The 72089-nt window shown below is 40.1% G+C and overlaps 2 protein-coding genes and 2 long non-coding RNA genes across 4 annotated transcripts; 3 read left to right on the top strand and 1 right to left on the bottom strand.

Moving 5' to 3' along the window:
* On the top strand, positions 13428-24516 carry LOC8055020. The gene is made up of 5 exons (XM_002449492.2): positions 13428-13698; positions 14371-14581; positions 18990-23708; positions 23815-23879; positions 24030-24516. The coding sequence occupies exons 1-4, from the start codon at positions 13510-13512 to the stop codon at positions 23841-23843; spliced, it is 5148 nt and encodes a 1715-aa protein (XP_002449537.2). The 5' UTR covers positions 13428-13509; the 3' UTR covers positions 23844-23879; positions 24030-24516.
* Positions 32795-42514, top strand: LOC8083107. The gene is made up of 5 exons (XM_002449493.2): positions 32795-33064; positions 33729-33939; positions 37067-41782; positions 41883-41947; positions 42097-42514. The coding sequence occupies exons 1-4, from the start codon at positions 32876-32878 to the stop codon at positions 41909-41911; spliced, it is 5145 nt and encodes a 1714-aa protein (XP_002449538.2). The 5' UTR covers positions 32795-32875; the 3' UTR covers positions 41912-41947; positions 42097-42514.
* Positions 49296-51167, top strand: LOC110435358. The gene is made up of 3 exons (XR_002453011.1): positions 49296-49770; positions 50563-50708; positions 50817-51167. It is a non-coding gene; the product is annotated as an uncharacterized LOC110435358 (long non-coding RNA).
* Positions 63559-64575, bottom strand: LOC110435244. Its single transcript, XR_002452854.1, has 3 exons — positions 64496-64575; positions 64217-64269; positions 63559-63735 (listed from the first exon to the last, which is right to left on the bottom strand). It is a non-coding gene; the product is annotated as an uncharacterized LOC110435244 (long non-coding RNA).

The following is a 72089-nucleotide window of genomic DNA, read 5'->3' on the forward strand; positions in this document are numbered from 1 at the left end:
TTCTTAACATGGGTAAATGAAACACAGTAGTATGAGGATAATGCATACACCATTCAGCATTGGCTAAGCAACGACCTAATCTTTGAAACGTAGGAGTAGAAGTGAATCTTTTATTGGTCCAAGTGTAAGCCGGGCCACTATACCCAAGATCAAGAAAACCACATTGTTTAACAGCATCAGATAAAGTATTAATACGACGCATATCCGGCCTACCAGGACCATGTTTTTCATTAGGATGCATAATTTCATTCATATCTCCCATACAGAACATAGACATATCGTTATGAGCTTGCACAAAAGAGTAGACTTGCATCTAGATGGTTTCTAGGAGGTGGTGATGAGGATCACCATAAATACATACTAGACCAAACTGACGATTGTCTAACTTATTATTACAAACAACAAAGATAAAGTGGTGAGACTGATGAACTACATTAACACTAACGTCCTGCATCCAAATCAACCAAAGGCCACCAGATTGGCCTATCGCACGGACTACAAAAGCATCAGCAGCGTTGAATTTATTAGTAAGGGAACTACAGGAAATAGTGGAGTTTCTTGTTTCAGAAATAAAGCAAACATGAGATTTATTAGTGATAATTAGGCGGGCGAGATGGCTCATCTTACAGCTACTCAGGGACTCGCCCGAGCCCCGACAGTTCCACGAGAGGAACGTCATGGCGCCCCCGATGCCCATGGGACGCTGTAGACTGTTGAGTGTGTTGCTAACGAAGAGGCCTCCGAGAAGCACCATATCCATCCCAATCGCCAGAGGGTGACGGCATCGGAGAGGGTTGGGATGGGTTTTCGTGACTGAGGTGCGGAGGTAGACGAAGGCCGGTAGAACCTGGGAGCGTCGCGTGGCAGTGTAGGCGATGGCCGACAGAAGCTAGCAGGCGAGGAGAGCTTGCAGCAGGGCAGTTGGTAGCGAGAAGTGGAGATGGCGTGTGAGAGGATCAGAGGCAGTGGAGAATCAGGGGGGCGTCGGGTGGCTTGAGCTCATTTGGGGAGAGAGTGGGGACCTTGGTTAGGTGGAAGAGGATTAGAGGTCAAGCGAGGTGCAGAGAGCGGCGGCGGCGGGAGAGGATTTGGGCCAGATCCGGTGAGCGGCGGCTGTGAGGGAGGGACCTTAGTTAGGTGGGGGGATTAGAGATCAAGCGAGGTGCAGAGAGCGGCGGCGGTGGGAGAGGATTTGGGCCAGAACCGGTGAGCGGCGGCGGTGAGAGAAGGGAACGGCAGAGTCGCCAATCTTCTCCACTAAGGAAGACCCATTGTTTTTTGGTCTACTACTGTAACCTCTGGCCCTGCGTGTTCATGTACTACGTTGAAAATCATCGAGTGTAATATGGATCTGAGTAAACAATGAGCTGCTGAAGCTGGTTAACATGCCTGCTACATAGATGCACTATAATAAGATCTATTTGTACCGTCAGCTGCAATTGTCGGATTTTGGCAAGAACCAATGTTATTATTTTGTATCTAGTTCATCGTTCACTGAAGAACCCGCAAAATAATTAACAAAATTTTCCACTTTCTTTGTCACAAAAAATGATATAAATATGCATAAATATTTATTCATAATTATATATAACATTATTTTTTTGGATGAAAATTTAGATATTTTGTCACTTCCAAAACTTTAAGAAAAACTTTTTTCAGTTGCCAGCATTAGTTCTTTCTATAGTAGCGTTACCGAGTAGACACATGAATATACTAAGGCCTTGTTTAGTTCCTAAAAAATTTTACATTTTTTTTTAAGATTTCTCATCACATCGAATCTTATGGTATATGCATGGAGCATTAAATATAGATAAAAAATAACTAATTATACAACTTGTCTGTAATTTGCGAGACGAATCTTTGGAACCTAGTTAGTCCATGATTGAACAATATTTGTCAAATACAAATAAAAGTGCTACAGTATCCATTTTGAAAAAAAATAGAACTAAACAAGGCCTAAGAAAGTTTATACCTCAAGTGAAAAAACTGGTTGGGACACTAATTGGTATTACCTGACAAGATGGATAATCTTTTAAGTTGGTGCACCTTATTTGGCAGTAAATAATTTTATCAATGTTTTGTACTGTAGAAATCAACTGATCGGATGCATTTGTATATACTTGTATGATGAAAATGGTACAAATATTTTCTGATCGTATTTGAGACTGAATTTGTTTAGAGAGGTAAAGATATGTCTGTATCCGAATCCAAATATTCAACATTCGATATTGTATCCGTATCCGAATACTTAAATCGTATATTTATAATATCGACATCTAATCGTATTTTATCTGATATAATTAACATTATCTATATTAAATCCAAATCCAATCAAAAATATAAAAATAAATATGATATCGATAATATCCGTTCATATCCAATCTGTTTTTATGACTACTCCTATCTCCGTTAATAAAACTATGGCCTTGTTTAGATGCGAAAAGATTTTGGATTTCGCTACTGTAGCACTTTCGTTTGTTTGTGGTAAATATTATCCAATCATGGACTAACCGGAATCAAAAAATTCATCTCGCGATTTACAGATAAACTGTGTAATTAGTTTTTATTTTCGTCTATATTTAATGTTTTATGCATATGCCGAAAGATTCAATGTGAGAAGGAATCTTGAAAACTTTTTAGTTTTGGGTGAACTAAACCAGGCCTACGACACAAAAGCCTCTCGTCGTACCTTCGGTCGAAAAGAGTTCATGACTTTCCACGTAAATCATTACTTTCTCATTTGCGTCACTTCAACCAAAGTCGAGATGCTCTCCACTTGTTGCGATCCAGCAGAAAAAGCTCGTAGTACCTTTTCTTACCGTGTGGAGCTAAGGCGTTGCTGATTTTTTACTGTAGCATTTTGTTTGTATTTGGTAATTATGTCCAACAATAGATTTACTGGACTTAAAAGATTCATCTACCAAATTACAAATAAAATGTACAATTAGTTTTTTATCTATATTAAGATTCGATGTGACGAAGAATTTTAAAAAAAATTTAGATTTCGGGTGTAACTAAACCAGGGCCGTGTTTAGTTCTTGACGCGAAAAATTTCGTGACATTGTAGTATTTTTGTTTGTTTGTGGTAATTATTATCCAACTATGGACTAACTAGGCTCAAAAGATTCATCTCGTAAATTTTGACTAAACTGTGCAATTAGTTTTTATTTTCGTCCATATTTAATACTCTATACATGCGTCTAAAGATTCGATCTGTGACGGGGAATCTTGAATTTTTTTTGTTTTGGGGTGGAAGTAAACCCTGCCTTGTTTAGTTCTAAAAAAATTTAGGAAATTGACACTGTAGCACTTTCATTTGTATTTGACAAATATTGTCCAATCACGAATTAACTAGGCTCAAAATATTCGTCTCGTCAATTCCAACTAAACTGTACAATTAGTTTTTATTTTCGTCTATATTTAATACTTCATGCATGTGTCTACAGATTCGACGTGACAGCTGAAAAATTTTGCAAAACTTTTTGGAAACTAAAGAAAGCCAAGCAAATATACTGTTCATATCTGGTTATAAAGGGTGCTGGACTGCCGGTGCACTTTGTTAAAGTTTCCATTAAAGGCCTTTTCTCCCCCCCCCCCCCCCCCCGTGTAACTTTGCTGTGCTGCAGAATCCACAGTTTGCCCTGCCTCCCATCCAACAAATGACATGTTCTACCATTCTTCTATTATATTTACCTACAATTTTTTTTCTCCTGAGAATTGTAACTATACTACTAGGAATTAATAGTCTGAGAAGGATGCATTTGCTGTCACTAAGGCCTTGTTTAGTTGCCAAAAGCTACTTAAAAATTTTCTAGATTCTCCATCAGATCAAATCTTATGGCACATGTATGGAACATTAAATATAAATGAAAACAAAAACTAATTGCATAGTTTAACTATAAATTACGAGATGAATCTTTTAAGCTTAGTTACTCCACAATTGAACAATATTTTGTAAATAAAAACAAAAATATTATAGAACCCGAGAACAAAAAATTTTTGAAAACTGAGCAAGGCCTAAAATAAAAGACACTCATGGTACCTTTGGTCTAGTGCCCAAACAGTGTTCACTGCTCTTGTTATGTCACTTGGACTCACAGTCACACACGAGCCTCACACAGCTTCGCTACAGCCTCCAGTCCATAGCAGATAACGATTACTCCCAGGCCAATTCCTTTTCGATAAGGGATTTGTTTAGTTCGAAAAAATTTTCAAGATTCCGGTCATATCAAATCTTTGGTCACATGCATGGAGCATTAAATATAGATAAAAATAAAAACTAATTATACAGTTTACCTATAATTTATAAGATAAATCTTTTGAGGCTAGTTACTCCGTGATTAGACAATGTTTGTCAAATAAAAACGAAAGTGCTATAGTAGCCAAAAACCAAAATTTTTACGAACTGAACAAGGCCTTATCTTTAGGCCTTGTTTAGATCCGAAAAGGTTTTGGATTTTGACACCATAGTATTTTTGTTTTTATTTGACAAAAATTGTCCAATCATTGAGTAACTAGGCTTAAAAAATTTATCTCGTAATTTATAGACAAACTGTGCAATTAGTTTTTATTTTCATCTATATTTAATGCTCCATGCATGTGCCGCAAGATTCGATGTGACGGGAAATCTTGAAAAGTTTTTGATTTTTTGGGTAAACTAAACAATGCCTTAGTTAAAATCACACCCTTCTAAACACGCCAAAGAAAAATCTTGATCTTCAAAGGTAACTTGGACTTGGATATGAAAGACACTCCATTAATTAGATACTGATACATAGAGCATTTTGATAAGTAATTGTGTTTATGTAGGTCCTAAAGAAAAATATCCCTTTCATTAGAAAGTTGAACATCATCTAATTTGGCCACTAGGTTATTTCAAGCAGTCAATTTATCCCCAACAAGAGCTCTTGGAAAAGATATAAGGGAAATTTTGTTGGAAGACATAATTAAAATACGTAATATATTGATAGACACCCAATGGGTAGCATTTGTCTAGTACCACTACAAATTTAGGGTTCTTTGCCGCAACACATCGCAGCCAATATTTTATTAATTTTTCAGATTTGTGGAGAGGGAGAGAGAGAGAGAGCAAGAGGGTAGGATAAATGACTTTCTTGCCTCTTCAACGTCCAGCTAGGCATCAATTTTTGCTATAACACACCGCGGCACCTTGTCCTCTCCGGCATAGCGCGAGATCCCTGATCTCAACTAGGGGCAGCTTGCGGACGACATCCAGGTAGGCTCGCTCACCCCACGCATCACCGTCCTGTCGATGTGCGATGCGCTTGCCAGCATCCTTCTCCTAACCCCGAGCTTGTTGAGCTGGTCTGCTCTGAGTGCTCCAAGGGCGACTGGCGAGAATCATCACCTGGATGTCATCATCACCAGCGCGATGGTGCAGTACAACTTGACCCTCAAGTACTACATTAGTGGGCTCCCGAGGGCATGCACCATGTACATGTCATCGAAGTGCTACTTTAGGCTTCGTTTGGAAAGATGAGTGTTGACGGGTATTGGGGCTCAACCCCTGCCAGCCGTGGCATCAGACCCACGCTGGGGAGAGACACATGTGGGTGACAATAAGTTCATTTGGCAAGTCTGTGATTTGGAATGTTTCCCGGGCAAACCCTGCTAAACCATGGGGGATAGAAAAATCCTTGGTCTAGGCCGGGAACTCTCCTTCACAACATTGTCCCACGACGCTTGTGTCAAAGGTCAGAGGTGGACCCTAGTGGCGCTCCCGCCCTACAATCTGCTGACCCTGGGACGGGGATTGGGTGGCCCCCGTGGGTCAACCTCATAGACGCCTGGGTGAGCTCTCCCTTGGGTTGTGGTCCACGGTTGCCAAACGAGCCCTTAGGCTGAACCTCCACCCCATGTGCGCCCCCTTGGAGGTGTCCTAAGCCATGATGATGCCCAACATGTGCTACTTTCGAGTTCCTACCCATGGATGTTGTGCTGTCCGGCAGCGACGCGAGCAAGTTGACGGAGGTTGGGCATGATAGTACCACGTCGGCGACGTGCTCTAGGTCACGGGGTTCCACAACTCTGCACTGTAGTTCCGACTTGTGACATGTCGAGATGGGTTGTTTGGGCTGAGATGGCCCAATATTATCTGAGGCGGGTTTTATAGGATGCTCGCCTCAGTTAATGTATTAATCAAGACGTTTGAGTTATAACAACCGTCTCGGTTAATCGGTATTAACCGAGGTGGGCATTTTAAGGTATCCACCTCAATAATTTTGTGAGTTGATTTTTGTAACCACGTCGGTTAAGAAAAAATGACCACCTCGATTAATGCTTTAACCGAGACGGTTGAAAATCCTGCCCGATGTTGACGGTTCTTAAGTATCAATTTTAATTATCAAATAAACAAGGGAAAGGAGTAATATACAAACAACACCTAGAATTAGGTTTTGATCTGACAGAATTTCACGAGTTTTGTTGTTTATCCGTTTCTGCAGGGGGTTATCAGGAAATAAGGGAAGAAAGGCCCACATGTTGGGATTACATAGAGATATTAACGCACCGCGCAATTTTCTACCATCTAGAAGACTCCAGAAGCCACGGGAACGAACGGGAAGGCGATCGGGCCCGGGGGCAGGCGCCCGCCCTGGTGTTGTGCCCAATCACGTCCAACTTCGCGGATCACGCTCCACCGACCTAAAGGATCAAGGATAACCATTCAATCAATGTCGGTTTGATCTAACGGCCCACGTTCACCTCAGGGGACTATATAAGCAGACCCCCTGACCTCTGGAGGAGAACAAGTTCATCATAGAGTTGAGAGGTGCCCTCGAAGGATAACCTTTCCTCTAAATAGACTTAGGGCTTAGCATCTAATGTGAGTAGACTAGATCTACTAGATTGAGAGAGATAGAGTGAAGGTGTAGATCGGAGGAAGCCCGGCCTGTCGGTGTCTACTCCGAGGTTGTACCTGCGGGATCAAGTTCTCCTAACCCGAAGCTTGCTCCTAGGACTCTTCAGTATTTCGACTTCTAAATACTAATAAGTTCTTGTTTTATTGTTCTTTGGTTTATGAGTTTACTTTAATCTCTTCGCGTAAAGTTTAGAGTAATCATCTCTAGTGTAAACGTGGTGTTTGGGCTAGGATACTCATAGATATCCCCTGACTAGCTGGACCGTGGTAGTAGAGAGGAACGTGACATTTCCGAGTTACCTTTGCAGCCCATATCCGTTAGTAGGATCGGTAGGGTTTATAGGTGCGAGTTGAACATCCTCTGTGGTGTCTAGATTCCGTGAGCCTCCCTAACAGAACAGTAGATTATCCTTACCAAGGTTAGAAACAGATTACGGTTGTAGTCTTCTTTATACATCGCTCACATCGAGAAACATTCTTTGTAGCCAAAAGGTTAGTAGTAATAGACCAGGTTAGTCAGATGCACTCTTTCTCCTAGTGGTAAAAATATAAATACGATACTCTGGATAACATCCCGGGTGAAGTGCTTACCGATATCCGTGCGCTTGCAGATCAATTCCTTATTGCGTTCCCAAATATCAACACCCGCCTCAGAGGACTAATTCAAAAGGTCTCGCAAATATTTTTTGTAGTAGTGATATCTTTTCCAGAATGCAAATCCCTAGGTTTAATTTAAACCTGTGATAAATATTTTGAACTTAGATATTTATTTCTAAGAATAGTGGTTTAAAAATCATTTGCTTAGAAGATACTTACTCGCTCCGTCCCTGAAAGCTTCAAATCCTAGAATCCGTACCAGTCAAACTTGTTTAACTTTGACCAACTTTATAGAAAAGAGTATCAATAAATATAACATAAAATGAGTCATGTCTAGACCACCTTGATCTTTGTGACGACACAAGATGTCCTATTAATTACATGATGTTTTCTCTTGTCATTGTTACCTTGCGAACATAATAAAGACAACCTATCCACAAGATGTCCTATTAACTATATCAATAAAAATCCAGATTATCCAGAAATCCTTCCGATATGTGACATCAAAAAGATCGGCAAGATGTTGAGGACCTATAACATAGATGTTTAGCTTTTCGGGTACTTAGCTTATGCTTGAATCTTTCAACAATTACAATCCAATCTGCATTATGAAGTCTGCATAAGTGCATAAGGCTTTGTTTAGATCCAAAAGGTTTTTGGATTTTGACACTATAGTACTTTTGTTTTTATTTGACAAATATTGTCTAATTATGGAGTAACTAGGTTTAAAAGATTCGTCTCGCGATTTACAGACAATCTGTATAATTAGTTTTTATTTTTATCTATATTTAATGCTTCATGCATATGCCGCAAGATTCGATGTGACAAGGAATCTTGAAAATTTTTTGGTTTTTGAGGTGAACTAAATAAGGCCTAAGTATGGTTAAATTCCTGAAAGGGTATGACCCTACTTCACAACAAAAAAGTTTAGTATATTTATTCTCATGTTTTTTTTTGCTTCTTTGAAATAGAAAATCTTGTAATTATGAAAATTAATCTTTAGACCTGGTAATTGCTTAAAGACACATAGCAACAATTTTATATTTTTGGCTTTTCTCCATATCATGGTCCAAGAAAATTAAGCTTGCCTATTTTATTTCTGGAAGAAGAGTGATCACTCCAAGCTCGAGGCTAAAAAGAGGAAGGCCGGCTTTAAAATTGATCACACTCAGTGGTTTTTTCAGCGAAGGCCTTGTTTAGTTTGCAAAAAAAATTGTAAAAATCTTCAAATTCCTCGTCATATCGAATTTTGTGGTAAAACATTAAATATATATAAATAAAATAGCTAATTATACAGTTTGTCTATAATTTTTGCGAGACGAATCTTTTGAATCTAATTAGCTCATAATTAGTTAATATTTGTCAAATACAAACAAAATGCTATAGCGTCTATTTTGACAAAATTTTTGAAAGCCTTGTTTAGTTGGCAAAATTTTGGATTTTTGGCACTGTAGCACTTTCGTTTGTTTGTGGTAAATATTGTCCAATCATAGACTAATTAGAGTCAAAAGATTCGTCTTGCGATTTACAGACAAACTGTATAATCAGTTTTTGTTTTCGTCTAAATTTAATACTCCATACATGTGTCGCAAGATTCGATGTGACGGAGAATCTTGAAATTTTTTGAGAACTAAACAAAGAACGCAGTTTTTCAATGTGTACATGCTGAGCATGTGTTATCTGGACCGTTCACATAGCGTACCGAGATATGTGCCATTCAAAACAGTAGAGTTTCACATTAGGTAGTGTATGTAGCACAAATCTCAAAGCAGTTTTGAACGGGTGCAGAGTGCCCAACCAGATAAACAGCTGCATTGCCTTGGGCCTTGTTTAGTTCCGAAAAGTGAAAAGTTTTCGGTACTGTAGCACTTTTGTTTGTTTGTGACAAATATTATCCAATCATGGACTAACTAGGATCAAAAGATTCGTCTCGTTATTTACAGCTAAACTGTGTAATTAGTTTTTGTTTTCGTTTATATTTAATGTTTAATGCATTTGCCACAAGATTCGATGTGATGGGGAATCTTGAAAACTTTTTGGTTTTCGGGTGAACTAAACCAGGCCTAAAATTTTGTGGGAACTAAGGCCTTGTTTAGATCCATAATTTTTTGGATTTTGATACGGTAGCACTTTCGTTTTTATTTGACAAACAATATCTAATCATGGAGCAACTAGGTTTAAAAGATTCGTCTCGTGATTTACAGATAAACTGTGCAATTAGTTATCTTTTTTATTTATATTTAATATTCTATGCATGTGTCGTAAGATTTGATGTGATGAAAAATCTTGTAAAGTTTTGAGTTTTTATGTATCAAGGCCTAAACAAGGCCCAGCTTTCGACGCGGTGGGATGACGAACAAGTGACAGCGACCTTGACGTTTCACTGCTCTCGTCGTGTCACTTGCGGTCACAGTCGAGATGAGACGCTCTGCCTCAGAAAGGACTCCACTCACTCCAGGCCGACCGTACGATGTGTAGCCTTCGCCGCGAAGATATGCATGCATGTGGGAGTCCGTCCGGTGCATTGCCTGCTGACTGACCAATGTTAGCAGTACCAAAAGTTTATGCAGCCTCACTAAAAAATCTTAGAGCACGTATAGATATAGAAGAAAATAAAAACTAATTGTATAGTTTTCTGTAAATGATGAATCTTTTGAGTCTAGTTAGTTTATAATTAAATAATATTTATCAAATAAAAACGAAAGTACTACAGTGACGAAATTCGAAATTTTTTCAGAACTAAGGCCTTTGTTTAGTTTGTAAAATTTTTAGGTTTTGGCTACTGTAGCACTTTCGTTTTTATTTGACAAACATTGTCTAATCATGGAGTAACTAGGCTCAAAAGATTCATCTCATAAATTACAGATAAACTGTACAATTAGTTTTTATTTTCATCTATATTTAATGCTCCATGCATACGATCAAAGATTCGATATGATGGAAAATTTTGACAATTTTTGCGAACTAAGGACTCAGTCGAGATGAGACGCTCTGTCTCAAAAGGACTCCACTCACTCCAGGCCGACCGTACGATGTGTAGCCTTCGCCGCGAAGATATGCATGCATGATGTGGGAGTCCGTCCGGTGCATTGCCTGCTCGACGGACCAATGTTAGCACTAGCAAAAGTTTATGCTGCCCCACAAAAAAAAGTTTTGTGCTCCGGTTGCCTGGCCTTGTTTACTTAAAAAAATTTTAGAAGATAAGAATAGTAACACTTTCGGTTATATTTAATAAATATTGTCCAATTATAGACTAACTAGACTCAAAAGATTCGTCTCGTCAATTCCAACCAAACTGTGCAATTAATTTTTATTTTCACCTATATTTAATACTCCATGCATACGTCTATAAATTCGATGTGACGGAGAATCTGAAAAATTTTACAAAATTTTTGGACAACTAAACAAGGCTGTGCAGCAAAGTTGAGAGACACTTTGTACTAATATTTCATGATACTCGTCTGATAGGGTTATGGTTCACGCCAATCTAATTGATCGTGCAAAGACTAGATTTTTCCATAAGCACTACTGGAATTCTCTTCTTTGCCGACTGCCAAAAGCAGTCGGCAAAAGCCCTAAAACAGGTGGCAAAGGACCGTATAGTGTTGGCCTAAAAACCGTTAAATGGGCTGAATTACACTTTGCTTTTCTAAATAATCTCTAAATTGAAAAAGACATAATTTTGAAACTATAAATAAAATCAAATAAAAAATCAACTACAAAATTTTAGAAATTATTGATATATACATCTTTTATGTCAATCATTTCTCCATCCGAATTTAAATTTTAAAATACGAAAACTTCAAACAATATTATTTGAAAAATTCAAAATTCAAATTTGAGAAATTCAAAAGTAGTTTCCATGACAAAATGATTTCAAATGAAAACATTGTGAACTACAAAGTTCTATAACTTTTAAAGATCTAAAACTTTCATTTTGGTCATCTTTTCATTTGACATTATTTTATCAATTCAAAATTTGAATTTAAAAAAAATCAACTTGAAACAACATTTTTAGAGAGTAAATGATTTCAGTTGATAAAGTCATGAAGATCTACAACTTTTATTTTAGTCATTTATTCATCTGACAAAGTAATAGTAATATTGTTCATAAATTTTACATATCACATGTGGAGATGTCTGGATTTTGGACATTCGACGTTGCAACTTCATGAGCGGTCGGCAAAGTGTATATTTGCCGACTGCCCTACATTTGGCAGGTGGCAAAGGATTTTAGCAGTCGACAAAACCCAGTTTTCCTGTAGTGAAGCCAGCACATATATAATTCTCACAAGAAAAACTTTAAAATTCTTTAACAATAATTCAATATAATATCTAATTATCATAAGTTTATAAGTGCGAGCAATATAATATAAAAATAAATAAATAATCAAATTGTAATTTGGTAGACCTTGGTATGTCAAATCGCACCTTATAAAAAGAGAACGGAGGAAGTAACAACTTCCAAGTTGCCTTGTTTAATTCTGATTTTTTTTTGGTTTTAGGTACTGTAGTATTTTCGTTTTTATTTGACAAATATTGTCCAATCATAGACTATCTAGGCTCAAAAGATTCATCTCGTAAATTATAGGCAAACTGTGCAATTAATTTTTGTTTTCGTCTATATTTAATGCTCCATACATGTGCCACAAGATTTGATGTGATGAAGAATCTTGAAAAGTTTTTGGTTTTTGGGGTGAATTAAGGGCACTCACAATGCTAGAACTACATGTAGTTTCTATATCTATTAATCTCTATAGACACTATGTATAGAAACTATGGTCTAAATAGATAGTTTTTATACAATGATTTTTTATCCAATCACATTCATTCTCTCTCCATTCTCAACCAATCATATCACTTCATGTCTTCGATCTCGGTAGACATGATTTCTGACTTAGGGCGGTCTTAGTGGGGAGTTTTATGTCTCAGTTTCCAACACATCTTATTTTAGAAACAATGGAGGAGAATTTTATGGGGATGGAACTCTCTCTACTTTTATGAGACTCTTATCATCTCTCACTTCATTAATACGGTGCCACATCAATATATTTAATGTCCATCAAATTATGATGAAATCACATTAAGACTGGCCTTAAACCTTATTTCTATGATTTTTACTCTCTCTTTTTTCAATAACTACCTTACCACATCAGCAAAATAGGTAGATGACACCATAATTAATATCAGAAACTATGATAGTTTCTGCATTAGGAGTGCCAAACAAGGCCTAACTCATTGTTTATTACCTCTCTCATTTATTAGGCCCATCTGAATCTCCGAAATAGAATCCGAATAGAGAAAAAAATTACATAATCCTACTGTCTCATCCAAATGGACTAAATTTTAGAAGGATTTTAAATTTTTAACTCACAAATTTTTAGAGTCTTGAAATACAATAAAATTATTGGAACCTAAAAATTTTTAATCCATCCCATCGAATCTTTGGACACATGCATGGAACACTAAATATAAATAAAAAAATAAACTAATTACACAGTTTAGTTAAAAATCGCGAGACGAATCTTTTAAGCCTAGTTACTCCATGATTAGCCTTAAGTGCTACAGTAACCCACATGTGCTAATGGCAGATTAATTATGCTTAATAGATTTGTCTTGCAGTTTCCTGACGAGCTATGAAATTTGTTTTTTTATTAGTTTCTAAAAATCTCTCCCGACATTCTTCTGACATATTCGATGTGACATCTAAAAAATTTTTATGTACAATCTAAACAGGGCCTTAGTAGATATACTCTGGATTAGACTAGAGCTAAATTTTCTCTTATAGCCTGGGGGGAGTGGGGATACAGGCAAAGGTAAAGTCCAGTTGGTAATTTAACGCGAGCCTAAGGAGTTGTTTGCAAGAAGAAACAGCAGAATTCGAAGAACCGCCGTCGTAATCACCGTCGTTATAAAGGCAGGCCTGGAAGCCCGGAAGAAAGGACCCCTCCTCTCCCTCTCTCACTCTCTTTTCGCAACCCACGCCGCGTCCCTTGGGAGTCCAGTGGAGTGGAGGAAGTGGAACCGTCAAAATGTCGTCGTCCTCGGCGATGCCGCCGCCGGCGTCGCCGCGGGAGCACGTGGAGAGGATCCGGCGGGAGCGCTACTACATCGGGCGCGGCGAGCAGAACCCGCTGGCGGAGGACATGCACCAGGCCGTCAACTACCTCTCGCAGGAACTCTACTCCAAGGACGTCCACTTCCTCATGGAGCTCGTGCAGGTAATCAATCGGCGGTGTAACTTCTTTTTTGCGCCTCTCTTGCTGCCGCTGTTCTTGTGTGAGTGGGAACTTAGTTCAGGCCGTTGAGGCTAGTATGCTCTACAGTTTCTGCAATTAGCTAATTGACTTGGGCATATACTGTAAACCGCTGTGTGAGTTGCCCTTTCTATATGCCTTTGTGTTCCATCAGATTATTTCTTTTTACTTTAGTGGTTGTGTGCGAACTGCCAAAGAGTAACTAGTCTGTATGTGTGTATGACTTTGAGTACCAATTTAGCATAATCCTTTTGTTAGCGTAATTTGTCAGCCCCCCTTTTCAGTATGATTATGATGAGTTTATATAATGATCTTAGTTAAGCCGTTGCATGCCCTTTGTTATTTTTGTTTCTACATATTTTTTCCACGTGGTCAGTAATTATTTTCTACAGATCTCAGTTTAAAAAGCAAGTCCTAATCCTTTTCTTCAATCAAGAACACAATTAATTGGAAAAACAAAAAACTTGTGAGCGAACAAAAACACTAATCCTTGATAAGCATTTATGTGACCAATCTACCTTATTTGTATCAGTTTGCTGGTGTTTGTGCATAAATCTTAATACTTCTCATATAGTCACACACACACACAAAAAAAAACCTTCTTCTCATAGTTTTGCTCTCTTTGTAAAAAAATAGAATGCTGAAGATAATGAATACCCTTCTGAAGTAGCACCTTCGTTGGAGTTTCTCATTACATCAAAGGATATTACTGGATGTGGTGCATCCTCCACTTTACTCATCTTCAATAATGAGAGGGGATTCTCTTCAACAAATATAGAGTCAATTTGTCGTGTTGGGAAATCAACAAAGAAGGGAAACAGACATCAGGGTTACATTGGAGAGAAAGGTAAATATTTACAGCTTTTTTCATTCATTTTGTTTCCTTCTTCACCTTTCAGAAAAAAATATATTCACCCATGAAGATAAAATTAATTAGGACCTTTTGAGTCAATATCAGGGAAATGACAGTAGTAAAAGATCTTACAATATTTTAGTTTTGAACAACTGAAACTATGTTCAGTACTCAATATGATGCTGATCAACTATATCATGGGAAAGTATTCGGTGGAATCATGGAAACCACCTAAAATGGTATACTTAAGTTTTTTAAAAAATGATACTGGCCCCCTCCTTATTGCATCTAATTTGTAGAAAAGTTGAGTTAAGTTGAAATTTGGGGAAAAAGACTCACCGTCAGGCAGCACACCCTCTATTCATCTGTTGACACTTTTACATAATAGTCCTCTTATAAACTTCTGTTTACACTAGCGCCCCCCCTTAAGATGGGCTAAAAATATCTAACATGCCTATCTTGTTACAACTTCGCTAGGTCCTAGACCTTTTGTGAAACAGTCCGCTAATTGACTACGTGATTTTACATATTTTAGCCTTAGGATCCCACTATCTACTTCTCCTTGATGAAGAATCTTAAAATCTCCACATGCTTAGTGCGGTCGCATTATTTTCAATATTAATTACAGCGACGTTGTCACAATGAAGCATCATGGTCTCACTTCTCAATAGCCGCACCTCTTTCTACAGGCCTTTCAACCACAACATCTCACACAGGCTCAATGCCATTGCCCTATATTCGGCTTCTGCCGCCATGAGATAAGATTGCCTCTGACAAACACACAATAACCAGAGGAAGACCTCCTATCGTCCTTGCTACTTGTTGCCTAGTCTGCATCACAGTATCCCTCTAGATCTAGATGCCCATTCTTCCTTAACCATAATCCTCTCCCAGGGGTTCCCTTTTCCTTAGCTTGTTAGCCGTCTCAACATAATCCTCCGTCTCCGTCAGATAGTGCTCTACCCCTTTTCCTCCTAGAAGCACATTTACTCTCCTGGCCCGATTCAAATAATTGCTTCCCTCCAGCTTCACATCATTCGGCATTAGTTCCTGCTTCAGCTCATGCGGCCTGGAACCAATCATGCTCATCTCTAGGAGTTCCAAAATCATAGACCTCATCTCATTTTTCATCTCACCCTTGGTAACTGGCGCATCTCCTCCACCATTACCACCCCTGTTATGCTGCTCACCTTTTTCCTTCCCTGCATCCAGATCCATCTTCCTCAAGCAGCCAAAACAGCACCCAACAATTAACTGTACTACCACCAGTCTGCACTATAGAGCAGCAACACTTTTGTTTACTTCACACCAACACAGAGCAGCAGGAAGCAAATCACTCTCTTCTCATATTCTTCACCAGCAGGCCCCACAACAGCAGCAGCAGTAAAGGAACCACAGCAACAGCAGCAGTACTCAGCTCTCCATACAGGCTTAATCTGACCTCCCTTCTATCCTTTCTCTCCCTCTGCAACCTTCTTCAGAAGCACTTCCACGACTGCAGCACACAACGCTCTGCAGGAGCCTGTCCGCCGCTGGCATCACACACGCCCTGCTCCTTCCACCTGGTGTGACCCACGCTGCTTGCGAATCACGCCTGTGTGCCACTTGCGCTGCCCGTGGTGAAGCCTAGCATGGTGCTCACGCTGAAGCACACGCACGCACACTGCACACGAAGGGCACCCATGCGTGCACGCCCGCAGTACTAGGGTGCTGCCACTCCGCTCGCACGCTGGACCTCGCACCGCCGCTGCCACCGTCGTCAGGTAACCCTATGTTATGTAGATGGATATCTAGGATAGATAACTAGGCCTTATGCTTTGCCGAGAGCTTGAGAGATTGAGGGAGACTAGAACTGTTTCTTCATAATTCATTGCTTGATTATATCAATAGAGTCTACAGATATTTATGTCCCTTCTACTTCACTTCTTTTGCTAAATAATCTGTCTGGGACTAATATAAATTACAAATAACAAAGATAATTAAACTTATAAAGATAACCGGGCCGAACTATCAGCCCGTCGGCCCTGGCAGCCTGTTGGCTGCCCATGACATCTCTCCCTCCCTTGAGGACCAGCTTGTCCTCGAGCTGCAGTGATAGTGGTCGAGGAAGGTGCCGAGAGCATCCTGGTTCCCATGGGAAAGAACCAACAGCTAGCATCGCATGGGCTGAAAAGAGGAGGACGTAGCAGTCAACGAGTCCGCTAGGCTCCTAAACAGATGAGATGGCTACTGCAATTCGTGGCATAGGTTGAACTGCCGCTGGTGCTGGTCGCTGCATTGCCATGGTTGTTGCCGGAAGACACCAGACCTGGAACGCCACAGAACAGGCGAGCTCGAGTAGTCAAACCATCCGACTGTGATTTGCCAGCGCGCCGGAATGAGGAACATGCGTCTCATCTGCACCATGCGACGGACAAGAAATCCTTGCACTAATGCTTGTAGGCGCACCGCTGCTTGCTCCTTCGATGCTTTTGTTGCATGAAAAGCCTCACTCGGTGACGTGCCAGGAGTCCCCGTGCTGCTACCCGGAGGCGTACAGCCGCCCGATGTTCATGTTCCTCCTTGTCCTTCGCCTGGAGACGTGCCCTGAGGCGATCCAGCTGTGTGGACACATCAGCAAGGATGCGTAGGCTGTTGTCGACACCAAGGGATACCTGATGGAGCAGGTTGGGGCATGGGGGCGATTTGAAGCGCAGGTGTAGGAGCTCGGTGAAGCGATGCCACGCCGGGGTGCCTTCATCGTGCTGGACTTGGAGGAACCAAGGGCGTCATCTTCCAAATTACGGGAAACCAGCCATACTTTTTCTTCCTCCATGATGCGCTCTTGGCGGAAGTAGGAGTCGCACTGGGTGACGATGGCCACAGGATCAGATTTCCCCGCAAATTTAGGGAAGTCCAACGAGGCAAAGCGTGTTGGCGGCGGTGTGTGGTGGGGTGGCGGCGGGGGGGTTGCAGCGGATCTGGATCGATGATTGCGGCGGCGGCGAATGGTGGTGATGGGGCTGCGGCGCGGTGGCTGTGGTGATGGGGCTGTGGCGGCGTCTGGTGGCGTTGTCGTGGCGGCGTGACATGATGGATAAGGTAGGCAACGAGGCGATCTGGATCGATATCTGTTTTTTTTAAACGGCTGATGGAGGATTGGAGGTGTTGGAGATCGAAGGTGCTGGAGGATCCTGTTGATGGAAGAAGATCGCTGGACTCTAGATACTAGATGTTATGTAAATGGATATCTAGGATAGATAACTAGGCCTTATGCTTTGCCAAGAGCTTGAGAGATTGAGGGGGACTAGAATTGTTTCTTCATAATTCATTGCTTGATTATATCAATAGAGTCTCCAGATATTTATGTCCCTTCTACTTCACTTCTTTTGCTAAATAACCTATCTGGGACTAATATAAATTGCAAATATAAAGATAATTAAACTTATAAAGATAACTGGGTCGAACTATCACCCTCGGCCCTGGCAACCTGTTGGCTGCCCATGACACCCTAACCCTAAGGAAGGCTCTCGATACCATATTGAAAGTTGGGGGAATACTCACTGTCAACTCTCCTCTATTCATCTCTTCACACTTTTACATAATAGTCCTCTTACAAACTTCTATTTACACCAATAAGTTCGTACAAAAATTGAGGTCCATGTGCACTAGAACACAAACGTGCTTGCATCTCAACTTTTAGGACATGTCCAATATATGGATTTACTATGACATGCTCAGTATTGAATCTTATGGTAATTTCTAGTATTGCTCTTTAGGCTTTTTTTTTCATAATTCTACCAAGAAGGTAGTTTTCACCAAATAATCATAGATCACGCTAGCTAAAACAGTATTACTTTAAATTTACATGTTTTCTATATAGTTTCTTTTCTTGATGGTAGAGATCTCATTGTGATACAAACTCATATTATTCATTAAAATAAATATTGTAATTGTTTTTAGACAATTTTTTTAATCCTGTGTAACCAAAGTAATGCCTTTAAGATAATATAAATATTTTAATGTGCAAATGCACATGTTATGTTTTGAGATCCTAGCATGAGCATTCATTAAACTACACAATTTGGATGGACTACTTAAGTCAAATTAGATGAGTGAATTTAAACAATTTTTATGCTCATATTATGCACTGATATTTAAATGAACTAGTTTGATCTCCTTAGCTATAGCTTAAATAGGCCAGTTTATCCTTGCATAATAATTTAGGTCGATTTACAGAAAAATGCTCAAATTTGTTTTATCTGCTGTCAAATGTTTGTAGCATATTCTGTCACTATCTGTTTACCTACCAGAACCAATTCATGCAAAGGATTACAGAACCTGCTGGATACCTGCTTAGTGCATGTCGGCTTACTATTTGTGCCTAGTTTCAACTTATAATTTTTTGTTGCCTTTGACTCAGGTATTGGGTTCAAAAGTGTGTTCTTGATATCAAGTCAGCCCTACATATTCAGCAATGGTTATCAGATCAAGTTCAATGAGAAACCTTGTGCAGAATGCAATATTGGGTACATTGTACCTCAGTGGGTGGAATCCACGCCTAGCCTTTCTGACATCGAAGCAATATATGGGTGCTCAAAAGTCCTACCTACAACTACCATCATTTTACCATTGAAGAGTGAGAAGATTGATGCGGTGAAGAGTCAGTTGTCAAGCATGCATCCTGAAATGCTGCTGTTCCTGACGAAGATCAGGAAGCTCTCTGTCCGGGAGGATAAATCTGATCCCAACAATACAACTGTTAGTGAGATCTCCATATCCAGTGAAAAGAACTACCAAGCCAGGAAGAACATGCATGCTGAGTCGTACACACTCCATTTATCTTCTGAAGAGACTGGGAAAGATGAAGCTGAATGTGGTTATTATATGTGGAGGCAGAAATTCCCAGTAAAGCCAGAGAACAGAGTCAATAAGCGTGCTGAAATTGATGAATGGGTGATAACCCTGGCCTTCCCACATGGTGAGCGTCTGTCCCGTGGGAAGCAGCTATCACCTGGCATATATGCTTTCCTCCCAACTGAGATGGTAACAAGCTTCCCCTTCATCATTCAGGCTGACTTCCTCCTAGGATCATCAAGGGAGGCAATACTGTTCGATAATCCATGGAATAAGGGAATTCTCGACTGTGTCCCAAGTGCTTTCATGAATGCTTTTGTAACACTTGTGAAGTCCAAAGCTGATGCGCCAGCAATGTCGCTGCCATCAATGTTCAGTTTCCTACCTGTCAATTCGTCACTAATCCCACTGCTTGAGCCGGTTAGGTCTGGCATCAAATACAAGGTTCTCACCGAGAATATAGTTCCATTAGAATCTTATGCTTCACAGAAGATATTCTGTAAACCCAGTGAAGTTGCACGGCTGAAGCCAGCCTTTTGGGCTATCCTTGGCAAAGCACGGGAATTCGGTGTAGATTTGAAGAGTCTGTCAACTCATGGAACCTACATTCTTAGTTCTCATTTTGACAAAAGTAGATACAACAGTGTGCTTGAGTTTCTTGGTATCAAAAGCGTGAGCACTGAATGGTATGCAAAATGCATTGAAGGGTCTAACCTTGTCAAGGAGGTAGATGAGCAGCTTTACCTGGAAATTTTACACTTTGTCGCGAGTAATTGGGAAAACTGTTTTTCTGGTACAAATATGATGTCTGTTCCCCTACTGAAATATGTTGATAGGAATGGTGTTCTCTCTTTTTGGAGCATATCCAGAGCTAGTCAACAGAAAGATCGGTTGTGCATTGCATCTGATATGAAATACAGATCATGGCTAATCAGCTGGAACAAGGAGTTTCTGTCTTCTAATAAGTTCTTTCTCCATCCGAGCACACAGGCTGCTCTGGATGGTTTCTCACAGAAGATGACAGTGGAAAGCTGGCTTCGGAACCATGCACGAGTGGAGGTTGTCTCTGTCTACAGTTATGGATCGACTGTTGTTGATTCCTTGAGTAATGATCAAAGGTCTGTCCTTGCTTTTGCACACTTTCTGTACCACTCATTTAAGATGGAGCACATAGAGAGCTTCTGGTTATCAAAGCTCTGCTGTGCCATGCCGATAGTTGACAGATATGGCAATGTTGTCAACAAAACAGAAAACATTATAGTTCCAGCTAAGGGGAGCAAATGGGTTGGTTTGCTGGGTACATACCCATGGAGGAATCAAGGCTACATTGAATTGTCAGCAGATTACAAGTCAGTAGGCCACTTTGCTGGGAACTACACATCTGAGGATCAGCTGTTGGAATTTCTCAAGATACACCTGCATGCCTCAGATGTGCCATTGATACGCCCACCAAATGTGAGGTTCCATACTGTCTCATCACCTCTCAATGTGGACAATACATTCTTGCTACTGGAATGGATACGGAATATCAGGTCAAATGGTGTAACTTTACCAGATCAATTCCTGGCTTGTGTAGAAGAAGGGAGTTGGCTAAAGACATCAGTTGGGTACAAGCCACCAAATGAATCATTTCTGTCCAGTGCTAACTGGGGAAGTCTTTTGCAAAGTGGACCTTCATTCATTGATATACCAATGATTGACCAACAATTCTATCAAAACAAGCTGCATATTTACAAACAGGAACTCAAGGTAATTGGGGTGAGATTTGAATTTGAGGAGGCATCATCTTACATTGGAAGCCGCCTCATGTCTATGGCTGCAAGCAACGTGTTAACCAGAGACTGTGTGTACTCCTTGCTGCGGCTAATTCGGTTCCTACGAGAGAAGGTTCTATCTCCAAGTCAATTGATTGACAGTGTCAAAGATGGATGTTGGATGAAGAGTACTGTTGGATATAGGCGTCCTTCTGATTGTATCATCAAAGATTCAGAATGGGCAGTGGCATCTTGTATCAGTGACCAACCATTCCTTGATGTCGAGTTCTATGGCGAGGACATCCTTTCATATAAATCAGAGCTGGAGTTGCTTGGTGTTATTGTTGGGTTCAAAAACAATTACCATCTTGTTATTGATAACTTCAAGTTCAGATCCTCTGCTATTACTTCTGAGTCTACTGTATTAATCCTCAAATGCATTCGTTATGTTGGATCATGTCAAGATTTCATAAGGAAGCTTAGAGATTTGAAATGGGTGAAGACTAATGTGGGATTTTGTGCTCCAAATGTCTCTTTTCTTGTGGATTCTGAATGGGAATGCCTTGTGAAGATCTTCAAAGGAGTTCCAATAATTGATTTAGGATTTTATGGGAGTGTGATCAGTTCATACAAAGAAGAGTTGAAGAAGGCCGGTTTGATCACACGATTTGAGGAGGCATCGATGGCTATAGCCAATGTTTTCAAGCGCATGGTATCGGAGTCATCACTTACGAAGGCTAATGTCCTAGCTCTTCTACTAGCTTACCGGCAGCTGAGAACACACAGCCCACTTCCTGTTGAGCTTTTCAACTGCATGCGCACAGAGAAGTGGATACACACATCGCTAGGGTTTCAATCTCCATCAAATACAATCCTATTTGATAATGCATGGCAATATCTATCTCCCATATCAATATTACCGTTCATTGATGATGGTGACACTTGTAATGGTTTGGGGATGGATATATACGGCTATAAAGATGAGCTTAGGGAGTTGGGTGTTACTGTTGAAGTGAAATTTGGTGCCAGATTTGCCCTTGCTGGCCTCAGCATTCCTGATGATCCTTCCATTTTGTCCAAAGCTACCATTTTGTCGTTTCTGGAGTGTATCAAGAACTACTTTGCCTCTGCAACTGAACCTCCAAAGGGCTTTAAAGACCAGATTTGCAAGAAGTTGTTGAAGACATCCTTGGGCTACCAATATCCTGATGAATGTATTCTCTTCGATGCAAAAAATTGTTTTCTACAGATGGAAGATGGCCCTTTCATCGATGAAGCATTCTATGGTTCAGATATAGCTTCTTTCAAACATCCCCTTGCGATGATTGGAGTGACTGTGGATGTTAATTCTGCACAAGATCTTATTGCCCGGTATCTGAGGAACAAAAAAGATATAGATACTATTTCCCGGATCTACATGTATCTGAAGAAATGTAACTGGAAGCCTGACAAAAACAACAACAACAACAGAAATTGGATTTGGATACCAAAGGAAACAGAGGGTGGAGACTGGGTGAGCTCAAGAAGTTGTGTTCTGTATGATAAGAACAATCTATTTGGCCTGCAGCTGCATGTTCTGGACAAATATTATGACAGAAAGCTGCTTGACTTCTTTTCACTTGCTTTCAGTGTGAGGCATGGACCTTGTTCTGAAGACTATTGCAAACTATGGGCCACATGGGAGAGTTCAGTGCACGAGCTACCCATATCTGATTGCTTGGCTTTCTGGAAATTCATAGCAAAGAACTGGACCAAGAAAACAGAGGAACTTCTTTCTGGTTGTGTCAAGGTTCCAGTATGTATTGATGGCAAGATCATTTTATCAAACAAGGAGAACGTGTTCATTCCTGATGATCTGCTGCTTGCGGATTTGTTCAGAAAGCATCCTAAACAATCACTCTTCATCTGGTATCCTTCTTCTGCCCTACCTTCCATGTCTCGAGCAAGGTTTAACAGCATATATGGCAGTATTGGTGTCAGGACAATCTCAGAAGCAGTGGCCAAGAATGATTCTTTCACTTCAGCGAATAGCCATTTCAAAACAGCTGTTCTGAGTAAGGTGATCAAGGTTGGCTTGCTCCAAATAGTCCTCGCATTCCTTTCCAACCCTAATTTTGACATTCCTGCTAAAGATAGGCATCATCTGGTTTCATGCCTTCTGAATGTGACTATCGAAGAGACCGATGAACCAATCACAATGGCATATAGTGTGAGTTTGTCCTCTGGAGAGATGGTTGAGGTGAAGGCTAGACGAATGCTTCGGTGGGAAAGGGAGAATTCAAAGCTGTACATGCAGAGAAGTGATGGTGCATCCAGCTATGAAGACAAGATTGAACTTGCGACCTACTTTGCACATGAGATATCTCATGGGTTGCTCTTTCAGATGCCAGATCAGATATCTTCACTCACTGAACTCATAAAAATTGGCAGCTTAGTGGACTTCCAGCAGGCCGCTGTTGCGTTCTTGCTGAAGTCCAAAAACCTGCAGCTGTTCCCTGAAGATGAAGATTTCCTGAACTCTTCTGTGCTAGGTACACGTCCTTAAATCTAAACATTAGCATCTTGTCCTTATATGTTTTCTCACAAGTACATCATCACACAATTAACCGATGTTCTGAGGCTAATTTCAATGCACAGGTGGCAGCAAAAAACCAGTGGACAACTAGCAGCCTGCAGATTTTACTCTTCTGTACTTGTTCAAGGTCAGTAAATTTCTATCTAATCGTTAAAAAAAAGTAAATTAATTACTGTCTTCAATACTTTACTGGCCATTTGCATTCACGTACTGTTTCAAGGCTGCGCCAGTTTTTCTTGATGCATCAAAGTCTTATGTATCTTATCTCTGTGCGCAGGTTGCTGATGGCCTGCAATTCCTAGAAAAATCCGGTGTTGCGCTTGCGCTTGTGCAGTTGTGCCTAGAGATCCCGGAATATCATCAACGAACGTGGTGTCTTCTATGATGCATATGTATCGTTAGACTAATATCTCCTGAATATCCAGTGCCTCCTGGTACAAAACTTGTCAGTTGTTTCGGTGCAGATGCTTATCTCAGTGTTAAATGACACCAAGTACTTGAATTACTGTTACTATTATTATCGTCAATGCCTTGTGTGTGCTCCGATTTATGGTCCTGCTACATGAGTTGTGTTTTAGATTTGTGGCAGTGACAGTGATCTGTTAATTGCACGGGTTTTGCTTGTACTGGAGGCCAAATAGAGTTGTTTCCGTCGGTGTATAGGCTTGGCGTATCAGTTGCAGTCTTTTTTTTTTGAATTGGAGTGTTGCAGTCTTGCCAATGAATGTTGTCACGTTTCTGTAACCAAGATAGCATATTTGTTCTTTCACGTCTCATGAAATGCACTACTAGATGTCAAACAAATTTATTTGACACTGGTCTAGAAGCATTGAACATCCTAAATTAGATGCTCTTCTACTATATGTTGCAACACATCGTGATTATTTTCTCGATTTTTGTTTTTTAGATAATGAAAAATAAAAGTTCTGGCATCCGACTTTATTGTCTTGCGATGGTGGAATTAGTTGACTATCCGTTCATATCCTTGCCTACATTCAAATGCATTTAACCTTAAGCAAATGTTATGAGGTAAAATAGACAGCAGGGACGGACCATTGAAGCGCAAATTCGTGTGTGAGCTAATGGGCCAAAGCCGTATGCTTTAGCATTGTGCAGCTTAAAATCTTAGGTGTACAATATCAAAGTGACAAATTGCTAAAACTGGTTCAATGTGCATCGACTGCACTAGAGTAAAATGCACCAATGATCCTTAAATTTGATCGAAATTCAAGCCTAGTTAGACTATTTAGGGTATGTGTTCGGATGGATCAAGGGTCTGTTTGGATGAGTTAGGGCTAGTTGGTACTTGTGCCAAAAATTAACTCAAATTAATTGATGTTAGCTAACTAGAGGCTAAAAAATTAGCTGACATATTAACCATCCTGTTTGGATGAGTTAGAACTAGTTTAGTTAATTTCAGCCAGCTAGCAATTAGCATTGTATAACTCTTTGATAAATTGTTACGGAGTAGTGGGTGTCCATTAACTTTTCTCTTTAAACATTTTCTTTACATAAAATGAATAGATATAACATTTACTTTTTATTGGCATTTATCTTTCTCTCCTGGCTCAAAACCTTTTATCTTAAAGCACCTTTTTTTAGCTCACAGGGATTAATGAGGACACCAGCATTACTCGGATGTGTCCTGCTGCCCCGGAACTCGTTGCTTAGCATCGAAAGCAAATCCAGTACTTGGTCCTGCTGCTTTGGTACGTTCGAAGTGACAGGCTGAAAGCACAAAGCAGTAGTGGAAGACTGACCTATACTATCTTGCTTAGTTGGTCGGCTCTCGATGCTTTCTTTACAAACGACGACTGCAAAAGCTAGGTCGCCGACCTTAAGATTCCGAAGCCATGGTCACTGCTACAGGATTAGGGCATTAGCACCGGTCGGGAACGGCTTGTTGCCCCGGTTCCTGAGCCGGTGCTGCCATTCCGGGACTAAAGGGTGGCCTTTAGTCCCGGTTCGGGAAACCGGGGCTAAAGCCCTCCCTTTAACACCGGTTGGTAGGGTCCTGCCAGGTCTGCCACGTTGCAGGACCATTACCAACCGGTGTTAAAAGAGTTTCTTTTTTTTGGTTCACTTCTTCGGTTCTATTTATTGTTTTTATATAATATATAATATGTTTTATAATAATAGGTTTTCCAATACATGTTTTTGCTGATACAATAATATATTTATATTACACGTATATTAAGCATATATAAATGAAAATTATAGGCTTAGCTTAATAATTAAGCTTTGCCTATAATAAAATGAATAGGCCACATCAAAAATTAAATAGATATGTAAAAAGCTTTATATATATATAGTTTTATATGTACAAAATTCGTAACACATATATACATAGAGTTTTTTCTCCCAATGTCTACAAACGATACAATTGATCATCGTTGTTTGGAATAAGAGTTTCGTTGCCGTTGAAGTGAAACTCGCCGTTTGGATTGATCACTTGGTCGCGGAGAAATCCTGCTATCGTCTCTTGGATAGCTTTGATTCGGTCTTGTTGTAGGACCTTTTCTCTCAACCATTCCGTCTTTAATTTGAAATAAATAAAAAAGGTATTAGTTATCTAAGTTATTCAATATAATTCAGGAGATAATGAAAAGAGACATGTAACGTACTTTGAGCGTCTCTGTGGGTGTTTGATTGACTTGTGCCATCATGAATTTGCACACGTAATATGCACATAGATTGTTCCCCCCTTGTTGTCTTAAACATCATGAATTCTTCAGTATTTCGACTTCTAAATACTAATAAGTTCTTGTTTTATTGTTCTTTGGTTTATGAGTTTACTTTAATCTCTTCGCGTAAAGTTTAGAGTAATCATCTCTAGTGTAAATGTGGTGTTTGGGCTAGGATACTCATAGATATCCCCTGACTAGCTGGACCGTGGTAGTAGAGAGGAACGTGACATTTTCGAGTTACCTTTGCAGCCCATATCCCGTTAGTAGGATCGATAGGGTTTATAGGTGCGAGTTGAACATCCTCTGTAGTATCTAGATTCCGTGAGCCTCCCCAACAGAATAGTAGATTATCCTTACCAAGGTTAGAAAGAGATTACTTGTGTAGTCTTCTTTATACATCGCTCACATCGAGAAACATTCTTTGTAGCCTAAAGGTTAGTAGTAATAGACCAGGTTAGTCAGATACACTCTTTCTCCTAGTGGTAAAAATATAAATACGATACTCTGGATAACATCCCGGGTGAAGTGCTTACCGATATCCGTGCGCTTGCAGATCAATTCCTTATTGTGTTCCCAAATATCAACACCCGCCTCAGAGGACTAATTCAAAAGGTCTCGCAAAATAATTTTTGTAGTAGTGATATCTTTTCCAGAATGCAAATCCCTAGGTTTAATTTAAACCTGTGATAAATATTTTGAACTTAGATATTTATTTCTAAGAATAGTGGTTTAAAAATCACTTGCTTAGAAGATACTTACTCCCTCCGTCCTGAAAGCTTCAATTCCTAGAATCCGTGCCAGTCAAACTTGTTTAACTTTGACCAACTTTATAGAAAAGAGTATCAATAAGTATAACATAAAATGAGTATCTTATGAAAATATATTCAATGATAAATCTAATGGTTTTAATTTGGTACTATAAATCTTAGTATTTTTTCTATAAATTTGGTCAAAGTTTGAAAAAATTGACTTAAGACAACTCTAGAAATTGCAGCTTTCAGGGACAGAGGGAGTATTCTTTATACCAAGGTGTGTCATGTCTAGACCACCTTGATCTTTGTGGCGACACAAGATGTCCTATTAATTACATGATGTTTTCTCTTGTCATTGTTACCTTGCGAACATAATAAAGACAACCTATCCACAAGATGTCCTATTAACTATATCAATAAAAATCCAGATTATCCAGAAATCCTTCCAATATGTGACATCAAAAAGATCGGCAAGATGTTGAGGACCTATAACATAGATGTTTAGCTTTTCGGTTACTTAGCTTATGCTTGAATCTTTCCTCAATTACAATCCAGTCTGCATTATGAAGTCTGCATAAGTGCATAAGGCTTTGTTTAGATCCAAAAGGATAGTACTTTTGTTTTTATTTGACAAATATTGTCTAATTATAGAGTAACTAGGTTTAAAAGATTCGTCTCGCGATTTACAGACAAACTGTATAATTAGTTTTTGTTTTTATCTATATTTAATGCTTCATGCATATGTCGCAAGATTCGATGTAACAATGAATCTTGAAAAGTTTTTGGTTTTTGAGGTGAACTAAATAAGGCCTAAGTATGGTTAAATTCCTGAAAGGGTATGACCCTACTTCACAACAAAAAAGTTTAGTATATTTATTCTCATGTTTTTTTTGCTTCTTTGAAATAGAAAATCTTGTAATTATGAAAATTAATCTTTAGACCTGGTAATTGCTTAAAGACACATAGCAACAATTTTATATTTTTGGCTTTTCTCCATATCATGGTCCAAGAAAATTAAGCTTGCCTATTTTATTTCTGGAAGAAGAGTGATCACTCCAAGCTCGAGGCTAAAAAGAGGAAGGCCGGCTTTAAAATTGATCACACTCAGTGGTTTTTTCAGCGAACAAGCTTAGGCCTTGTTTAGTTTGCAAAAAAAATTGTAAAAATCTTCAGATTTCTCGTCATATCGAATTTCATGGTAAAACATTAAATATAGATAAATAAAATAGCTAATTATACAGCTTGTCTATAATTTTTGTGAGACGAATCTTTTGAATCTAATTAGCTCATAATTAGTTAATATTTGTCAAATACAAACAAAATGCTATAGCGTCTATTTTGACAAAATTTTTGATAGCCTTGTTTAGTTGGCAAAAATTTTGGATTTTGGGCACTGTAGCACTTTCGTTTGTTTGTGGTAAATATTGTCCAATCATAGACTAATTAGAGTCAAAAGATTCATCTTGCGATTTACAGACAAACCGTATAATCAGTTTTTGTTTTCGTCTAAATTTAATACTCCATACATGTGTCGCAAGATTCGATGTGACGGAGAATCTTGAAATTTTTTGAGAACTAAACAAAGAACGCAGTTTTTCAGTGTGTACATGCTGAGCATGTGTTATCTGGACCGTTCACATAGCGTACCGAGATATGTGCCATTCAAAACAGTAGAGTTTCACATTAGGTAGTGTATGTAGCACAAATCTCAAAGCAGTTTTGAATGGGTGCAGAGTGCCCAACCAGATAAACAGCTGCATTGCCTTGGGCCTTGTTTAGTTCCGAAAAGTAAAAAGTTTTCGGTACTGTAGCACTTTTGTTTGTTTGTGACAAATATTATCCAATCATGGACTAACTAGGATCAAAAGATTCGTCTCTTGATTTACCGCTAAACTGTGTAATAGTTTTTGTTTTCGTCTATATTTAATGTTTTATGCATGTGTCATAAGATTCGCTGTGATGAAGAATCTTAAAAACTTTTTGGTTTTAAGGGTGAACTAAACAAGGCTTCCGAAAAATTTTGAGAAATTGACACTGTAGCACGTTCGTTTGTATTTGACAAATATTATCCAATCATGGACTAACTAGGCTTAAAAAATTCGTCAATTTCGACCAAACTGTGCAATTAGTTTTTATTTTTGTCTATATTTAATACTTCATACATACGTCTAAAGATTCGATGTGACGAAAAATGTGAAAAATTTTGTATAAAATTTTATGGGAACTAAGGCCTTGTTTAGATCCATAATTTTTTTGGATTTTGATAGGGTAGCACTTTCGTTTTTATTTGACAAACAATATCTAATCATGGAGCAACTAGGTTTAAATAATATTTATCAAATAAAAACGAAAGTACTACAGTGACGAAATTCGAAATTTTTTCAGCACTAAGGCCTTTGTTTAGTTTGTAAAATTTTTGGGTTTAGGCTATTGTAGCACTTTCGTTTTTATTTGACAAACATTGTCTAATCATGGAGTAACTAACCTCAAAAGATTCATCTCATAAATTACAGATAAACTGTATAATTAGTTTTTATTTTTATCTATATTTAATGCTCTATACATACGATCAAAGATTCGATATGATAGAAAATCTTGACAATTTTTACGAACTAAAGGACTCAGTCGAGATGAGACGCTCTGTCTCAAAAGGACTCCACTCACTCCAGGCCCACCGTACGATGTGTAGCCTTCGCCGCGAAGATATGCATGCATGATGTGGGAGTCCGTCCGGTGCATTGCCTGCTCGACTGACCAATGTTAGCAGTAGCAAAAGTTTATGCTGCCCCACAAAAAAAAGTTTTGTGCTCCGGTTGCCTGGCCTTGTTTACTTAAAAAAAATTTTACAAGATAAGAATAGTAGCACTTTCGTTTATATTTGATAAATATTGTCCAATTATAGACTAACTAGACTTAAAAGATTCGTCTCGTCAATTCCAACCAAACTGTGCAATTAATTTTTATTTTCACCTATATTTAATACTCCATGCATACGTCTATAAATTCGATGTGACGGAGAATCTGAAAAATTTTGCAAAATTTTTGGACAACTAAACAAAGCTGTGCAGCAAAGTTGAGAGACACTTTGTACTAATATTTCATGATACTCGTCTGATAGGGTTATGGTTCACGCCAATCTAATTGATCGTGCAAAGACTAGATTTTTCCATAAGCACTACTGGAATTCTCTTCTTTGCCGACTGCCAAAAGCAGTCGGCAAAAGGTCTAAAACAGGTGGCAAAGGACCGTATAGTGTTGGCCTAAAAACCGTTAAATGGGCTGAATTACACTTTTCTTTTCCAAATAATCTCTAAATTGAAAAAGACATAATTTTGAAACTATAAATAAAATCAAATAAAAAATCAACTACAAAATTTTAGAAATTATTGATATATACATCTTTTGTGTCAATCATTTCTCCATCCGAATTTAAATTTTAAAATACGAAAATTTCAAACAATATTATTTGAAAAATTCAAAATTCAAATTTGAGAAATTCAAAAGTAGTTTTCCATGAAAAAATGATTTCAAATGAAAACATTGTGAACTACAAAGTTCTATAACTTTTAAAGATCTAAAACTTTTATTTTGGTCATCTTTTCATTTGACATTATTTTATCAATTCAAAATTTGAATTTAAAAAAAATCAACTTGAAACAACATTTTTAGAGAGTAAATGATTTCAGTTGATAAATTCATGAAGATCTACAACTTTTATTTTAGTCATTTATTCATCTGACAAAGTAATAGTAATATTGTTCATAAATTTTACATATCACATGTGGAGATGTCTGGATTTTGGACATTCGACGTTGCAACTTCATGAGCGGTCGGCAAAGTGTATATTTGCCGACTGCCCTACATTTGGCAGGTGGCAAAGGATTTTAGCAGTCGACAAAACCCAGTTTTCCTTGTAGTGAAGCCAACACATATATAATTCTCACAAGAAAAACTTTAAAATTCTTTAACAATAATTCAATATAATATCTAATTATCATAAGTTTATAAGTGCGAGCAATATAATATAAAAATAAATAAATAATCAAATTGTAATTTGGTAGACCTTGGTATGTCAAATCGCACCTTATAAAAAGAGAACGGAGGAAGTAACAACTTCCAAGTTGCCTTGTTTAATTCTGATTTTTTTTTGGTTTTAGGTACTGTAGTATTTTCGTTTTTATTTGACAAATATTGTCCAATCATAGACTATCTAGGCTCAAAAGATTCATCTCGTAAATTATAGGCAAACTGTGCAATTAATTTTTGTTTTCGTCTATATTTAATGCTCCATACATGTGCCACAAGATTTGATGTGATGAAGAATCTTGAAAAGTTTTTGGTTTTTGGGGTGAATTAAGGGCACTCACAATGCTAGAACTACATGTAGTTTCTATATCTATTAATCTCTATAGACACTATGTATAGAAACTATGGTCTAAATAGATAGTTTTTATACAATGATTTTTTATCCAATCACATTCATTCTCTCTCCATTCTCAACCAATCATATCACTTCATGTCTTCGATCTCGGTAGATATGATTTCTGACTTAGGGCAGTCTTAGTGGGGAGTTTTATGTCTCAGTTTCCAACACATCTTATTTTAGAAACAATGGAGGAGAATTTTATGGGGATGGAACTCTCTCTACTTTTATGAGACTCTTATCATCTCTCACTTCATTAATACGGTGCCACATCAATATATTTAATGTCCATCAAATTATGATGAAATCACATTAAGACTGGCCTTAAACCTTATTTCTATGATTTTTACTCTCTCTTTTTTCAATAACTACCTTACCACATCAGCAAAATAGGTAGATGACACCATAATTAATATCAGAAACTATGATAGTTTCTGCATTAGGAGTGCCAAACAAGGCCTAACTCATTGTTTATTACCTCTCTCATTTATTAGGCCCATCTGAATCTCCGAAATAGAATCCGAATAGAGAAAAAAATTACATAATCCTACTGTCTCATCCAAATGGACTAAATTTTAGAAGGATTTTAAATTTTTAACTCACAAATTTTTAGAGTCTTGAAATACAATAAAATTATTGGAACCTAAAAATTTTTAATCCATCCCATCGAATCTTTGGACACATGCATGGAACACTAAATATAAATAAAAAAATAAACTAATTACACAGTTTAGTTAAAAATCGCGAGACGAATCTTTTAAGCCTAGTTACTCCATGATTAGCCTTAAGTGCTACAGTAACCCACATGTGCTAATGGCAGATTAATTATGCTTAATAGATTTGTCTTGCAGTTTCCTGACGAGCTATGAAATTTGTTTTTTTATTAGTTTCTAAAAATCTCTCCCGACATTCTTCTGACATATTCGATGTGACATCTAAAAAATTTTTATGTACAATCTAAACAGGGCCTTAGTAGATATACTCTGGATTAGACTAGAGCTAAATTTTCTCTTATAGCCTGGGGGGAGTGGGGATACAGGCAAAGGTAAAGTCCAGTTGGTAATTTAACGCGAGCCTAAGGAGTTGTTTGCAAGAAGAAACAGCAGAATTCGAAGAACCGCCGTCGTAACCACCGTCGTTATAAAGGCAGGCCTGGAAGCCCGGAAGAAAGGACCCCTCCTCTCCCTCTCTCACTCTCTTTTCGCAACCCACGCCGCGTCCCTTGGGAGTCCAGTGGAGTGGAGGAAGTGGAACCGTCAAAATGTCGTCGTCCTCGGCGATGCCGCCGCCGGCGTCGCCGCGGGAGCACGTGGAGAGGATCCGGCGGGAGCGCTACTACATCGGGCGCGGCGAGCAGAACCCGCTGGCGGAGGACATGCACCAGGCCGTCAACTACCTCTCGCAGGAACTCTACTCCAAGGACGTCCACTTCCTCATGGAGCTCGTGCAGGTAATCAATCGGCGGTGTAACTTCTTTTTTGCGCCTCTCTTGCTGCCGCTGTTCTTGTGTGAGTGGGAACTTAGTTCAGGCCGTTGAGGCTAGTATGCTCTACAGTTTCTGCAATTAGCTAATTGACTTGGGCATATACTGTAAACCGCTGTGTGAGTTGCCCTTTCTATATGCCTTTGTGTTCCATCAGATTATTTCTTTTTACTTTAGTGGTTGTGTGCGAACTGCCAAAGAGTAACTAGTCTGTATGTGTGTATGACTTTGAGTACCAATTTAGCATAATCCTTTTGTTAGCGTAATTTGTCAGCCCCCTTTTCAGTATGATTATGATGAGTTTATATAATGATCTTAGTTAAGCTGTTGCCCTTTGTTATTTTTGTTTCTACATAATTTTTCCACGTGGTCAGTAATTATTTTCTACAGATCTCAGTTTAAAAAGCAAGTCCTAATCCTTTTCTTCAATCAAGAACACAATTAATTGGAAAAACAAAAAAACTTGTGAGCGAACAAAAACACTAATCCTTGATAAGCATTTATGTGACCAATCTACCTTATTTGTATCAGTTTGCAGGTGTTTTGTTCATAAATCTTAATACTTCTCATATAGTCACACACAAAAAAAAAACCTTCTTCTCATAAGTTTGCTCTCTTTGTCAAAAAATAGAATGCTGAAGATAATGAATACCCTTCTGAAGTAGCACCTTCGTTGGAGTTTCTCATTACATCAAAGGATATTACTGGATGTGGTGCATCCTCAACTTTGCTCATCTTCAATAATGAGAGGGGATTCTCTTCAACAAATATAGAGTCAATTTGTCGTGTTGGGAAATCAACAAAGAAGGGAAATAGGCATCAGGGTTACATTGGAGAGAAAGGTAAATATTTACAGCTTTTTTCATTCATTTTGTTTCCTTCTTCACCTTTTCAGAAAAAAAATATTCATCCACAAAGATATAATTAATTAGAACCTTTTGAGTCAATTTCAGAAAAATGACAGCAGTAAAAGATCTTACAATATTTTAGTTTTGAACGACTGAAACTGTGTTCAGTACTCTATGATGCTGATCAACTATATCATGGGAAAGTATTCGGTGGAATCATGGAAACCACCTAAAATGGTATGCTTAAGTTTTTAAAAAATGATACTGGCCCCCTCCTTATTGCATCTAATTTGTAGAAAAGTTGAGTTCAATTGAAATTTGGGGAAAGACTCACCGTCAGGCAGCACACCCTCTATTCATCTCTTCACACTTTTACATAATAGTCCTCTTATAAACTTCTGTTTACACTAACGCCCCCTCTCAAGATGGGCTAAAGATATCTAACATGTCTATCTTGTTACAACTTTGCTAGGTCCTAGACCTTTTGTGAAACAGTCCGCTAATTGACTACGTGATTTTACATATTTTAGCCTTAGGATCCCACTATCTAACTTCTCCTTGATGAAGAATCTTTCAATCTCCACATGCTTAGTGCGGTCAAATTGAATTGCATTATTTTCAATATTAATTACAGTGACGTTGTTACAATGAAGCATCATGGTCTCACCGCACCTCTTTCTACAGGCTTTTCAACCACACATCTCACACAAACTCAATGCCATTGCCCTATATTCGGGTTCTGTTGTAAACCTAGCCACAACTGCTTGGTTCTTGCTTCGCCATGAGACAAGATTGCCCCCACAAACACACAATAAGCAGAGGAAGACCTATCGTCGTTGCTACTTGCCCAGTCTACACAGTATCCCTCTAGATCTAGATGCCCATTCTTCCTGAACCATAATCCTCTCCCAGGGGTTCCCTTTTCCTCCGCTTGTTAGCCGGCTCAACACAATCCTCCGCCAGATAGTGCTCTACCCTTTTCCTCCTAGAAGCACCTTTACTCTCCTGGCTCAACTCAAGTAATTTTTGCTTCCCTCCAACTTCACATCATTCAGCATTAGTTCCAGCTTCAGCTCATGCGGCTTGGAACCAATCATGCCCATCTCTAGGAGTTCCAAAATCATAGACCTCATCTCATTTTTCATCTGTCAAGGGCAGTGTGATCTAGGGTAGCTGGCCCTCGACTACGAAGCTCGTAGTCTCCGGCAGAGTCTTCCAGGGCGGAGGTTATACCCCTCTCAGCCGGCTGGGCTTAGGAGACGTGGGGGAAGAAGGAGATAGAAGATTAATTCTTGCTTGATTCATTCTTCCCTGGTTACAAGAATATATAGCCAATGGCCCAACAAACTATGGAAGGAAAATCCTCTAATTATAGACTAACCAAAACAACTTCCAATCTAATCCCAATCTAATCCCTGATTTCTAGCCACTGGAAGTTGCCCCTTCGGGCTGCTGGGACGCGCGCCCTGTGCGCTCAGCTGCGCGGCGTACGTCGCGGGCGCGCCTGCGCCTTGCGTACGTTTTTCCACACATGACACATCTCACCCTTGGTAACTGCCGTATCTCCTCCACCATTACCACCCCTGTTATGCTGCTTACCTTTTTCCTTCCCTGCATCCAGATCCATCTTCCTCAAGCACCCCAAAACAACACCCAACAATTCACTGTACTACCACCAGTCTGCACTATAGAGCAGCAACACTTTCGTTTACTTCACACCAGCACAGAGCAGCAGGAAGCAAATCACTCTCTTCTCCTATTCTTCACCAGCAGGCACCACGACAGCAGCAGCAGTACAGGAAACCACAGCAACAGCAGCAGTACTCAGCTCTCCTCAACAACAGCAGCAGTACGGGCTTAATCTGACCTCCCTTCTATTCTTTTTCTCCCTCTGCAACCTTCTTCAGATGCACTTTCACAACTGCAGCACACAACGCTCTGCAGGAGCCTGTCCGCCACTTGTATCACACGCACACGCGCCCTGCTCCTTCTACCTGGTGCGACCCACGCTGCATGCTAATCACGCCTGCGTGCCACTTGCGCTTCCCACGGTGACGCCCACGGTGCTCACGCTTAAGCCCACGCACGAACACTGCACCCCGGCTGCTTCTGCGCCGCCCACACGAAGGGCACCCGTGCGTGCACGCCCGGAGTGGGGTGCTGCCACTCCGCTCGCCGCCACCGTCGTCAGGTAACCCTAACCCTATGGAAGGCTCTCGAGACCATATTGAAATTTGGGGCAATACTCACCGCTTATAGCACACTCTCCTCTATTCATCTCTTCACACTTTTACATAATAATCCTCTTACAAACTTCTATTTACACCAATAAGTTTGTACAAAAATTGAGGTCCATGTGCACTAGAACACAAACGAGCTTGCATCTCAACTTTTAGGACATGTCCAATATATGGATTTACTATGATGTGCTCAGTTTTGAATCTTATTATAGTAATTTCTAGTATTGCTCTTTAGGCTTTTTTTTAATAATTCTACCAAGAAGGTGGTTTTCACCAAATAATCATAGATCACGCTAGCTAAAACAGTATTACTTGAAATTTACGTGTTTTCTATATAGTTTCTTTTCTTGATGGTAGAGATCTCATTGTGATACAAGCTCATATTATTCATTAAAATAAATATTGTAATTGTTTTTAGACAATTTTTTAATCCTGTGTAACCAAAGCAATGCCTTTAAGATAATATAAATATTTTAATGTGCAAATGCACATGTTATGTTTTGAGATCCTAGCATGAGCATTCATGAAACTACACACTTTGGATGGATTACTTAAGTCAAATTAGATGAGTGAATTTAAACAATCGTTATGCTCATATTATGCACTGAAATTTAAATGAACTAGTTTGATCTCCTTAGCTATAGCTTAAATAGGCTAGTTTATCCTTGCATAATAATTTAGGTCGATTTACAGAAAAATTAATGCTCAAATTTGTTTTATCTGCTGTCAAATGTTTGTAGCATATTCTGTCACTATCTGTTTACCTACCAGAACCAATTCATGCAAAGGATTACAGAACCTGCTGCATGCCTGCTTAGTGCATGTCGGCTTACTATTTGTGCTTAGTTTCAACTTATAATTTTTTGTTGCCTTTGACTCAGGTATTGGGTTCAAAAGTGTGTTCTTGATATCAAGTCAGCCCCACATATTCAGCAATGGTTATCAGATCAAGTTCAATGAGAAACCTTGTGCAGAATGCAATATTGGGTACATTGTACCTCAGTGGGTGGAATCCACGCCTAGCCTTTCTGACATCGAAGCATTATATGGGTGCTCAAAAGTCCTACCTACAACTACCATCATCTTACCATTGAAGAGTGAGAAGACTGATGCGGTGAAGAGTCAGTTGTCAAGCATGCATCCTGAAATGCTACTGTTCCTGACGAAGATCAGGAAACTCTCTGTCCGGGAGGATAAATCTGATCCCAACAATACAACAGTTAGTGAGATCTCCATATCCAGTGAAAGGAACTACCAAGCCAGGAAGAACATGCATGCTGAGTCGTACACACTCCATTTATCTTCTGAAGAGACCGGGAAAGATGAAGCTGAATGTGGTTATTATATGTGGAGGCAGAAATTCCCAGTAAAGCCAGAGAACAGAGTCGATAAGCGTGCTGAAATTGATGAATGGGTGATAACCCTGGCCTTCCCACATGGAGAGCGTCTGTCCCGTGGGAAGCAGCTATCACCTGGCATCTATGCTTTCCTCCCAACTGAGATGGTAACAAGCTTCCCCTTCATCATTCAGGCTGACTTCCTCCTAGGATCATCAAGGGAGGCAATACTGTTTGATAATCCATGGAATAAGGGAATTCTTGACTGTGTCCCAAGTGCTTTCATGAATGCTTTTGTAACACTTGTGAAGTCCAAAGCTGATGCGCCAGCAATGTCGCTGCCATCAATGTTCAATTTCCTACCTGTCAGTTCTTCACTAATCCCACTGCTTGAGCCGGTTAGGTCTGGCATCAAAAACAAGGTTCTCACCGAGAATATAGTTCCATTAGAATCTTATGCTTCACAGAAGATATTCTGTAAACCCAGTGAAGTTGCACGGCTGAAGCCAGCCTTTTGGGCTATCCTTGGCCAAGCACGGGAATTCGGTGTAGATTTGAAGAGTCTGTCAACTCATGGAACCTACATTCTTAGTTCTCATTTTGACAAAAGTAGATACAACAGTGTGCTTGAGTTTCTTGGTATCAAAAGCGTGAGCACTGAATGGTACGCAAAATGCATTGAAGGGTCTAACCTTGTCAAGGAGGTACATGAGCAGCTTTACCTGGAAATTTTACACTTTGTCGCGAGTAATTGGGAAAACTGTTTTTCTGGTACAAATATGATGTCTGTTCCCCTACTGAAATATGTTGATAGGAATGGTGTTCTCTCTTTTTGGAGCATATCCAGAGCTAGTCAACGGAATGATAGGTTATGCACTACATCTGATATGAACTGTACATCATGGCTAATCAGCTGGAACAAGGAGTTTCCATCTTCTAATCAGTTCTTTCTCGATCCCAGTACACAGGCTGCTCTGGATAGTTTCTCACAGAAGATGACAGTGGAAAGTTGGCTTCGGAACCATGCAAGAATGGAGGTTGTCTCTGTCTACAGTTATGGATTGACTGTTGCTGCTTCCTTGAGTAATGATCGGAGGCCTGTCATTGCTTTTGCACACTTTCTGTACCACTCATTTAAGATGAATTACATAGAGAAGTACTGCTTATCAGAACTCTGCCGTTACATGCCAGTAATTGACAGCGGTGGCTGTGTTGTCAAGGAAAGAAAAAGCATTATAGTTCCGGCTAAGGGGAGCAAATGGGCTGATTTGCTGGGTTCAAACCCATGGAGGAATATAGGGTACATTGAGTTGCTAGCAGATTACAAATCAGTAGGCCATTTTGCTGGGAACTACACATCTGAGGATCAGCTGTTGGAATTTCTCAAGATACACCTGCATGCCTCAGATGTGCCATTGATACGCCCACCAAATGCGAGGTTCCATACTGTCTCATCACCTCTCACTGTGGACAATACATTCTTGCTACTGGAATGGATACGGAATATCAGGTCAAATGGTGTAACTTTACCAGATCAATTCCTGGCTTGTGTAAAAGAAGGGAGTTGGCTAAAGACATCGGTTGGGTACAAGCCACCAAATGAATCATTTCTGTCCAGTGCTAACTGGGGAAGTCTTTTGCAAAGTGGAACTTCATTCATTGATATACCAATGATTGACCAACAATTCTATCGAAACAAGCTGCATATGTACAAACAGGAACTCAAGGCAATTGGGGTGAGATTTGAATTTAAGGATGCATCATCTTACATTGGAAGCCGCCTCATGTCTATGGCTGCAAGCAACGTGTTAACCAGAGACTGTGTGTACTCCTTGCTTCGGCTCATTCGGTTCCTACGAGAGAAGGTTCTATCTCCAAGTCAATTGATTGACAGTGTCAAAGATGGAGGTTGGATGAAGAGTACTCTTGGCTATAGGCGTCCTTCTGATTGTATCATCAAAGATTCAGAATGGGCAGTGGCATCTTGTATCAGTGACCAACCATTCCTTGATGTCGAGTTCTATGGAGAGGGCATCCTTTCATATAAATCAGAGTTGGAGTTGCTTGGTGTTATTGTTGGGTTCAAAAACAATTACCATCTTGTTATTGATAACTTCAAGTTCAGATCCTCTGCTATTACTTCTGAGTCTACTGTATTAATCCTCAAATGCATCCGTTATGTTGGTTCATGTCAAGATTTCATAAGGAAGCTTAGAGATTTGAAATGGGTGAAGACTAATGTGGGATTTTGTGCTCCAAATGTCTCTTTTCTTGTGGATTCTGAATGGGAATGCCTTGTGAAGATCTTCAAAGGAGTTCCAATAATTGATTTAGGATTTTATGGGAGTGTGATCAGTTCATACAAAGAAGAGTTGAAGAAGGCCGGCTTGATCACACGATTTGAGGAGGCATCGATGGCTATAGCCAATGTTTTCAAGCGCATGGTATCGGAGTCATCACTTACGAAGGCTAATGTCCTAGCTCTTCTACTAGCTTACCGGCAGCTGAGAACACACAGGCCACTTCCTGTTGAGCTTTTCAACTGCATGCGCACAGAGAAGTGGATACACACATCACTAGGGTTTAAATCTCCGTCAAATACAATCCTATTTGATAATGCATGGCAATATCTATCTCCCATAGCAATACTACCGTTCATTGATGATGGTGAAACTTGTAATGGTTTGGGGACGGATATATACGGTTATAAAGATGAGCTTAGGGAGTTGGGTGTTATTGTTGAAGTGAAATTTGGTGCCAGATTTGTCCTTGCTGGCCTCAGCATTCCTGATGATCCTTTCACTATGTCCAAAGCTACCATTTTGTCATTTCTGGAGTGTATCAAGAACTACTTTACCTCTGCAACTAAACCTCCAAAGGGCTTTAAAGACCAGATTTCCAAGAAGTGGTTGAAGACATCCTTGGGCTACCAATGTCCTGATGAATGTATTCTCTTCGATGCAAAACAATGTTTTCTACAGATGGAAGATGGCCCTTTCATCGATGAAGCATTCTATGGTTCAGACATAGCTTCTTTCAAACATCACCTTGCGATGATTGGAGTGACTGTGGATGTTAATTGTGCACAAGATCTTATTGCCCGGTATCTGAGGAACAAAAAAGATACAGATACTATTTCCCGGATCTACATGTATCTGAAGAAATGTAACTGGAAGCCTGAGAAAAATAACAACAACAGAAATTGGATTTGGATACCAAAGGAAACAGAGGGTGGAGACTGGGTGAGCTCAAAAAGATGTGTTCTGCATGATAAGAACAATCTATTTGGCCTGAAGCTGCATGTTCTGGACAAATATTATGACAGAAAGCTGCTTGACTTCTTTTCACTTGCTTTCAGTGTGAGGCATGGACCTTGTTCTGAAGACTATTGCAAACTATGGGCCACATGGGAGAGTTCAGTCCATGAGCTAGCCATATCCGATTGCTTTGCTTTCTGGAAATTCATTGCAACGAACTGGACCAAGAAAACAGAGGAACTTCTTTCTGGCTGTGTCAAGGTTCCAGTATGTACTGATGGCAAGATCATTTTAACAAACAAGGAGAATGTGTTCATTCCTGATGATCTATTGCTTGCAGATCTGTTCAGCAAGCATCCTCAGCAATCGCTCTTCATCTGGTATCCTTCTTCTACCCTACCTTCCATGTCTCGAGCAAGGTTTAACAGCATATATGGCAGTATTGGTGTCAGGACAATCTCAGAAGCAGTGGCCAAGAATGATTCCTTCACTTCAGCGAATAGCCATTTCAAAACAGCTGTTCTGAGTAAGGTGATCCAGGTTGGCTTGCTCCAAATAGTCCTCGCATTCCTTTCCAACCCTAATTTTGACATTCCTGCTAAAGATAGGCATCAGCTGGTTTCATGCCTTCTGAATGTGACTATCGAAGAGACCGATGAACCGATCACAATGGCATATAGTGTGAGTTTGTCCTCTGGAGAGATGGTTGAGGTGAAGGCTAGACGAATGCTTCGGTGGGAAAGGGAGAATTCAAAGCTGTACATGCAGAGAAGTGATGGTGCATCCAGCTATGAAGACAAGATTGAACTTGCGACCTACTTTGCACATGAGATATCTCATGGGTTGCTCTTTCAGATGCCAGATCAGATATCTTCACTCACTGAACTCATAAAAATTGGCAGATTAGTGGACTTCCAGCAGGCCGCTGTTGCGTTCTTGCTGAAGTCCAAAAACCTGCAGCTGTTCCCTGAAGATGAAGATTTCCTGAACTCTTCTGTGCTAGGTACACGTCCTTAAATCTAAACATTATGTTCTTATATGTTTTCTCACAAGTACATCATCACACAATTAACCGATGTTCTGAGGCTAATTTCAATGCACAGGTGGCAGCAAAAAACCAGTGGACAACTAGCAGCCTGCAGATTTTACTCTTCTGTACTTGTTCAAGGTCAGTAAATTTCTGTCTAATCGTTTAAAAAAGTAAATTAATTAATGTCTTCAATACTTTACTGGCCATTTGCATTCACGTACTGTTTCAAGGCTGCAGCAGTTTTTCTTGATGCATCAAAGTCTTATGTATCTTATCTCTGTGCGCAGGTTGCTGATGGCCTGCAATTCCTAGAAAAATCCGGTGTTGCGCTGTGCAGTTGTGCCTAGAGGTCCTGGAGTATCATCAACGAACGTGGTGTCTTCTATGATGCATATGTATCTTTAGACTAATATCTCCTGAATATCCAGTGCCTCCTGGTACAAAACTCGTCAGTTGTTTCGGTGCAAATGCTTATCTCAGTGTTAAATGACACCAAGTACTTGAATTACTGTTACTATTATTATCGTCAATGCCTTGTGTGTGCTCTGTTGATTTATGGTCCTGCTACATGAATTGTGTTTGTTTTAGATTTGTGGCAGTGACAGTGATCTGTTAATTGCACCGGTTTTGCTTGTACTGGAGGCCAAATAGAGTTGTTTCCGTCGGTGTATAGGCTTGGCGTATCAGTTGCAGTCTTTTTTTTTTTTTTGAATTGGAGTGTTGCAGTCTTGCCGATGAATGTTGTCACGTTTCTGTATCCAAGATAGCATATTTGTTCTTTCACCTCTCATGAAATGCACTACTAGATGTCAAACAAATTTATTTGCCACTGGTCTAGAAGCATTGAACATCCTAAATTAGATGCTCTTCTACTATATGTTGCAACACATCGTGATTATTTTCTCGATTTTTGTTTTTTAGATAATGAAAAATAAAAGTTCTGGCATCCGAATTTATTGTCTTGCGATGGTGGAATTAGTTGACTATCCGTTCATATCCTTGCCTACATTCAAATGCATTTAACCTTAAGCAAATGTTATGAGGTAAAATAGACAGCAGGGACGGACCATTGAAGCGCAAATTCGTGTGTGAGCTAATGGGCCAAAGCCGTATGCTTTAGCATTGTGCAGCTTAAAATCTTAGGTGTATAATATCAAAGTGACAAATTGCTAAAACTGGTTCAATGTGCATCGACTGCACTAGAGTAAAATGCACCAATGATCCTTAGATTTGTTCGAAATTCAAGCCTAGTTAGACTATTTAGGGTATGTGTTCGGATGGATCAAGGGTCTGTTTGGATGAGTTAGGGCTAGTTGGTACTTGTGCCAAAAATTAACTCAAATTAATTGATGTTAGCTAACTAGAGGCTAAAAAATTAGCTGACATATTAACCATCCTGTTTGGATGAGTTAGAACTAGTTTAGTTAATTTCAGCCAGCTAGCAATTAGCATCGTATAACTCTTTGATAAATTGTTACGGAGTAGTTGTGAATACGGACATATCTACTGATGGTCTAGGGTGTCCATTAACTTTTTCTCTTTAAACATTTTCTTTATATAAAATGAATAGATATAACATTTACTTTTTATTGGCATTTATCTTTCTTTCCTGGCTCAAAACCTTTTATCTTAAAGCACCTTTTTTTTAGCTCGGAGGGATTATGAGGACACCAGCATTACTCGGATGTGTCCTGCTGCCCCAGAACTCATTGCTTAGCATCGAAAGCAAATCCAGTACTTGGTCCTGCTGCTTTGGTACGTTCAAGTGACAGGTTGAAAGCACAAAGCAGTAGTGGAGACTGACCTAGACTATCTTGTTTAGTTGGTCGGCTCTGGATGCTTTCTTTACAAACGACGACTGCAAAAGCTAGGTCGCCTCCGAAGCCATGGTGATTTAAATTTAAAGCTGCTATTAGCGTACTAGTAGTACTCTTATATGTAATTAGCCAGGTGATTTAAAACTAGTGGAGTAGCACTAGAAAATAGTAGTGTACTGTATGAAATTTGCCACGTCCCCCTTGTGCTTTTTGTCACTGGCACGTATAGAAAAACGATCTGCTGACTAAGGATCGGAAACCGTGACTATACTGTGGTGAATGGAAGCCTCAAATTTGTTTCGAAGTATTCAGCCGCTATGCTAAAATCACCCCTAAACACACGAAGTAAATACCATGACGCCCACAGCCCAAATAAGTGGGTGAATGTTCCCTAAGAACATGGTAAGACATCACAAATGGCAAGAACACACTTCCTCTGCCGAAGGATATAAAATGAGATACTTGACTCGTATAGAGAAGAACCGAGCTAGGAACAGTAGAAAGCCAACGCAAAAGACGACATGCAAATTGGAGCTCAACCACACAAGAAGTGAACAAACTAGCAAGATTAGTGGTGTGCCTACTGGACTTGTCCAGAAAGCTCATGGAGAACAGGAACAAAACTCAGACCCACAACTCCTCCTGGACATGTCCAAGTTGCACTGGACTAGACAACACATTGCAACTTTGGAGAAAAATCAAAAGGTCTACCAAACGGTGTTCAAAAATCATAAAATTTAACCTAGGGCCACTAGAGGTTGGTCTTCACCAAATTTTAGCTCTAAATTTGAAAGTTTTACTAGAGGACATGTCCGATATGGCCCCTCGACATGTCTGGTATATGCGAGCATATTTTGGGAAAATCGATTCCAAGACCAAACTCAAGCAAACTAACTTGGATTGACTTGAAACTTTGCACAAGGATTTGCCTGTTGAGTGAATCTAATGGCCCTAACTTGCTAGACGAACCTTGAAAGACTTCATAGTGAACCCTGCCGACCTTCGTTGGTAGGGGGTCAAGAGGCTGATCACCTCATGGGTAAAGATGTACGACCTCTGCAGAGTGTTAAAAACTGTTATAACAGACGTACTCATGATCACGAGCGACCTTGGACTCCTTATAGAATAAATAACAAATGATGGATGATGTTTTTTTAAATGCTATTAATTATTCATGCTATCAGTTTCATGTGATTAACTGGGGCATTGCTAAACTGGTTGCTACAAATGCTAAAGTTATGACTCACTAAAAGCTAACTGCAGTAAACTAGTGTCGACCTTTTGAGCCTCATGAACCCCATGTTATTCTTGTTGAGTAAGAGATGTACTTATGCTTGTCTTTACATTTTATTTGATAAAAATCCCACATAGGTACCAGATTGCTAGTCTGAAGGAGTTAGGCTTATGATCAACCAGTTAGTTGTCTCTATAGAAGGTAGAGTCTTCACCCGAAGATCAGAGTTGTCTATCCGTTGTTTGTACCTAGGTTATCTTCTTTATACTAAGTATGTTATATTTAAGCATTGTCTATTGGTATTACCTTTATTTGTAGCTATATGTGAGATTTGACTTCATGAGCTCACATATGGTGTGTATCTGCTTTTATTCTTAAAATCGGATGCTACAACGTGGTATCAAAGCAATACTGACTGTAGGACGCAAGCCTAGATAGTAATGGTCATTTTTAGTCATCTTTGCTTCACTACTTCATGCTTACTATCTCGCTCTTGTTATTAGCTAAAATTTTTATGTTTCTTTCATCTTATTCTATTACAAAATTGTTGCTTCTATTCTAACTTCCTCTTGGTATAATTCTGTAGATAGTTCATAACGAGAAGATCACTCGCATCAGCTCTAGAAGACCATGCTTGACTAGAGGTATCTATGCCTTAACAGGACCTCAGTATGGAGGAGCTCATCCTATCACCTAAAGACATACTTGTTGGTGAAAGGAGTACCTTACCACGTCTTTTAGTGGCAAAGATGTCTTTCACCCTCGACTTGTGTGTATATTGCAAGACCACTACCCCGAACAACAAGCCAAGGTGGAATATAATGCACTAAGTGGACTCATCCCAAGTATGAGAGCCAATAGAGCATCACAAAGGTGGAATGAGTTTACTGGTTCATGTGTGGTGGAATCCATTCACTCGTCTCTCACTGACCGCTTTAGTAAGCATGCTAGCATACCTGACGTTGCTCATCAAGCTCTTTTGGCATGCCGTGGAAAACACTATGAAGAGATGAAAGATGGCAAGCAAAAGTATCTTCCTCGTCGTCCACTAGGTACCCTGCAATGTTTAAAGATCCATGTTTGGTTTTGGCTAATTGATGAAACCTATCTATACTAACTGTTGGGGGGCTTGGCCATGCCTTCCCCAACCCAACTGCGTTAGGGATCTACCTTCACCAAGGACCTCCGCGTCGCGGACCTTTGGATGTTGAAGGACAAAGTTCCGGGCGAACCTGACATTAATATAGCTCTTGTGACATGTTATGCATGCAAGAGCCAGGCCAACGTCGGAGATCACGAAGAATGAAGAATGTATCCTTCGGACTCCTCAGGACGAAGGATGCACCAAAACGTGTCCTGGAGCGATACAAGAGCCAAGGAGGAGGCGGATAACCTTTGGCACCCCTGCGGCGGAGGTTCGCCGGTCTACCGAAGGTTCATGCCACAACAAGTTTAGGGTCCTGAGAAGACGGCGCGCGTGGCATGCGTGATTCAAGATTACTCGAGTGGCCCTATTGGCATTAGAGTGCAGTGGTGGAATATACCAGAGATATTCCACCACCATCACGGGGCATTTTTGCAATAGATCTAGGTCAATATCTGCGCCATATATAAAGGGAATGTAAATGCTCTTGAAGTGGAAGATTGAAAGTCATTTATTGTGATACCTACTGTTTAGAGGTAGAGAGCCTGTCAGCAGTAACACTTGAGCCACTCATAGCTGTGTGTGAGCAGGCCATTCACTTAATGTGTTGTTAGGGGGTGCAGTCAGCATTTCCCAATATTGGCGCCCACCGTGGGGCTCGAAAGAACACCTGTGATGGTTGGTAAGAGGAGCACACTACTAGAAATGTGTTCATCAATGACGAATCATTAATGACGCTTGCTATTTTCGTCACAGATTTAGGTCATTCGATGACGAAATTAGTAGCTTTGTCATGGTTGACAAGTGGCGGAGCTTTGGCACGAAGAATAGTGACGAAAATGGAAACAACGTAATTGATTATCATAACTAAATCGTCATAGACTGTTGGCAATAGTGGGTCCCATGGGCATGACGTGGCACCATGGTGGCACCTGTTGGTCCCACGTTGTTGACGTGTCGTCATGGTCCCACAAGTGGGTCCCTACCGACGGGTCCCACCGTCATAACGTGGTCCCACAAGTGGGTCCCTACCGACGGGTCCCACCGTCATAACGTGACGCTGTGGTCCCACCCTGTTGACGTGGCGACAGGATTCCACCAGTGGTCCCAGCGGGTCCCACGTCTGATGTGGCCATGCGAGGCTGAATCTGCTGCGCGGATGGTTTTTATTTTATTTGGCAAAAAAACACGCTTCATGGGAGCTTGGATCCCACGACCTATTACTGCAAGAACAGGTGAGGTACCACCAGACTACTCAATCGTTTGTACTATAGTCTTGTATGTTGCTTTATTTGTTTAGTTATTAAACCGAACTCCCTTTTTTATTTCCCAAAAAAATTAAAAAATCTTCCACAAGGAGGTTTGAACCTACAACTTGTTGATTTAGAGGGTGCTACCTTTACCACCAGACCAATGAAGCTTTTTTGTTTCTATGACACATGTTTGTTTATTTGTACACAGATTTTTTTTAATCCATCCGACTTAATGGGCCCTAAACCCATGATCCGTCGTCACTTTTACGTATGCGCGAGGTGCAGAGAAACCATCACGCGAGCTCGTTCCTAGCGGCTACGTGCATGTATAGGGTGCCCAGGTAATCGTCGCCGACGCGTGCATCCCTAGCAGGTGACCACCGCCGACGCGTGCATCCCTAGCAGGTGATCCTCAAGCATCCTCACGTGCGTCCCCAGGTGATCGTCATGTGCGTCCCAGCTGATCGTCGTCGTGTGTCCCCAGGTGATCGACATCGTGCGGCCCAGCTTTGAATCCTCACCGTGCGCCCTCAGGTATTCTTCTTGTGTGTGTGTGTCTATATATATGCATGTGTATGTGTGATTTGTTTTGAATTTTTTTTTGCATACATACATATATGCACACTACACCACAACACTTTTTTAGCGTCAGATAACTGACGTTAAATCTTTTTTTATTGTTTGATGATCTGACACTAAATGTTGTTTACAGATCAACTGACGCTAAATCTATATTTAGACTTTCCCGATAGATATCTATATTTAACATCGTAATATCTGACGTTAAAACCCTGCACAACGTCACTCCATCTGACACAAAAAATTAAGTGGATACCACCTAGTCCACGAGCATGCCCAACCTACATCCTGTTACCCCTGCTGACCGCCCCACTCTTCCTCCCAATTCGCCTCAATCTGCGCCCAAATCGTGCCCGTCTCCTCCCTCCTTCCAAATCGCACCGCCACCAAAATCAAAGTTGTAGATGTTGACGAGCTCTACTACTTTGTTGTTGACCATATTTTCATTTAAAATCATTTTTGATATCTTAGAATTTAATACATTTCTACACGCAAAAGAAAAGAAAAAAAAAGAAAAATCGAGATTAAGATTTTCCCATTGGTTCCAATCAGACTAGAGAGTATTTCTTAATACTCGAAGTGGGCTCAACTAATATTTTTTTGCTTAGTCATAGTGCTAACGAGTGCATTAATTAAACAATAGAAAATTTTTAATTATTCTGTTGTTTTTTATTTTACAGATACATTGAAATTTAGGTACGCATAGAAAAATAAGTTCCGCACATGGATTTCACTTTTGATGTCCTGCATTGGCGCGGTGTGGAATACAAAAGAGAGTGTAATTTTTTTTAAAAAAAACGCAAAACCACCTAAACCTATCCTCCAGATACGACTGCACCTCCCCCTTGCAAACTCCCATCTCCAGATCGATCTGCTGCCCCATCTCCACATCCGTTGCCCACCACCAGCAGCCACCTCACCTCCATGGATGACCACCGCCCCCAAGTGCTCTGCCCCCAGATCTTCCTCCCTCAGGTTCAACGCTGGCCACCGACCCCAGGTCTTCTACACCTGATCTGCACGGTAGGGCCACGGCGCCGTCTCCTGCATCGCTTGGCGCTCGTCTTTGCCTAGGCGGCGGCGACCTGATCGACGGCCCTGCGTAGGCGGTGCACCGGCGTCCTCCTCCTGCATCTCCTCCTCCACTTCCTCCCTTTCCCTCTCCCTCTCCCTCTCTGCGGCCTCTCCTGGAACGACACCTCAACCTGGATGTCCGGCAAACTCTGCAGCAGCATCGCCGACCTAGGGTTCCGTCCTTCGTGTCACCGGCCATCTTGGATCAGCTGGACCCTGGCGCAAGGGCGGCGCTGGCCGCCTTGGTGCAGGTGACGCGGACGACAAAGGCCACCACCGCGTCCTCGCGGCTAGTCACCTAGGGTTCCGCGGCCGTAGCGGCTGCACAGGGTCATCCCTCGTTCCCCTTCTCTCCTACTGCACAAAGCTCATCCACCAGGTAAGGATGACTATGGCTACTTCTCCTTCCCTATTTATGCTTGGACGTTAGTGTTTAGTTAGTCAAAGATTTATTTCTTCTAATTTGTAACCTGGTATGCGTGCAATTGTAGTATATTTGCCTGTTGATTATAAGATATATTTTTTAGTTTATTGCCCTGTTTTATTCCCCTATAAATCTGAACCCTGTTTTTGAATGTTTTATGGTAAGAAATCAACCATTGAACTGCAGTGTTTAGTTATATTTATTTCTTTAGATTTGTTACCTGGTGAATGTGCAGTTGTGGTAGATTTACCTTGTGATTATGATTTTCTTTTTTTCTCTGCAGATTATAGTGTTGTTTATTCCCCTAAAAATATAAATCTCAACCATGTTTTAAAAATGTTTCATGCTAAGCAATCAACGCCATCGACGGTGCCAAGGCTAGCTGTATCAGCAACTCAGCGAACAAAAACATGATCAACTCCCCCACCCTGACCAGGTACCCTGGGAGCTCGGCCTGAAGCTGCGCTAGAATGCTTTTGCTTACTTATTGCCTAAGTTTAAGATAGCTCCCAATTGATTTAATTCTGAACTACGTTCAAATTGCTTGGTCCTCTGCATTGTTTTAGGTCAATGTTTTTTATAATTAATTTGAATAATTCATATCAACAGCTTTTATAATCCCAATGTGATGAAATTATTATAGTGAGCTAATTCTTGCATGCTTTAGATTAATGGTACTGTATGATGTATGGCTTCTTTGAGTATGTTCTTTAGCTTTGAATGGTCGCACAGATACATTGGTTGATTTAGGGCTTGTTTGAATGAGTTTCAGATTCTTAAAAACCAGTTTTTGCCTCTAGTTTCTAAAATCTAGATCCTGAGCAAAAACTGGTGGGGTATTTAGATCCCCCAGTTGAATCTGGCTTCATTTATTGCTCACAAGGTCACAAGAAAGTGGCAAAAGCTGGGTATCAACAGCTTCTTGATTTTTAAGAATCTAACAAAAATTGACAGAAGAAACTGGGCAAAAACTAGCCTGTTTGCATCCTACCCAATTTTCAAAAACCAGATTCTTAAAAACTGGAAGGATCCAAACCGGACCTTAGCTGTTTAGTGATAATCTTGGATTGCTGATGAGGCTAAGCAAATATTATGGATATATGTGCTTTAATATGGATGAAAAATTTGCATACAGTGCTTTAAGCTACGCTCACTAATGATGTATTATGTTGCTTGTTGATTTTCTGTGATTCCTTGCTGACTGAAAAACTGTTATTTTTTTATGCAGGATACAACCATGGATATCACTCAGGTTCTACTAGATGCTCAATCTCGAGATGCTAACCTTCGAACAGTAGCAGAAAGCAACCTCACACAGTTCCAGGAGCAGAAGCTTTAAGCTACGCTCAACTGTCTATGTGACTCACATTTGATGTAAACCGTGTTATAAAAAAAGACATGTTGTAATTTATTCATTTCAAATCAATGTTTGTTCCAATCTATGTGTACTATCACTATTGATTATACTTCTGTTCTGTACAGGTACTACTTTCTCAACTTGGGTAGCAGCAACAATAAGGTCTGAAGCTTTCTCTACAAGTACCTGCACATGATTTTGCTGTGATCTTAGTGGCAAATTGTTGTGATCTTCACTGAACAGAAATGACAGTGGTGTTGCTAGTGGTTGCCTGTGGCCCTAGTTTAGTAGTGTTATTGTGAATTTGGTTGAGTTGGGAGTCAAGTACTGATGTCCCTAGTTATCTTGCTACTGATGTCAAGTTAGTTGTGAGTCAAGTACTGATGGTAAGTTAGTTATGCAATAACTTATGTTGCCACTTTGTGGAATCTTTTAGTCATTTCAATGTTATTAAAAAAATGCATGTTTCATTCCTATGATGAAGAGTTCACTTCTATGATGATTTTATTTTATGTTCTGTGACGATCGCATAATATGATCTGTGACGAAAACGAGAACAAATCACACGATGCCACGTGGCCCCATTTAAAAATGACATGTGGCAGCCAACAAAGCCGACATGTGTCACACGTCACGTCAGCAAGTGGCCATGTCAGCACGACACGTGTCGTTTGCCACGTCAGCATGAATCGTGTTAGGTGCCATGTCAACGTGACACGTGTCGGGCTCCACGTCAGCAGACATGTCAGCTACCAGCGTGGCAAACGCCGTCTGTTAGGCTAACGGGACAACATGTTATGACGAAAGCAATGTACATCCATGACGAAAATATTTTGTCATAGAATGGATTCACTTCTGTGACGGTACATATTTTGTCATAGATTGAATGCACATCTATGACGACATTATGTATTTCATCACGGTAGTCAATCTATGACGCTCATTCCATGACGAACGAATTTTCGTCACAATTCGTCATAGATGAAGTTTAATGATGATTTTGGGGTTTTCTGTGACGAAAGTGGAACGTCATTGATGAGCAGATGCCTAGTAGTGGCAGCACCATGAGAGCGTAGGCCGAAACCATCTGGAGGGGGAGACCCAGGCGAGCCACTCGGAGCACGTATGCAGCCACAAGATATGGGGGAGCGGAGGATGAGCAACCGGAGGCGAACCAAGTTCCCCGGGCGGAGGAGCAGCCAGAACCCGCGGCAGTCCAAGAACTCCAACACCTGCAAGCACAGCTACAGAGCCTTTAGCTGGAAAGGGACAGAATTGTGGCAGCCTACGTGGCTAGCCAAGAGGCGGCACTGGCTGCCGCGCAGGCGGCCAAAATCAGACAACAACTTTCCATCCTGCAGGCGGAGATCTAGAGCATGCAGCCACCGCCACAACCTGGGGTGCAGCCCAGTGTCACTCCGACAGCAAACGTGCAACCCATGAATTAAGGTGGCGCGATATGGGGCTCACTAGATCTGAGGTCTCCTTTGTCCGAAGGATTGCAAGCTTCGCCTTGGCTAGCGTCCTACAAACCAATCACCCTCCCCAAGTTCAGTGGAAAAACCGACCCGCGCCAGTTCTTGATGAGCTTCGAGGTAGCGGTAGCTTCTACGGGGGGAAATGAAACCGTCTTAGCCAAGTCTTTCGTGATCGCGGCGGAAGGAGATGCACTGGCTTGGTACTCAATCCTCAGACTAGGTTCAATCTATTCATGGGAAAACCTCCACGACAAGATTTTGGCGAATTTCTAGGGTTTCACCACCGAATCACTGACTTCCACAGACCTATTCCAGTGCCAGCAAGGTCAAGGGGAAGCCCTGCGAGACTACTTTCAAAGATTTATGCAAACCAAAACAAAGGCACCTGGCGTGCCGGAGGAAGTCACCATTGAGACAGCCATTAAGGGCCTTCGCATAGGCCCCTTCACAGCCCATTTGGCTAGGGAGAAACCAGCATCCATACATGAGCTGTACTATGAGTTCAAAAATGACTGCAAATCAGACAATGATTTCCGCAAGAGATTAGAAGAGCAGAATCTGCAAAAAAAGCAGAACAGTGATAGAAACTCACACAAAAACAACTCAAATCGACATGATCACTGATCGCAGCAAGACCACGGCAGACAGATGTTAAACATCGAGCAGCCAAAGGATGACAAGCCGAGAAGAACACTCGCTCAGTCAGAGACACCAAATATGACACGAAGGTTCAACCAAGCGGAAGGAAACATCCAGAACAGGGGGTGGGGAAAAAATCAAAAGCAGCGGCAGTGGAAACAATATTGTTTCTTCTATGGGGAAGAGAACGGTCACTCAAAGTCTGGTCAGTTCTAGTATTCCCTATTTTAGCCAACTTAACTTCAGAATCTAGGAAAGGGTTATATACAAAAGTTGTGGAGGATTTCATAAGCTTTTCAACCATGTAAGGCTCGTCATCATCTGATTTTTTAGCTTGAGATATGACTGCTGCAAGTTGCTGCATCTGCACTGAAACCATGTCTAGATAGATATTATGCTTGGCTGTTATAACTAAACTTAGTGTCAGAACCTAGAAAAGTATTCTATAAGAAAGTCATATAGGATTTCATTAGCTTTCCAACGGTATAGGCTATAACAGTATTAGATTGATGGAACAGGGGTTACAACTGCTTTACTAAGTTGTTGTTTTCATCCTGTGAGGAATTTCAGATTTCTTATACTTGCATATGCACATGAGTTTCTCTTGGGTATCATAAGGTCTTTATTATAGTTAACTCACTTGGAAGAAGGCCCAAGCTACCCATTTGAGTCCACTTTACTCTTCTTAAGGAGGGTATCCAATTTAAAGAGATTGCAAGATGAAGGTCTCAAATGTTCTGGTGATTCACTTGAAAGTATTGGTTAACCTCATGGTTGAGAAGTCACTACCAAGAGCTAGTACCATTTTCTCCAGATTGGTAACATGTTGGATCATCTATAGGGAGCTCATCTATTTATCAGGATTGTTCTTCATTTTAAACTATCATCAGTTGGGAGTTAAATCTTCACCATACCTAGGATGATTGGCATATATAACATAGGAAGAAGAAAGGGTACACCTACGGTTGGTCTTATGAAGGTTCAGAAAATCTCACTACTACACCAAGCATGGCAAGTAAGTTTTGTGTGATGGAAGCTCTCTATTTGGTTAGGTTAACTATACTGATGGGATTATGGAGAAGAACTTAGGAGGTTAAAGATGCGTTGACTTTGGAACCCACCCAAGTATGCGAGTGAGATGACAAAGAGTTTCTTTGGAATGACAAGATACTGTCAGAGGTTCATTAGAGGTTTTATATTCATGGACATAAGAGTTTCCATTATGATGCATCACATCAAAATTGGATTATGTTCTTGAGCAAGAAGGAAAAGTAGTGGCATATGTATTTAAGTCAATTCAGAAAGCATGGGTTGGACTAACTGACATGTGATCTGGAGTTATACAATGTGGAGCATGGAGGAACTATCTACTTGGACATAAAGAGAGGATAAAACTATTTGAGGTAATATGAGGATCTAAAGGTGGAGAATCACATCTCTTTAATCACCGACTTCTGAATCTCAGGACGAGATTCATCTTAAGGGGGTAGAATTGTAACACCCTATAAATTTCATGTTTTTAAAATAGGAGAATTTGATTTATTTATGCATTTTGTGAGCATTTAAACTTAGGCAAAATAATAATCTTGATAATTTAAAACAAATATAAGGCCTACCTATGTGCTTGTGCACTCATGCTGCTGCATTCAAAGTTTTGTGATGAGTGGCTTGTCTCAAAACTCAAAAGGATTTCAAAAATCTATTTGAAATGAATTCAAAAGAAAGGAAAAATGGTTTATTTCACCTCTCTCTCTCTCTCTCTCTCCTATTTTCGGTCTAGGTGGCCAACTTGGCCCGCTGCTCCCTCTCATCTTCCCAGCAAAGCCACAGTTGTTCGACCCCTTTCTTCTGGCGCATAGAGCTATCGGGGTGGCCCAGCCAAAAGCGGACGTGTCTGCCTCTCTTTCTCCTTTGGCTGATAAGCTAGTCCCACAACACCAATCATCGACAGGTGGGGCCTGCATGTCAGTGACTTCCCCTTCTTCAACCTCAAGTCAGAAGTGAGCAGGACTCTGCTCTGGTCCGACGTGCACACGTGCTCGCAATTTGGCTTGTCCTGCAAGCCGAGGCTCTATAAAATGGAGCCGCACACGTCCGCTGCCCCCCTTTTGAACCGTAGTTGTAGCTTTGCCCTTGAATCGAGCCATAGCTGCAAAACCTAGAGAGCATTGCTCCACCACCACTAAACTCGAATTCGTCAATTTCATCGCCTCGGTCTCCTTAATAAACCGTAGCCGAGCCTCGTGACGAGATTGTGAAGTCACTGAACCCTTCCCTCCTCTTGTTCATGCTCTCAGTGACTCGCTAACCATCACCGAACTTGTGCAGGGAGTGCTGTCTGCCATCCCGTGCCGCACGCTAACACTGAGCCTTCCCTAACTCCAAAAAGTCCCTAGATGAGATCGCCTTGAGCTCCTCTTGCTCCCCATGCTCTTGGTTCACCAAATATTGATCTAATTCACCAATTTGAACAAATCCGGCGAGTCTTCGACCATGATGCTGCCGCTGATCCCCTATTCCAGTAAGCCAGCTGCCATTCCCCTTCCTCGAATCAAATCTACACCATTCATCTGAGATCTAACGGCCAACAACGACCGATACCCTTTCTTCTATTGTATTAGCTAAAGAGCCCCTGATCTTTTTAAGTATAGAACCCACAGTCCCTAGCGCTAGTTAAGAATATGCTTTCTTATTCTTAAAATGTAAATTCAGTTAATTAGATTCAAAATATTTTTTCAATAATTACAATTTTGCCACTGAGTTTATTTAGGCCATAAAATCTCCAATTTGACTCCTTCAAATTGCGTTAGATTCATTTTTGCGTAATCTACATGATAGTCTCATTGTTATATATATATTTTTAACTTTTACAATTTGAGCTTAGGTTTAATCTATTATTTTACTATAGGAAATCTTGTTTAAATCATAACTTCTTCGTTATAGCTCCATTTTTCGTGATCCTCGTGTCTTTGTGATTGTAGTGAATTGTAGATTTGTTTTACAAACTTTTAATCTTTATTTACTACTATTAGTGTACTATTCTGATTGTTTTGTATGATTGTCTCTGGATAATTGTTGTTGATGTATGATCGAGTATAGACGATGAGCAATTCATGGGTGATCAAGAGTACTACTATAGACAGGAACAATAGGAGCAGTTTGATCAAGGCAAGTATAGCATGGGATCTTGTCCTATTCACTTCAAAACACTTAATATGCATGTGTCTACCTTGATAACCATTAGATACTTATCCTAGCTATTTGAAATCCTGATTCCTTGTCACCCTTAGAATTAGTTGCATGTGGATAGCTGATGCTAGTGCTTCATGAATTATGATCCTAAACTGTAACTTGATTAACAGAATATGCAACAAGAAATAAAAGATGCTTTTTAGCAACATGAATTAAAGGATGAGAGTATTTGATGTTCTTGTCCTCCCTAAGGACTTATCTGTAAGTGATCATCCGAGACTTATAATACAACCATGAGAGCTACATGGCTCTAGCTTTAGTCAAGTATGAGGATCATTTCTAGCTTGTTAGTGGTTACCTTAAATGGCATAAGAATGGCTTGACACGTTGGGTATAGTGTGGCCTATGTCCTTGTGTGTATAGGCTGCGTGTTATGTGCCTTGGGAAGGGGAGCTCTATATTTGCCTACCGAGTGAATCTAATGGCCCTAACTTGTCAGACGAACATTTGAAAGACTTCATAGTGAACTCTGCCGACCATCCTTGACAGTGGGTCAAGAGGCTGATCACCTTAGGCGAAAGGATAAATCAAGGCTCATGGGTAAAGATGTATGACCTCTGCAGAGTGTTAAAAAATGTTATAACAGCCGTGCTCATGGTCACGAGCGACCTTGGATTCCTTATGGAATAAATGACAAATGATCAATGATGTTTTTTGAAATGCTATTCATTATTCATGTTATTAGTTTTATGTGATTAATTGGAGCATTGCTAAACTTGTTGCTACAAATGCTAAAATTATGACTCACTAAAAGCTAACTACAGTTAACCAGTGTCAACCTTTTGAGCCTCATGAACCCCATGTTATTCTTATTGAGTACAGGATGTACTTACACTTGTATTTACATTTTATTTGGATAAAAATCCCAGATAGGTACCAGATTGCTAGTCTGAAGGAGTTAGGCTTGTGATCAACCAGTCAGTTGTCCCTGTGGAAGTGGAGTCTTCACCTGAAGATCAGAGTCTATCCACTATTTGTACATAAGGTTATCTTCTTTATACTAAATATGTTATATTCAAGCATTATCTATTGATATTACCTTTATTTGTTGCTATATGTAAGATTTGATGTCCTAGGCTCACATATGGTGTGTATATGGTTTTATTCTTAAAATCGGGTGCTACAATAGGCTATCAAAAATAGCCAATTCAAGAGGAAACAATGTAATGACACATGACCTATAGACTCATCAAATCTAGTCTATTATCAGTTGCAGAGGGGGTCAAACGCATCGAAGACAGCCTTAATAATGATAACAAATTAAACTCCTAAAGCAAATAGATCTATCCATATTTAAACAAGATCATGAGCACATGTTATGAGCATGAAAGCATAAGCAACCGGCTAAGAGGCCGATTGAGGTGTTTTGTGGCACAATGCGCAAACACTTAACCACTGAGCACAAATAGACCTACAAACCGACCAAACCCAATTTATGGCACTAGCAATAGGTCAACTGAATCAATGTAGCATTGACAGTAGAATGACAAACTATGAGTCTAGCGATATACAATAGAATCATGAATGCATATTGTACACATGAAAGCCCATGCTATTAGCTAAAATAGCCTAGAAACATAGCAGATGAGTGACATCAGGTTTCCTTAATAGATAAATCTATTAACCAACGATACCTGATCTAGTGCGCTACCAACAAGTTGATAATGACAACAACAAACCTGATATTGTTGGCCAGTAGATCTATTTCTTAATGGTTGGCCTATGTTAGATCAAGTTTGTTGGTAATTCTTAACGTCACTACCGAAGATTGGTAATGGTGCTATAAAGGCTTGTGGGTTATTTCTTATATCTATTAAGCTATTCCGCAAGCGCACATAATGTACCGATGTAGCACTTCACCGAAGATGAGTATTCCAAGGTATCATTATTTGTTTTATCCCAAAGGAAAGTGGTAGCTAGAAATACTAATAGGAAAGAGATCCCTATCTCAATTTAGAACAACTAGTGTAGAGGGGGAGATAATCGATAGGTAGAAGGAAGGTGATGATTCAAAGATAAGTGATTAAGATAACTAAAAGATAACTAGTGTAGATAGCCAGGTGGGAGAACAACGAGTGAGAGGTTCGTGTGATTTTAACTCTACTTCCGTGGTCTAATATAATCAAACAGTGGGAACAACTAGGATTGCTACCTTACTACTTGGTTGCTAGGGATAGGCAAGAAAGCAAGAGACAGAACCCCTACTAAAGTGACTATACTCTTGTGGACGCCTTGCCTTTTAAGGACTAGTTTGTACATGAGGACAAATCCTAATGCCGAGCATGACCTGTCACGTCCTGCCAGTGCGCTCCTACTATCCGTTCAAACCAGTGGCCACCAATGGTAAACCTTAGCCTAAGTACCACACTTACACTAACTCTCACTACTCTAGTTGAATGTATGATACAACTAGAGCACCTTGTTACGGGAAGTGGTAAAGAACAAAAGAGTTGGCTACAGGATCACAATCTAGCATGTAACTAGTATAAGATAAGATAAAGCACTACAATACTATTGCATGAATAATATTTCCCAAAGTAAATACATAGAAAAGTAGAAGAAGAATAATATATTAAATAAGAAAAGTCTTACAAGAGGAAGATACAAGAGCAATACCAAACTCTCCAGAAGACGACTCCAGAGACCTTGAGCTTCGCTCAACTCAACTCTAACTCCCACACTAGACTATAGTACTACTAATGAACTAAGAGAAACATTTTGTCTCTTGAATCACTTGAATCACACCTTGAGAGGGTGGATACAACCTCTATTTATAGGAGAATGTGAGGGGGTGCCATGTCAGTGATCCGTGTGCTCCATGGCTCTCCACCCTTGGATGAACCGACCTTGCAACCACCATGGATGGATAGCAGTGGTGAATCCAACATGTGGGATGCATGTTTGAGTCAGTGGGGAGCCAACCGACCAAGCTAGCACCAGAGGGGGATCGGCCAACCCCCCCTATGATAGGTGGGCCTAGCCAAAGAATTCTAGAATGTGTCCCCATCTATCATAGGAAGTGGCTTCTCCAACTCTTAAGTGTTTGTCACGTTGCTTGCTTCCGTGTGGGCTCATGAATCCATGTATCTTCATCTTTCACCATTGATTGAAAGAATAAGTGATATCAGAAGGTGGAAAGTGACATAGTGAGGCTTCACCTGGATCATGCCACGTCAACAGTCCTTGGACATCCCCAAGGTGGGGTTGGCTGACCCCACCTTTGTGGGTCTAAGTTCTCATTTTCTTCTGAAGTGATTGCTCCTGCATTCAAATACTAAGAGTACATGTGGAACTATTTATTTATAAAAATATGTCTATGTCATGGTATTCTTTCTCTGTTTTCAAGACGGTTGATGGTGTTTTGATGTGGATTTTTATGGTATATTCACTATGAACAAAGATCAAGATAAAATAGTCGATAAGCAGGATTTGATGTCAAAAGTTGGATTCGAATGTGAAATAACTAGTAGATGATAGATCAAAAGATGAAGGCCTAGAAGTCTTTAATCTAGATTGAGCAATTGGTGAGATTGTGTCAAATAGTAAACTATTTAACATAATATCAGTAACTAATCTACACCACTATTTGTGAGAAGTTGACCGGATCATTGCAGCCTTACAAATAGCAATATAGATCGATAACTAACTTATACCAAACTAGTAAGAGGTCAGCCAGACCGATGCAGCCTTACAAGCAAAGTATAAGTCGTGAAAGTACTTACAATAAACTGGAGGTCGGCCGGACTGATGCAACCCTACTTGCTAAAGAACTCATTGGGATATACTCTACTCCTACTCCTAAGGGTCGCATGGGGCCAAAAAATTAAAGGTATTGATTTATATTTGATCGATGGATATCCATTATAAAAGTCAGGGTTTAATATTTATACCTGAGGCTCAACCATGAGTCCTGATTGAACAAGGCAAGTTACAAACTTCAAAAATAGAAGAAAATATCCTAATTTATGATAACTTGGACTCCAATCTTCCCTTTCTATGAAGTCCGACACGTCTCCTTGCTCATAGTTGTCATCATTTTCTTCGTCGAGAGGACCCATCTTTCACATGGTGATGTCATCATTGTTTCATCTCATAGTAGTTTGGTTAGCCGATTCCATAGACCTTTCGGCTTGCCTTCATAAAATTCTAAAATCTAGGACTTCATGTATTATTCCAAAATCTAGTGTCAACATTTGCAGGTCTTCAGTATCAGCAGACCGTCCGAAAAATGGATAGGACTGTCCATCAATTACAAAAAGTGGCCAATAAGCCCGTCTTGCCTTGACAAAAATGCTAGCCTTAGAAGGCAAAAAGTGCCCAATAAGCCCATCTTGCCATGACAAAAATGCCAGCCTCAGAAGTTCATGGAGTACGACAAGAAGCAACCAAAGTGTACTAGAAACCATCAACCGGAGTGCCAAGATGAGACAATGGATTATGTTTGGAATCCTAGAGAGGAAAATGTCACTAGACTATGATATCAATAAGAAAAGTCACCACAAGACACCCAACCTTTGAAAGCTCACTCAACATATCCTCGGTCGAGCTCAAGGATGAGCTCTATTTTAAGGAGGGGAGGTTTTGTAACGACCCAAAATGTCATTCCAATTTGAACCTCTACCTCGCCTCTAGGAAATTACCATCAATAGTTGTAAGCCTAGCTGTTTGTTCACTTGTGGAGATCCCTGGTGCCTTAAGCAAGGTCAAATGCGGTGAATTCTCAATAAACCTTGCAAGCATCTTCGAGTAGACATGGTCAGGTCAATGAGCAAAGAATATTGGAGACACCCTACTCGAATGAGAAAGCAACAAATTGACATCAACAACACCATATCAAGCTAGAGAGTATCATTGGACATGATATCTTGGTCTCCAATATAAAACCACTCAACTACTTAATCAATTCAGCAAAGACAGGGAACTACCAGAGACTCTGCCAGGTTTACCGAACCATCTGGTAGATTATAGGATAGCAAGGATAAGTGGGGAATGAGTTGTCTCCCAATTGTAAATCTTGGACCCACAAGTCAACATGAAAATGAGCTCTTCATTAGCTAAAGCCACTCCACCTCACTCACTCTCACTAACTCATTCATTTGCATCCCACACTCTCTCTCTACACCAAAGAACAAGGAAGAACTCTAGAACTAGATAGAGAAAGAATTGGAGAAGTAAAGAAAGAAGACGAAGACAATCACCGGCATTACCTCATGGATATCTTCAACGTCTTCAACTTCATTTCATGGTTAGCTCCAGAGAAGTAGCTCTCATTTCTAGGATTTTTTCCAAAAACCTAATTTGTGGTTGATGCAAGATTGAAGATTTCTTGCTGGTGGTGGTTCCATCATATATGTAAAAGCAAGTTGAAGAGATCTTTACCTAGCTTAATCACCCATGCATTCCTTGCATTTCTTTTAATTCATCTTTTTGGAGTTTTTGCAAGAGAAATCTCATGAGTGGTCAATCCCTCTTTTGGATGTGTAAGCAAGGATAGAAGGAAGTTGGATCCTCAAGTTTTTAGCTATGGAATCCCTCAAATGTCAGAGCTAAGTACTCAACCTCAATCTCAAGCATACTTCTCTATTTGCACCTTTTTTTTGTCTAATCCCAAATCCATAGTTGCACCTAGTGAACCTAGCTCCATCTTGAGCCTAGTGAGTCACATAAGCTACCCTAGGAATTTGTTGCACATGCATGGACCACAACTTAGCACATCTAGAATTGAAACCCAAGATAACTCATGAAAAGCTAAGAACATAGGTTATGTCGACCATTCGACAAAGCGTTCGTCAGATCTGATGGAGGGTCCTTTAGTTCCAAAAGTTAACCAACAAAGCCATATAACCTTTCTGGGTGAACCATTGGAGAGTTCATGACATCAAGCGGAGTGTCTACCGAAATATATACCGAGAGGCTAGAGAACCCGAGAGCACCCAACTCCTAGTGCAGAGTCCATGACTTCTCAAGGAGGGTATGCTAAATTATAAACATAGATTATCAGCAAACCCGAGAGTACCTAGTTTTCACCAAAGTATTTATCGACCAACTCGGACTGTCCGATGGAGAACATAATCAAAATGCCAAAGTCCTAAGCCATTGGAGCGTTCTTAGGAATATTCCACAAGGTAACAGAGTGTCCATCAACTTAACTAATATTGTTTTCATTAACTTACAATTATTCACCTAGTAATTAGAGCCCTCCAATTAGCTATGAGGGAGGGGAACATTTATTTTCTTTTTTGCTTAGCTCCAATAGAAGTTTTGTTTGAGAAGGGAACTCACTCTCGCATGTGTAGGATGCTACACCAGGTTAATTAATCACTAAAATCTTGCAAGGGTTACAACTTACCTGCTTCACTAATATTGAGTAAGGACCAACCCAATTTGGATTGTGATACTGGTCATAAAATGGGCAATCTTTGCTTATGCGAGGGGTAAGGTCACTATGGGTGTCAGATCCCAAGTGGCATAGCTCGTGGAGCAATTAAGGACCGTTCAATGGGATAGTGAGTCTGAGTAACCAAAAGTACATACCATATGTCGCATATGGGGGTGGCAAGCTAAGTAACTAATTGCGACCCATCTATCCGCGAAACTGGCATAAGGGTGGCACCATGTAGATGGTGGTAACATTACCCTAACTCATCAACCCCTTCGGGGACATTCTAACTGGATTAGGGAAAGGTTGGAGACGTGAGGTAACTCTTACCCTTGCGCACGAGTATGGTGGTTAGTCTAGTTCTTCCGTATGGGTATAGTTATACACCTCTGCAGAGTTTCCTTGAAAGCCTAAAGTCCTTTGGGGTGGCACTCGTTGTTCTTACTTCTGGACCCATTGCAGTGTGGATGATGATACATGAATCTGACATGGATTAATTTGATCATTTCAAATGTGCTATCTACTGCTACTTGTCATATCAATACTAGAAAGCTTATTGGTGAATCATGAGCATGTCAGACATTCTAATAAATGCCATTGCTTTTTCTGTAAATGTACAAATGCCTGATAAATCCCTTGCATCCACCAAATATCTTTATGTTGGAATGAGACCATGTGAGTACGCAATGTACTCATGGTGCTACCATTAAGTTGTTTTGCAAGTATTCAGGATTCGGTTGATTTGAGCCAATGCTCATTTCACTGATGACTATTCACTACCACAATCCCAAATTGTCTTGAGTGCCAAAAACTGTCAAGGAAAGGCGTTAAACTGCCAAGGAAATGATCCTTGACCACGAACCGTCAAGCAAACACACTCAAGGATAGAAGCTAAGGGAAATTAGTTTCTTTGGCGGTTCTGGCACTCAAGGATGACTTCATTGAAGGTTGGCCGCCAAGTTAATTCTGATTTCCTTGAGGGTCCAACCCCCAAGGAAATCTATACTGACAATAAAAAAATAATTGCAGAGTATATTCTACTATTCTAATTATTATATTCAATTGAAACATGATATGCATATAGACATTTTGTTATGGCGCCCAACCATTATATTGACATTAACATATCCATAAGAATATTACAAGTTCAATTATCATTCATCCTTACATGAAGTCCATACATCACAACACACAATTCAATAATAGTTTCCAAAGTAGGTGCATTACTAACTCCAATGTCAAGCCCTCCCACCACACTATGTTTTGGCCCAAGTTGTACATTTTCTGGTTGCATACCTACATGAGAAAATAGAAAAAAGAATTGATTACTAAGCATGTATGAAATCAGCGTGGCTCACATAAAAATACAATCAACATGGTTGTAACCATGTAAAAATAAATTTAGAAATCCCAAGAACATATCCGTGTAGCAAACTTCTTTTATGGTTAATAATGAATCAATGGAAATTACCAAGTATTGATGGCGGACTGTGTGTGAGCTTGTTAAGGCACAGCAATGGGGCTAAATCGGTAGCAAACAAGACCTTCGACTGAGCATAGAAAGCCAATAGTTCTCAAGCATAACAATTCTGTAAATTTGAGAAATTACTGCTACTCATATACTGAACCAATAACCCACAAATTCATCCAAATTTGCAAGCTAAAATGGATAACCATAAACACTACTTAGAAGAATGAAAAGCTAAACTAATGTCACTTGGACATTTTACCAACGTGCAAATCACAGGAGATGAGAAAAGAATAATTTTCTACCTACCATTGAAATTACGCTGGATACTACCCCTTCAGGTCCTCCCATCCCATTGAAAACTGCACAAAGGAAAATAATTGATATATTGAATCGCTCTTGTGAATGAAGTCGTTTGGTTCAACTCTGTTAATGAGATCTCATAGCCTTAGAAAATGAAAAAGTATGTTGGACTGCGATAAACTTTTTTTTTGGGAAACAATTGGACTGCGATAAACATGATGAGCTAAAAGGAATGAAAATGCATCAGATTCCATTTATTAGGGATCTATAGATGACAATACTTACTTGGAACTATTCTGCACCACGCCACCTCGTCAGATCTGCCCGAGCCACCTCGCCAGATCTCACTGCTGCCTGGAGCAGGGGGACATGCGGCACCAGACAGCGGCAATGCCCTTGGCCTGGCCGCACCACCGCACACTGCCTAGGGTACCTAGGTCGCACGCCGCGCTTCCATCGGCCAGGGCTTCATGCCGCACCGCCGCCAGGCTACCCGACGAGCTCACAGTGCGGGGATGTGGCCCAAATGACCGCGTGGTAGGAACAGCGGCCATAGCGGCGAGGACGGCGGCTGTGACAAGCTTCGGGCGTGGATCTGCGCCGCCAGAGAAGGGGAGCGGGAGCTGTGGAGGACTATGTGAGGGAGAAAATAGAGTGAGGGCCTAGGGTTTTGACTGCCAGAGGGGAAGAAGTGAGCGTGGGTTTTATTTAGCATTTTGCGAATCTTATCCGTTCAAAGTCGATTTAACGGTGGAAAGCGGATATGTTTTGACATGGGCTGAAACAGGCTGAATCACTAGTGGACCAAATACAAAATTGCTTCTTCGTTTACAATCTCAAAATGATTTATTATTTACTCTTTTTATTATCAGTACAAAACAACCTAAAAATGTCTTTTACAATCCATTTTTTATGAGCAATAATCTATATATATGTAGCGTCATCGGAGTTTTAGAAATTTTCAAACAGATTTATTATTTTCTATAGGTTAAATTAATTTCTTTGTGTATGTTAAAACTAATTCCAAATTGAACTGCCTGTAGCTCCAAGTTAGATTCAAAAAAATTATAAAAATATATTTTGGATCATACATTTCATTGAAGCCAATATCTTGGAGTTAGACAAAAAATTAAAACTATTTGTTTGCTTCGGATAATTCATAGTTCTATCTCCAAATTACCATAGGATAATTATAATAATATCTAAACTTTGTTAGAAAATTCTACAAATTTGCATTTTAACATGGTTTTTTTGTGACTCGTTACAACATGGTTTAGGTGTACAATCTTTGCATAAAAGATCAAATGATTTTGACAAAGTGAGACTATACGTTGTTCACATATGGATATATCTCTCACATAGTTATGTAATTATGTGAGAGATTTATCCATTTGTGAGTGTGTGTAGTCCAACTTTGTTTATTTGATTTGAAAATTTTATGGTAAGATAATATAACCTTATTACGATCTCATGCCAAATTTTAGGATTTTTGAACACTTTTAAGATATTACTATTTTTTAGTAAGAGTCACCAAAATACTTATAAGCATTTCATTGGATGTCAACCTCCAAGAAAATTCAATAACCCTCAAGGAAATGATAATTTACTTGACGGTTTAGAAGAACACCCAAGAAAATAGGTAGTTTTTTTGGCGGTTAAGAATAACACTCAAGGAAATAGTAGTTTTCTTGGCCGTTTAGAATTACAGTCAAGGAAATGGGTAATTTCCTTGGAGGTGCTTAGAAACCGCCAAGAAAACACTCGTATTTCTTGGCGGTTTACCTAAACCTCCAAGGAATATATGTTTACTTGAGTGGGGAGTAGCACCGCCAAGGTAACTGTTATTTCCTTACGGTTTCATTTTAGCCTCCAAGAAAATTTGAGGCCGCCAAGGCAATTTCAGTTTCCTGTAGTGATTAGACCTTGTAACACGGGCGATTCTAAGATAAGCTGCATATATTAACTCTGATAAGTTTTGAGCAAGATCTTAGTAAGATGAACCATAGAGGGTTAATTAATTACTAGATGTTGCATTAACTTATTTGCTACCATTTTACTTAAATTCTTTTTTATCAATTCAACTCAAATTCTAGAATAATGGCATGACGTTCATGTTATATGTTGGTTTGCCATTTGGATGGTTTTGTGTCACTCGACCGTTAAAAAGATCCTGAAGAGGAGATGCGATACATTCTCCGTGGGGCCTCGTGTTCGTTGGAGTTAACGCAGGTTAATCAAGGACGACATATGTGGTGACCTGACAGATACGGGAACATTCCCTCGTAGACAGGACGATCGACCCCCACACTCCCGGTCACCAACGAGAGTGAGAGGCCAGGATCAACCCCATACATAAGGATCATTATTTTTGGAGATATGTTAATTGTGCTTGGGAGGAACCTAGAATTTTTATCAACCGTTGATTCTAAAACAAACTAGTTAATTTTAATTAAGGGTAGTCAACTAGTAAATACAACTTAATCCCTTTGTTAGCAGAAAATAGACAACGACCACGCCGGAGCACTCGTCCGCTGCCTACTGAATTAGCCTTCAATGCCTGCCATGGTGTCTCTAGCCCGTTGTGTTCAGGAACTCGATGTTTCTCTGTGGTATCCGTTCGCTCTGTAGTGTAGAGCAGTCCGCCTCCTCGGCCAGAATCACGATGACTCAACTGAGGCAGCAGTTGGTGAGCTCCGCAAGGATGCTCGCGAGACCTTCTGCCATGGCCTGCTTGGCTGCTTCATACCTTCACTACAATCGCTTGGCCTAGTCGAAGACAATGCCGGCTTCAAGACCGGGTGTGATCGGTCATCGGTGTAGGTGCCGGCAACAGGTGGTGGCCATGGCGACCTCACGGCAACAGTAAAGATATGGATGTGATTCTCATCAGCCTGGGGGTTCAATTCGACCGAACCGAACTGATTGGTTCTTTGGTCATTTTGAAAGTCCGGTTGTCTAAAAATAGAGACCAATTGATTAGTTCTAAAACTCAGGACTAAGCAAGTTTGGTCTCGATTCATTCGGTTCGGTCTCGGTTATGACAGAACTAACCGGACTGGACAAAGCAACTACTGAATAGTCTAATTTTTGGCAATTTTTTAATTTTTTTTTTATATTTCAAGAGAAAAAATAACAATACAATATATACATTAAACAATGTCATAAGAGTGATGGTTGATATAAACACATTTGAATAAACATTATTTCACCAACAATAGTCTAATATGTCAATAAAATTCAAATATTCGGTTAGTTTGGTTACCTGAGGCATAAAAACAAACTAACCGTGGACTCAGGACTGAACTAGTGATCACAAACTTCGGTCTTAGTCTCGGTTAGTTCGATTCGGTGTTTGGTCAATTATGCCCAGGGTTAGACATGAGAGTATCATTTTACCCTCCACAATTTAATTAGAGCTGGTTCCTTGCCCACCAAATTTTGGTTACGGCCCGCAATTTAATTTCCTCTTAGCAGGTTCCTCATACTTCTTAACCATCCAATTTAGTCAAATGGATGGCTCTCATTACTTTCATGCGTTGTCAAATTTCTCTTATTTTAGAGTGGAGGGAGTACTTAATTAAATTTAGATATTATCAGTTAGAGAACCTTTAGTAAAAAACCTTGTTCTAAGTGAAAATAGTACTCCCGGACCGCGAGTGAAAAAAACATGTTCAAGTGAAAAACTGGTTCTTGTACTAAGGAAGTAGACAGATGATTAGTATGCACTCTCTACATACTAAAAAATAAAGTCATTTTGGACAACGATACGATCTTCAAAATATAACTTTGACTTCTTGTTTTATAAAAATATTTATTTTTAAGATAAATCTATTCATATAGTTTTTACATTTCTGAAATCAACAACTTAGATAGCATAAGTTAGAGTTGGTTCATGACCCACAAAATTTTGGTTACGGCCCGCAACTTAAGTTCCTCTTAGCAGGTTCCTCATCATACTTCTTAACCATCCAATTTAGTCAAATTGATAGCTCTCATTATCTCCATGCGTTGTCAAATTTCTCTTATTTTTGAATGGATGGAGTACTTAAATTTAGATATTGTCAGTTAGAGAACCTTTAGTAAAAATTCTTGTTCTGAGTGAAAAATAGTACTCGCGGATTGCGAGTGAAAAAACTTGTTCAAGTGAAAAACTGGTTCTCGTACTAAGGAAGTAGACAGACGGATAATAGGTACTCCCTATATACTAAAAAGTAAAGTGGTTTTGAACAATAACACGATCTTCAAAGTATAATTTTGACTTCTTATTTTTATAAAAATATTTATTGAATATTTTTATGAAAGTATTGTTTATTCATATGGTTTTTATATTTCCAAAATCAAAACAGTTATTTATGATTTACATTCTTAATATTTAACCCAAATCTTTATTCAAAATGAGTTTATTTTTTAGGATGGAGGAAGTATTAAGGAAGTGTGGACGGAAAAACTGGTTCAAGGACCCTAGTTCTCCTAAATTAGCAGTTCTGGGACCTCGAGCGGCAGCAGGATGCACCTGACAAGTTAGACTGTTGGAGTGCTCGCTGGTTTACTTTATTTGGCAGTAAAAACCTTTTTTTTCAGTATATAATTTGTAGAAATCCACTGGATGCGTTTGTATTTGGGATTAATATAAAGTTCAACACTAGTTCTCTGGCAAAAGCTCTCGTACGTACCTTCGGCCCAAAAAGTGTAGGGGCTCATGGCTTTCCACGTAGCAAACGTTTCATCTGCTTTACACGCAGCGCGACGTACGAGTCATCACCAGAAAGAAGAGCTCGTACCTTACCTTTACCCGTGTGGAGCGAGCGAAGCATCCATGGTCCGGTTTTAAAGGTGCTGGTGCATTTTGTTGCTTTGCCATTAGGACCAATCAAAGCTAGGTTGGATCAGTCATTCTCTATGATGATTGAACGAGACAATAGTCCATTTCCTTCGCAATCCCGGATAATACCATTTTTTATTAGAACACAATCTCTCATGTATAAAAATTTATTGGATTTCGCTACCGTAACACTTTCGTTTGTTTGTGGCAAATATTGTCCAATCATAGACTAATTAGGGTCAAAAGATTCGTCTCGCGATTTACAGGCAAACTGTATAATTAGTTTTTGTTTTCGTCCATATTTAGTGCTTCATGTATGTGCCGCAAGATTCGATGTGACAGAAAATCTTGAAAACTTTTTGGATTTTGGTGGGAACTAAACAAGGCCTAAGAAGAAGGTAGCACAAGCACAATACAAGCATAAGCCATCAGTGACGGCGCGGTCACCACATTGTTGAAGACACGAGAATTATGTCTCTTCCACAGGCGCCAAGATACAAGCAACACCATGGAGTCGAACCCCCTCCGCATCTGTCTAGGAACCCGCCACCGGCCATCCATCCACCTGGACGAAAGCGAAGACGCCCTCCGCAACTGTCTAGGACGCATCAAGAAATAAGGCTTTACATGACGGTTTAGTGGTGACGTTTTAAGAAAACATCACAAAATTCTATTGTCTGTGACAGTTCATTTTTGAGGTGATACATCTATGACAACTCGTTATGTTGTCGTCATGGTTGAACGTCATAGATCATTTTGGTACTTTTGTGGTAAATCTTAGGCCTTGTTTAGTTGGAAAATTTTTTGGATTTTGGGTACTGTAGCACTTTCATTTCTTTGTGTCAAATATTATTTAATCGTAGACTAATTAGGGTCAAAAGATTCATCCTGCGATTTACAGACAAACTGTGTAATTAGTTTTTGTTTTCGTCTAAATTTAATACTCCATGCATGTGGCGCAAGATTCGATGTGACGGGGAATCTTGAAATTTTTTGGGAACTAAACAAGGCCTTAACCGTAAAGTTACAACTAATATTTAAAATCAAATGAATTATAACACCCTAGGTGTTAGGTAGTCATTAACACAAATCATAGATGCATCAACAAAATTAATAAGAATTGTTAAAAGATCTTCACGTGCGACTCTAAAAAAACCAAGTAATTAAAAAATCATAAATAGAAACAAGAAATATAATTTCATAGGAAGAGAAATAAAAACAAAAAATAAGAAAAAGAAAATAAAACACCACATAAAAATAGAAAAAAATTAAAAACAGATAAAGGGATACCTGAGGCTCGACTCCATCAATCCCTCCGTAGTCTCTCTCTCCCGATATCCCTCACAGCGCCGCTCTCCCTACTCTTCTCCACAACACGCCTCTGCATCCGGCCGCCGCTCTTCCCTGCTCCTCCCCCACAGGTCACCACCTTCGCATTCGGCGCCCTCCCCGCCGGTCGCTGCCCCTTGGCGCTCCTCCCCTTCTCTCTAGCGCCCTTCTTTCTCAGCTCAGTGTCCATATCTATTGGTCCGAGCACAACCGTTGGCCGTCCATGTGCGACCCCAAGGCGTGCCACCATCCATCCAAGCATGGCCTCAAGTCCGCCGTCGCCGGACGTGCCCCGCCACCGTGCTTGCTCTGCCTTGACACTTGGGCGTCTGGATCTACAGCAACGAGCACCCACAAGAACAGGTATGCATGTCCTTTCTCTTTTCTTCCTTTTGTGCAAAACTAAGCATTGGTACCCTAATTTAATCTATTGGGCTATCTGTATTCAGAACAGATCTAAATTGGTCTAAACCCTAGTGTATGCTTCCGTCATAAGCCATCAGTGACGGCGCGGTCACCACATTGTTGAAGACACGAGAATTATGTCTCTTCCACAGGCGCCAAGATACAAGCAACACCACAGTTCCCTTGCGTAGACACAGGAGGTCAGAAAAGCTAGGTGGTCCACCGTCTCATCTTCCTATCCGTGGAGCGCGCACTCGGCCGAGTCCTGGAGGCCATGCCTCCGTCTGCGATCCACCATCCACGTACGGCCATGGATGGCGAGCCAAAAGAAAAACTTGACCTTTGGCGGTGCAAAGGTCTTTCAAAGTTTCTTGGCGTTCAACACAGAAGACATCCACAGGAAGAACAATCGGTATGCCGATGACGAAGAACAGATGTATCCAGAGTTGTCTTTTAAGTAGTTACCTCTGAAGATGAAGACACCACAAAGAACAGATGTATCCAAACTACTCTCTAGGCGTCTGACGCCATTGGGCCCCCAAAATAAATGTACTAGCTAGTAGTATGATTAGTATTGATAGTAATACAGATTATTACTTGGCCCAAATTAAAGGCAAATACATTAGAGCCCAAAAGGCAAACAAGCTAGGCCAGACAAACACGCCTGGAACATCAGCAAAGCCCAACGATGATGATTTAGCATTGGATTCAACACGCGGATGCGGTGGCTGTGTAGTTGCGTCTCAACGCTTGTGCTTGTGCCGCCGCCTTGCAACCAAGCTAAGAGAATAAAGATTTTTGATAAAAAAATTACTCTTGAACAGATCATCCAAATATAGTCATTGTCTATTCTGGATTTTTCGCTAACCAAATATAGAATACGAGAATGACTCTATATAGTGTACGTGAGATTTAGCAAAACTGTTGGAGAGTGAAAAAAATATAGAAAATAATTTTTATACAAATGACTCTCTAAATGATGATTTGGGTGGGATTTAGAATGGCTCTTGGAGATGCGCACAGTGCGCTGTCGTCACAGTAACCATCTCACGGCGGAATCGGTACATTCGCTTCATTCCCTTTCTTTCAATCTCTTAATAGATAATCCAATTCATCCCTCATCCGTTAGTGTACAGTAATTACATGAGGAGCTTTTAGTCCCAAACAAATTTCGGTGAAGACTTATTGTGTAACTGTGAGACTAGTAGTATTCATTGGTTATTGTTGTTTAAGTTGCAAATTGTCTCAAGTTTGACCAAAATTATAAAAAAAATTATGAAGATTATAACATCAAATATATATATACTATAAAAATATAATTAA

This window comes from Sorghum bicolor, chromosome 5 (assembly GCF_000003195.3).
Source record: "Sorghum bicolor cultivar BTx623 chromosome 5, Sorghum_bicolor_NCBIv3, whole genome shotgun sequence".
Classification (NCBI taxonomy): Eukaryota; Viridiplantae; Streptophyta; class Magnoliopsida; order Poales; family Poaceae; genus Sorghum; species Sorghum bicolor.

Coding starts and splice junctions, on each gene's coding strand:
- LOC8083107 (XM_002449493.2), top strand. CDS start 32,876: ATGTCGTCGTCCTCGGCGATGCCGCCGCCGGCGTCGCCGCGGGAGCAC. Junction 33,065..33,728: donor TCCTCATGGAGCTCGTGCAG/GTAATCAATCGG, acceptor GTCAAAAAATAG/AATGCTGAAGATAATGAATA. Junction 41,783..41,882: donor CCTGAACTCTTCTGTGCTAG/GTACACGTCCTT, acceptor TTCAATGCACAG/GTGGCAGCAAAAAACCAGTG.
- LOC8055020 (XM_002449492.2), top strand. CDS start 13,510: ATGTCGTCGTCCTCGGCGATGCCGCCGCCGGCGTCGCCGCGGGAGCAC. Junction 13,699..14,370: donor TCCTCATGGAGCTCGTGCAG/GTAATCAATCGG, acceptor GTAAAAAAATAG/AATGCTGAAGATAATGAATA. Junction 14,582..18,989: donor GGGTTACATTGGAGAGAAAG/GTAAATATTTAC, acceptor CCTTTGACTCAG/GTATTGGGTTCAAAAGTGTG.